The sequence below is a fragment of the Mobula birostris genome, chromosome 10 (assembly GCF_030028105.1).
Source record: "Mobula birostris isolate sMobBir1 chromosome 10, sMobBir1.hap1, whole genome shotgun sequence".
Lineage (NCBI taxonomy): Eukaryota > Metazoa > Chordata > Chondrichthyes > Myliobatiformes > Myliobatidae > Mobula > Mobula birostris.
This window is the reverse complement of record NC_092379.1, coordinates 70,878,963-70,946,662: the sequence shown is the minus strand read 5'-3', so window position 1 is coordinate 70,946,662 and position 67,700 is coordinate 70,878,963. Positions and strand designations below refer to the sequence as shown.

The window sequence follows — 67,700 nt, the reverse complement described above, 5'->3', positions numbered from 1 at the left end:
CTCACCATTACCCTGTACAACTGAAACAAACCCTCCCTATTCTTCAACTCCAATCCTATGCAATAAAGACCAGAACCCCTTCTTGAGTAGTACTAAATACTTGTAAAAACTAATCTCTGCTAACTTCTTGTGACTTGGGTATTGGAACACTGAAGCCCTCTGAGAGGGCATTTCACAATGCAGAGCATCCTCAGTGGGGAGACCATGACAGATTGCCAGAGGTGACAGCAGGACAGAGGTACGGTTCCAAGTCCGGACCACAGCAGCAGCTGAGAAGGTCCTGATTTTTCAGTGCTCTCGAATATCGCTTGTTTGGTGTTTGGTGGCATTGTAATTCAGTGGTCACTTAATCGCAAGGTCTAGCTCCAGGGTTGATTAGTTACTCCGAGAGTAAATCCGAAAAGGCAACGATATTACTGTGTCAGCGCGAGGCTTCCAAATCACACGTTAACAAACACACACAAAATGCTGGAGGAACTCAGCAGGCCAGGTAGCACCTATGGAAATGAATAAATAGTCATCATTTCGGGCTGAGACCCTTCATCAGGACAGGTTAACGAGGAGGTTCAGGCACAATACTGATCCCCTGAGATAATGCTGTACACCTTGTGATCAACCTTGTGCACTGCTGGATTTCTGTTTGCTAAATCTCTCTCTCTTTCTCTTTTACACACACTCACAAAGATTGACTGTGCACCTCCGGGTCTCTTCCCTAATTCCATTAGAGGCTGACATGTTGAATGCCCTGGTATCCTCTTTCCAATGCTGAGTGAGAGCTCGACCCTTTGTTGCAGTTTCAGCAGCAGGCGGGCTGCATTTATATAGCACCTTTAGCAGGGTGAAAGTTGAGCTTGCAGTTAGCTAGAGAGGTGAAGAGAAGAACAGTGTTTAAGAGAACACAAGGTCATGTTTAAGAAAGGAGTGCCTGAGATGAGAAGCTCTGTGGTCGGAGGTGTAAAAACAACTCTGTAGCATTGAAATTCTCATGAGGCTGATTTTGGACAGTGCTGTGCCTTGAAGGATGTAAAGGTGGCTGGGACAGCAGGCACAGAGTGCTGGGACACAATGTGTGAGTGCATTGAAAGGTAATTTGAGATCTGGATTGCCAACAATGGAGCTAGACTTTCATGAGATATATTTCTAATTTTGCTGAACATTTCAAACAGAACAGCCCATGACTTGAATGGAAGATCCGATGTCGAGATGGTGCTTTGAATTTCTCGCCCTGTCCCACACCAACACTAATTGTGCCACACAGCGAGCTGCTCTATCAAAGAGGGACTGTATCAGGTTAAAAGCCAACAAAGCTTTAAACTGCTTAACCACACAATCCTCAATTTCCAGATAAAGGTCTTTATCCAAGCCATTGTGTGAGCTAACCCCCAAGTACACAAAAACAGTAAACAGTCTCAGACACGAGGGAGGGTGGTTGGAGGTGCGTTGTCTGGGAGGCAGAGCTGGCTCCTGGAGACTGACATTGTGAGTTCAGATTGAGACCTATTTACTCCCAATTAAATGAAGTTTGATAGTCTGAGAGATAATTCTTGGGCAAGGGTGAAGGTCCACAGAGTGCTGATTAGTCAGAATCTCACTGAACTTTAGTGCAGTTTGAGGGACTGAGATGTTTTTCTTGAAAGAATAAAGTCTAATCATGGTTCAGACAGTGACGATCATAGAGCCCTGAACTAAATGCATGGTTAGTAGGGACAGGTGAGCACTGAGCAAGTGAGCTGCCATGGAGAACTCAGCATCTGTGGAGAGAAATGGATAATCAATGTTTTTGATAAAGACTCTACTCTAGACCAATGAAATAGACAGAAGAAGGGTCGGTCATTGATCAGTCCAGGGGAAGGAATTTGTCCACTTACCTCCACAGCTCAAAGTTGAAGGTGAATTTATTATCGAAGTATGTGTATGTTGCTGTAGACTACCCTGAGATTCATTTTCTTGTGGGCATTTACAGGAAAAGACAGAATAAAATTTTATGGAAAACTATAAACGGACAACCAATGTGCCAAAGAAGACAAGCTGCAAAATAAAAAATAATTCTGAGAACATACATTGTAAGGAATCCTTGAAAGAAAGTCTGCAGATGTTGGACTCAGTTCAGAGTAATGGTGAGTGACTGTCTTGCTGAGATGTCCACCACCTTGTCTATTGTTCCAGATTCCATCACCTGCTGCTGTGCTTCCAGCAGACCAGAGCTCGTCCATGCCTTCTCCAGCACCTCTGTATCATTTGACCATGTAGAGGTATAAAGAAGGGAGGAGACATGAAATGGGCCCAGTTAAACAACTGGTGCTGCAAAGGACGGGGTTAGCCTGGGGCGGCACTGTAGATGAAAGTGGCATATATCAGGGGGCACAGAGGCATGAGTCACTGCTTCAGAACTCTGGCTTGATTCTGACTGCTGGTTGCATGTATTCACTGTGACTGATTGTATTGTTAAGGATGAGGGTTGGGTTATTTGGAGTTATATGTTAAAATAGGCCAAAGTCAGCAATGTTTGCTTAAGGGGAAATCTTGCATGACAAATCTGTTAGAGTTCTTCGAGGAAGAAACAAGCAGGTGGACAAAGGAGAGGCAGTGGATGTCATTTACTTGGATTTTCAGAAGGCATTTGATAAGGTGCCACACAAGAGGCTATTTAACAATCTATGCATTACAGGAAATACTGGCATGGATAGAGGAATGGTTGACAGGCAGGAGATAGTGAGTGGGAATAAAGGAAGCCTTTTCAGTGAGGTGAGGTGGTTCATTTTGGTAGGTCAAATATGATGGCAGAATATAGTATTAATGGTAAGACTCTTGGCAGTGTGGAGGATCAGAGGGATCTTTGGGTCTGAGCCCATAGGACACTCAACGCTGCTGCGAGGTTGACCCTGTGGTTAAGAAGGCATACGGTGCATTGACCTTCATCAACTGTGGGATTGAGTTTAGGAGCCGAGAGGTAATATTGCAGCTCCATAGGAGCCTGGTCAGACCCCACTTGGAGTATTGTGCTCAGTTCTGGTTGCATCACTACAGAAGGGTGTGGAAACCATAGAAAGGGTGCAGAGGAGATTTACAGGGATTTTGCCTGGATTGGGGACTGTGCCTTATGGGAATAGGTTGAGTGAACTCAGCCTTTTCTCCTTGGAGCGATGGAGGAGAGGTGACCTGATAGAGGTGTACAAGATAATGAGAGGCATTAATCGTGTGGATAGTCAGAGGCTTTTTCCCAGAGCTGAAATGGCTAGCACGAGAGGGCATAGTTTTAAGTTGCTTGGAAGGAGGTAGAGAGGAGAGGTCAGGGGTAAATTTTTTACGCAGAGAGTGGTGAGTGCGTGGAATGGGCTGCCAGCAGCGGTGGTGGAGGTGGAAATGATAGGGTCTTTTAAGAGACTCCTGGATAGGTACATGGAGCTTAGAAAAGTAGGGGGCTATGGGTAAGCCTAGGTAGCTCTAAGGTAAGGATATTTTCGGCACAGCTTTGTGGGTCGAAGGGCTTGTATTGTGCTGCAGGTTTTCTATGTTTCTGGTTGGCTGCCAGTGACTAGTGGTGTTCCTCAGGGGTAGTATTGGGACCACTATTTTTCACATTGTTTGTCAATGATTTGGATAATGGAATTGAAGACTTTGTGGCAAAGGTTGTGGATAATACAAAGATAGGTGAAGGGGTAGGTAATGCTGAGGAGGCAATGTGATTGCAGCAGGAATTAGACAGATTGGAAGAATGGGCAAAAAAGTGGCAAATGGAATACGGTGTTGGGAAATGTATGATAATTCATTTTGGTAAAAGGAACAATAGTGCAGACTATTATCTAAATGGGGAGAAGGTTTAAACATCAGAGGTGCGGAGGGACTGCAAGCCTCCCAGAAGGTTAATATACAGGATGAGTCTGTGGTAGAGAAGGCAAATGCAATGTTGGCATTTATTTCAAAGGAAATAGAATATAAAAACAAGGAGATAATGCTGAACCTTTATAAGACACTAGTCAGGCCGCACTTGCTAGAGTATTGTCAACAGTCTTGGGCCCCATATCTCAGAAAGGGTGTGTTGTCATTGGACAGAGTCCAGAGGAAGTTCACAAGGACAATTCCAGGAATGAAGGGGTTAACATATGCGGAGTGTTTGGCGGCTTTGGGCCTGTACCCACTAGAATTTAGAAGAATGCAGGGGGGTCTCATTGAAATCTACTGATATTGAGAGGCCCAGATAGAGTGGGTGTCAAAGTCATAGAGAAGTACAGAAACATGACTTTTGGCTCATCTAGTCCATGCCAAACCCCCCGCCTACTCCCAATGACCTGCATCAGGACCATAGCCCTCCATAACCCTATTATCCATGTACCTATCCAAACCGCTCTTAAACGTTGAAATCGAGCTCGCATGGACAACTTGTGCTGATAGCTCATTCCACACTTGTCAGATCTCCTGCAGGTTGTAAGAGTGGGCTCCCCCACCTCCACCCCTCTGAGTCTCAATACAGGAGCTCCTCAGGGCTGTGTACTGTCCCCTCCTTTACTCCCTGCATACCCATGACTGTGTCACCACCCACAGCTCTAATCTGCTAATTAAATTTGCTGACCAGACTACATCGATTGGCCTTATCTCAAACAATAACAAGGTGGCCTACAGGGAAGAGGTTATCTCTCTGACACATTGGTGTCAAGAAAACAACCTCTCCCTCAATGTCGCAAAAACAAAGGAGCTGGTTGTGGATTACAGGAGGAATGGAGATGGGCTAAACCTTATTGATATCAATAGATTTTTTTTTAGATTATGAGAACACTCAGTCCTCTTTTATTGTCATTTAGAAATGCATACATGCACTAAGAAATGATACAATGTTTCTCCAGAGTGATATCACAGAAAACAGGACAAACCAAAGACTAACACTGACAGAACCACATAATTATAACATATAGTTACAGCAGTGCAAAGCAATACCATAATTTGATAAAGAACAAACCATGGGCATGGTAAAAAAAAGTCTCAAAGTCCCCAAGTCGATCGACCCCCGAGTCCCCGATAGCAGGCAGCAAAAGGGAGAAACTCCCTGTCATAAACCTCCAGGCACCGTCAACTTGCCGATGCCTTGGAAGCAGCCGACCACAGCTGACACTGAGTCCGTCCATCCGAAAACTTCGAGCTTCCGACCAGCCTCTCTGATACAGCCTCCCGAGCACCTTCGACCTTGCTCCGGCCGTTGAAACACGCAAAGCCGAGGATTTTGGGGCCTTTTGCTCCAGAGATTCTGGTTACCGCACAGCAGCAGCAGCAGCGAAGCAGGCATTTCGATAGTTTTCCAGATGTTCCTCCGTACTCTCACGTGTGTCTCCATCAAATCAGAATTGTGCACGGTCCTCTACTTGACAGATAACAGACATCACCACCGAAGTGGCCACGCGGTAGGGTTGATTTGGGGTTGAGAGGGTGAACAGCTTCAAGTTCCTCGGCATCCAGATCACCAAGAACCTCACATGGTCTGTATACAGCAGCTGTGTGGTGAAAAAGGCACAACAGCGCCTCTTTCACCTCAGACGGTTGAGGAAGTTTGGTACGGGCCCCCAGATGCTAAGAACTTTCTACAGGGGCACAACTGAGAGCATCCTAACTAGCTGCATCACTGCCTGCTATGGGAACTGTACCTCCCTTAATCGTAGGATTCTGCAGAAAGTGGTGTGGACAGCCCAATGCATCTGTAGTTGTGAACTTCCCATGATTCAGGACATTTACAAAGGCAGGTGTGTAAAAAGTGCCCCAGGGATCATTGGGAACACGAGTCACCCCAACCACAATCTATTCCAGCTGCTACCATCCAGGAAACAGTACCTCAGCATAAAAGCCAAGACCAACAGGCCCCGGGACAGCTTCTTCCACCAGGCCATCAGACTGATGAACTCACACTGACTTGAGTGTAATTCTACATTACATTGACTATTCTATTTATTAAAAATTACTATAAATTGCAAATGGCACATTTAGACGGAGACGTAACATAAAGATTTTTACTCCTCGTGTATATGAAGGATGTAAGAAATAAAGTCAATTCAATAAAGTGCTGTCCTATTCAATCTTCCAATATAACTCAGATCCTCCAGACCTGTAAACTTTCTCTGTACTCTTTCAACCTTATTTATATCTTTGCTGTATATAAATGACTCAAGCTGCACACAGAATTCCAAATTAGGTCTCTTTAATGTCGTATGCAACTGTAACATAACATTCCATCTCCGGTACTCAATACATTGATTTATGAAGGCCAATGTGCCAAAAGCTTTCTTTACGACCCTATCTACATTTGACACCATTTTCAATGAATTATTGCACCTGCATTCCCAGATCCTTCTGTTCTATTGCACTCCTCAGTACCCTACCTCTCATAGTGTAAATCCTACCCTGGTTGGTCCTACCAAAGTGCAACACCTCACACTTGTCTGCATTAAATTCCATCTGCCATTTTTCAAGGTGGTCCAGATCCTACTGTAAGCTCTGATAGTCTTCTTTGCTGTCCACTACACCCCCAATTTTGGTGTCAACCACAAATTTGCTGATCCAGTTATCTACATTAACATCCAGATTATTGATATAGACGGCACACAAAGGACCCGGCACTGCTCCCTGTGGCACACCACTAGTCACAGGCCTCCTGTCAAAGGGGCAACCATCTATTATCGCTCTCTGGCTTCTCCCACAAAGCAAATGTTGAATCCAATTTACTACCACATCCTGAATGCCACTGATTGAACCTTCTGTGCAGGAACTTGTCAAATGCCTTGCTAAGGTCCATGCCTTGTCTTTCTGGTAACTTCCTTGAAAAACTCTACAAGACTGGTTCGATATAACTTACCATACATGAAGCCATGTTGACTATCCCTGATCAGCCCCAGTCTATCCAAATACTCATATATCAAGTCCCTTAGAGTACTGTCCAATAACTCACGAGCCTATAATTTCCTGGTTTATTCTTAAAGCCTTTCTTAAACAGAGGAACATTAACTATCCTCTGTACCTAACCTGTCGCTAAAAATGGTTTAATGATCTCTGCCAGGGCCCCAGCAATTTCTGCACTTGTCTCCCACCGGGTCCAAGGGAACACCTTGTCAGGCCTTGGGGATTTATCCACCCTAATTTACCTTAAGACAGTAAACACCTCCTCCTCTGCAATCTGTATAGAGTCTATGACCTTGCTGCTGCTTTGCCTCATTTCCAGAGACTCTGCGTCCATCTGAGTAAATACAGATGTAAAAAATTCCATTTACGATCACCTCATCTCTTTTGGCTCCATGCATACAATACCATTCTGATCTTCCAGAGAACCAGTTATGTCCCTTGAAATCCTTTCACTCTTAACATATCTGTATCATCCCTTAGGACTCTCCTTTACCTTGTCTCTCACACCGTCTTTTAGCCTTCCTGATTTCTTTCTTAAGTATTCTTTTTCATTACATAAATACCTCATTTGTTCCAACCTTTCTATACCTGTTCTGTACCTCCTTTTGTCCCCTTAACCGGGACCTCAATACCTCCTGAAAACCAAGGTTCCGTACACTTGTTATCTTCACCTTTTATTCTGACAGACACATACAAGCTTTTACTCCCAAAATTTTACTTTTGAAGGCCTCACCAAGTACACCTTTGCCAGAAAACAGCCTCATTTTGTGGAATGACTGAAACAGATGAGTCACTAACCAATTCTATTTAAATAAATTTGCTGTTCACTTCTGGTGTAAGCAATATTTCTTGTACAGTATCTTGTTAGTTTTCACATTATAATTTGCTGACAATACAACCATTGTTGGTAGAATCTCAGGTGGTGACGAGAGGGCATACAGGAGTGAGATATACCAACTAGTGGAGTGGTGTCACAGCAACAACCTGGCACTCAGTGTCAGTAAGATGAAAGAGCTGATTGTGGACTTCAGGAAGGGTAAGACGAAGAAACACATACCAATCCTCATAGAGGGATCAGAAGTGGAGAGAGTGAGCAGCTTCAAGTTCCTGGATGTCAAGATCTCTGAGGATTTAACCTCGTCCCAACATATCGATGTAGTTATAAAGAAGGCAAGACAGCAGCTATACTTTATTAGGAGTTTGAGGAGATTTGGCATGTCAACAAATACACTCAAAAACTTCTCTCGTTGTACCGTGGAGAGCATTCTGACAGGCTGCATCACTGTCTGGTATGGGGGGGAGGGGCTACTGCACAGGACCGAAAGAAGCTGCAGAAGGTTGTAATTCTAGTCAGCTCCATCTTGGGTACTAGCCTACAAAGTACCCAGGACATCTTCAGGGAGCGGTGTCTCAGAAAGGCAGCGTCCATTATTAAGGACCTCCAGCACCCAGGGCATGGCCTTTTCTCACTGTTACCGTCAGGTAGGAGATACAGAAGCCTGAAGACACACACTCGGCAATTCAGGAACAGCTTCTTCCCCTCTGCCATCCGATTCCTAAATGAACATTGAAACTTTGGACACTACTTCACTTTTTTTAATATACAGTGTTACTGTTTTTGTACTTAAAAATCTATCCAATATATGTAATTGATTTACTTGTTATTTATTATTATTATTTTTCTCTCTGCTAGATTATGTATTGCATGAACTGCTGCTGCTAAGTTAATGAATTTCACGTCACATGCTGGGGATAATAAACGTGATTCTGATTAATCTCAAGGCCTCGCAGTCCTTTGTCACTTTTATCATTATCAGAGTTTTCATAAATAACATGCAGATTAATGCTCTTTTTGAAACTAATTTGACTTTTATCTCTTCACTGAGTAGTCCATTTATTTTTGTCTGCTGACATGCTCTTTGATTTTTTTAAATTTTAATTTTTATTGAACACAAACAAAAACACTAAACACATGCTAACAAAGCAAGGGAATCACACATAAGCAGCAGCTAATATATATAACTAGTAACTTTAAGTATACAAATAAAAAAGAAAATCTACTCCAAATACTGTTGGACAGAAGGAACTATATCTAAAAGGAGTCACAAAACAAAAACATTTACAGAAATAACCCGAAATGTTGATAAATTTGTACAGTCTTTACAGCTTTCAGGTTATAGGAAGTTTTCAGAATATTAATGTATAGTTTGAAGTCTGATGTAAAAGTTATAAATGAAGGTTTCTTATTGCTTATTTGCATTTATGGATATAAAATTTGCTGTAAATTAACAGAAGATTTATGATAAAGAAATGATCCCTATGAGATTTGGTATTATTAGTAAACCCAAATAAAACATTTTCAAAACAAAAAGTAAAATCCACATTAATATATTGATCTATAAATTGACAAACAACAACCCAAATGTTATAACATATTCACAATCCCAAAACAGATGAAATAAATTCTCTGGATACAAACCACAAAAAGAAGAGTTAGTTTCAATATCAGAATTACACCTTGTCAAATAAACATTGGTTGGATAATATCTATGTATAATTTTAGATGAAATTTCTTTAATTTTATTCCTCAATAAAAGTTTATTAAATAAGCCCCAAATACTCCTCCACCTCAGATTTCCCAAACGACTATTCCAAAAACTAACAGCCGTAGGAATAGAAGTAATGACTTTTTGAAACAAACTTCGAATACCTCTATTATTTTTTTTAAAAGACAGAGGAAAACAAATCTTTCCTACAGCTGTACTAGATGGATCCAAGCTGGGTAATTCAACTACCGAATATGATGTATTTCTAAACAACATAATTACACCAGAGGGAATTGCATCCATAACAACAGCAAATTCTTTTGGAGTCACAGAAAATTCAAAGGTGGATAAAAACTCAGTATAACTTAATAAGGTACCGCTTGAATTAAATAACCGTTTAACTAACAAAATATTATTATCAAACCAACCTTTATAAAACAAAGATTTATTCTTATAAGTTATGTTGTGGTTATTCCAGATAAAGTAACTATGAGGAGAGAAATCGTGTTTGTAAATCAAAGACCAAAACAAAAGCATCTGTTTATGAAACTGAGATAAACGGAGAGGAACTTTGTCTATTTTGTAATTACATAAAAGAAAAAATTTCAATACACCAACCTGGGAAAAGACAAAAGAAGGAATACAATTCCATATAGAAATAAGATTATGTAAAAATTGTTTAATCCAATTAATTTTAAAAGTATTATTAAGACTGTTAAAGTCAAGAAAATTTAGACCCCCCCATGTCATAACTATTCATGACAGCAGATTTTTTTTAATATAATGACTTTGTTTTTCCATAAGAAGTTAAACAACATGGTATCTATCAATTTACAGATTTTTTAAATTGATGTATAAGGGGAGAGTTATATATAGAAACATAGAAACATAGAAAATAGGTGCAGGAGTAGGCCATTCGGCCCTTCGAGCCTGCACCGCCATTTATTATGATCATGGCTGATCATCCAACTCAGAACCCCGCCCCAGCCTTCCCTCCATACCCCCTAACCCCCGTAGCCACAAGGGCCATATCTAACTCCCTCTTAAATATGGCCAATGAACTGGCCTCAACTGTTTCCTGTGCCAGAGAATTCCACAGATTCACCACTCTCTGTGTGAAGAAGTTTTTCCTAATCTCAGTCCTAAAAGGCTTCCCCTCTATCCTCAAACTGTGACCCCTCGTTCTGGACTTCCCCAACATCGGGAACAATCTTCCTGCATCTAGCCTGTCCAATCCCTTTCGGATCTTATACGTTTCAATCAGATCCCCCCTCAATCTTCTAAATTCCAACGAGTACAAGCCCAGTTCATCCAGTCTTTCTTCATATGAAAGTCCTGCCATCCCAGGAATCAATCTGGTGAACCTTCTCTGTACTCCCTCTATGGCAAGGATGTCTTTCCTCAGATTAGGGGACCAAAACTGCACACAATACTCCAGGTGTGGTCTCACCAAGGCCTTGTACAACTGCAGTAGTACCTCCCTGCTCCTGTACTCAAATCCTCTCGCTATAAATGCCAGCATACCATTCGCCTTTTTCACCGCCTGCTGTACCTGCATGCCCACTTTCAATGACTGGTGTATAATGACACCCAGGTCTCGTTGCACCTCCCCTTTTCCCAATCGGCCACCATTCAGATAATAATCTGTTTTCCTATTTTTGCCACCAAAGTGGATAACTTCACATTTATCCACATTAAATTGCATCTGCCATGAATTTGCCCACTCACCCAACCTATCCAAGTCACCCTGCATCCTCTTAGCATCCTCCTCACAGCTAACACTGCCACCCAGCTTCGTGTCATCCGCAAACTTGGAGATGCTGCATTTAATTCCCTCATCCAAGTCATTAATATATATTGCAAACAACTGGGGTCCCAGCATTGAGCCTTGCGGTACCCCACTAGTCACCGCCTGCCATTCTGAAAAGGTCCCGTTTATTCCCACTGTTTGCTTCCTGTCTGCTAACCAACTCTCCACCCACACCAATACCTTACCCCCAATACCGTGTGCTTTAAGTTTGCACACTAATCTCCTGTGTGTGACCTTGTCAAAAGCCTTCTGAAAATCCAAATATACCACATCTGCCTTACAAAGCAAAACCCAGCCTTTCAAAGGTAAGTCCCTTTAAAGCCACTGGTTTAATCTTTTTTGGTTTTATCTATAAGAGGTTGAAAATTATCCACACACCTTAAGCATTCTTTTTTATCAATAGTTATCCCCAAATATGTGACTTTGTCTTTTACTGGAATATTATTAATTATAGATTGAGTGCAACCTTTAAGAGGAAACAATTCACATTTGTGAATATTTAAAAAGAGGCCTGAGGCTTTAGAAAAAACAGAAATACAATTTAAAGCCAATGAAATTTCAGAAACATCATTTAAGAAAAGAGTCATATCATCTGCATCCTGACTGATCAGAAAATTGGAATTTGCACAGGAAATGCCTTTTAGAGGACTAGACTTGATGGAATAGGTGAGTAGGTGAGCACATAAAAGGAATAGATAAGGTGTGATAGGACAACCTTGTCTCACCACCACCCCCCATTCACATCACACCTCGGTGAAGTCCCCAACTTCAACTTTATAGAACTATTAGTGTTTGTGGACAAAGCCTTAACAGCCTGACAAAATAATGGACCAAATCCAAATTTACCAAGAGCAGAGAAAATACACTGATGCACAATAGTATCAAAAGCTTTGTAGAAATCTAAAAACAGTACAAAACTATTATTTTAAACAAGATGAGAATCATCAATAAGATCGAAAACTAATCTGACATTTATGAGATATGACCATCCTTCATGAAACCTGACTGTGTTTTATCAATAATAAATGGTAAAACTACTTTCATTCTGTTAGCAAAGATTTGGGCCAGAATTTTATAATCACTATTGAGAAGGCAAATAGAACACCAATTGTCGATAAATAATTTATCTTTTCTTGGTTTAGGTATTAAAGTAATAAGGCCCTGTGTTAAAGAAGTAGGAAGAAATTCTTTATCAGTACAATCTAAAAACAATTTTAGTAAAAAGGGAGCTAAGGTGTCAGAAAACATCTTATAAAATTCTGCAGTCAGACCGTCCACACCCGGCGACTCATTTTTTTAAAATTTGAAATGGCAGCCTTAACCTCTCCCAGGATAATAAGTGCATCACACAGGTCTTTCTCATCATTGGACAGGTTCCTAAGAATATTAATATCATTTATGAAATGTAGTGTAGATGCTTCACAATATTTGGAGCTATACAACTTACTGTAAAAAGCAGAACAATATTTTGCTATTTTTTAGAGTCCTCTGTAATCACACCCATCTGTAAGCTGATGAATGGAAGTGAATTGGGCACGCTGCTTTTCTAAAAGAAAGAAATAAGCTGTACTTTGTTCACCCTCTTCCAGTCATTGTTTTCTAGATCTCACATACGCACCTTCTGCCTTTATAAGATAAAAATGGTTTAACCTATCCTTTAACAAAGCCAGCTCCTCTTTATCTCTCCATGAAAGGTTATCTGGAAACAATTCACGTAAATTTGCAAACTTTGAGATCAATAATTGTTCTTCCAATTTTCTTTTCTTTACTAAATCATGCTCTTTGTACATGTCCTAATTTGAGTCATTGAAAATGAGTGCATAGGTTGTGGGATCAGTTCAGTGTTGGGTTGGTAGATGTTCACGCCATCAGGTCCAAGGCTACCCAGACAGAATATGAGGTGTTGGAGGGAGGAGAAGATGGCGGCACGAGGGCAGTGCACGCAGCCACCTCGGTGGTGATGTTTGTTATCTGTCAAGTAGGGGACTGTGCACAATCCTGATTTGATGGAGGTGGATGTGAGAGCACAGAGGAACATCTGGAAAACTTCTGAAATGCCTGCTTCGCTGCCTCTGCTACTGTGTGGTAACTGGAATCTCCGAAGCAGAAGGCCCCGAAATCCTCGACCAGGGCGAGGTCGAAGGCGCTCGGGAGGCTGGTCGGAAGCTCGAAGTTTTCGGATGGATGGACTCAGTGTCAGCTGCTTCCAAGGCATCAGCAAGTTGACGGTGCCTGGAGGTTTATGGCAGGGAGTTTCTCCCTTTTGCCGCCTGCTATTGGGGACTCGGGGACTTTTGAGACTTTTTTTTTTACTGTGCCCATGGTTTGTTTTTCATCGAATTATGGTATTGCTTTGCACTGCTGTAACTATATGTTATAATTACGTGGTTCTGTCAGTGTTAGTCTTTGGTCTGTCCTGTTTTCTGTTATATCACTCCGGAGAAACATTGTATCATTTCTTAATGCATGTATGCATTTCTAAATGACAATAAAAAGAGGACTGAGTGTTCTCATAATCTAATCCATCCTGTGGGTGGCCTCATTGTGGCAAAAGAGGAGGCCATGGGCCAACGTGTGGGAATGAGAATGAGGATAGAAATTAAAATGGTTGGCCACTGGGAAATCTTGCTTTTTGCAGATGGATCGGAGGTGCTCAACATAGCAGACCTCCAATTTCCATCTGGTATCACCAGTGTAGAGGTGGCTGCATCGGGAGACTGGATACAGTAGACAACCACTACAGATGTGCAGGTGAAGTGCTGGCTCACCTGGAAGGACTGTTTGGGGCCCTGAATGGAGGTGGGTGGGCAGCGTAGCATTTCTTTCACTTGTAGGGATATGTGCCAGGACGGAGAGTAACAGAGAGAGACAAGTGGACAAGGGAGGAGGCAGCTATCCCTGTGGAAAGCGGAGATTGAAGTAAAGGTGTTGTGTATTTAATATTTCAGTAACATTTGAGTAATATTGTATTTGCACAATAGTTGTCCATCTTTGTTCGTGTGCAGTCTTTCATTGATTCTATTGTGTTTCTATGTATTTACTGTGAATGCCCACAAGAAAATGAATCTCAGGGTGGTAGATGTTGACGTATACATACTTGGATACTAAGTTTAGCTTGAACTTTGAACAATAGTATGTAGATGCTGCCTGAGTTCCTCCAGCATTTTCTGTGTTGTTCTACTGTTCACTCTTGTAATACTGACATATTCTAGGTAATTCCCTGAAACTACTGGCACACCATTCCCAGTGACCTCAGATAAAAACTGGAATGGTCCCAGAGCTGCCCCTGTAAATACTGACACACACTGAGAGCCCTCTGTGACCTCTTGAAAATACTAACACTCTCAGGGACCCTATGCAATTAGTGACACACTTCAGCTAAATCTACTATATATAATGACACATTCCAAAAACCTCCAATAAATACGGACACACATCAAGGTGCCCATGAAAACTGACACATTTTGGGTGACCCCTGTAAATAGTGACATTGTTCCAGGACTGACGAAGGGTCTCGGCCTGAAACGTCGACTGTACCTCTTCCTAGAAATGCTGCCTGGCCGGCTGCGTTCACCAGCAACTTTGATGTGTGCAGGCTGATGAAATAATCTGTTTTGCCCCCAGTTTATAAACTATCTTCTGAAACAATCCCGACATAAAATTACTACCTTGATCTGATTGTATTTCCTTAGGCAACCCAAAATAAGTGAAGAATTTTATAAGAGCCTTTGTCACAGTTTTAGCTGTTATATTCCTAAGAGGTACAGCCTCTGGAAACCTAGGCGCTGTGCACATAATAGTTAACAAATATTAATGTCCAGTTTTAGTCTTTGGCAAAGGACCTACACAGTCTACAATGATTTTTGAGAACGGTGCACCAAATACTGGAATTGGTTGCAGTGGGGCCACTGGAGTAACCCGATTAGGTTTACCCACAAATTGACATGTATGACACGTTCTACAAAATGTCACCACATCTTTTCTTAAACTAGGCCAATAAAAATGTTTAGAAGTTTTGTTCTTAGTTTTCTTTACACCTAAATGACCACCCAAAGGAATACTATGAGCCATAGTTAAAATCTCATTTCGGTAAATTTCAGGAACTACTACCTGATGATTAACTTCCCATTCCTCACTAGCAGGAATTGTAGGCGATCTCCACTTTCTCATTAATACCTCCTTTTCAAAATAATATCCAGCTGGTACTTTTTCAATTTCACTATCTGGAAGAGGTTGTTCTTTTAACTTAACTATCTCAGGATCCCTACCTTGCTCTGCTATCATCTCCTTCCCAGATAAAGACAAACCTTCCTGGTCAGACTTACCACCAAAATCCTGATCAAATAATGTAGGTAAGAAAGTTTCTGATACATCCTCAAAATTCAAATCTTGATTTGAACTGTCATGGGTAACAACCTCATCCTGTACATCAGTCTTTTTAGTCATAGCTCTTGTTACAACACGGGAAGAATCTGTGTTAGAATCTCCCTGTGGTTCCTCAGAATTAGGATTTATTGTCAAATGCACTTCAGGAAAAACTTGTCCACCTGCTAAATCATTCCCTAACAAAAGAGAAACATCATTCACAGGTAACCTAGATTGTAGCCCTACTTTAACAACCCCTGTAACTAATCCTGACCTTAAATTTACTGTATGTAAATGTACTGGCATAAGGGCACTCCCAACTCCTCTTATATAATTTACCTCACCAATGTCAGACTCATCAATAAACTTGAGCACACTGTCTAATATGAGTGATTGAGAAGCTCCAGTATCTCTAAGTATTCTTATTGGTACTGAATTGGATCCTTCTTTCCAGGATACAAATCCTTCTGTTATAAAATTTTCATATCCCTTCTTAACTTGGTCAGACTCTGACACATCTTCATTAGTATTTCCTAAACCCTGGGAACTTACAGGTGTTTCAATATGCTGCTCACAAGCATCTGGGACTACTTCTTTCTCTTTCCTTTTCAATCGAAAGCAGTTAGCTACTACATGTCCAAGTTTCTTACAATAATTACAAATAATACCAAAATGTCTTTCCTTCACATGTCTCCCTTCATCCTTACTTTTCTCACTAACTTCAGATTTAATTTCTGGTTTACCTTGACTCTCTGTGCTATTTTTCCTTTCAAAAATTCTACCTGGAGAAAATTTATTCTTATGAATTAAAGCACATTCATCAGCTAATTTAGCAGTCTCTTGCAATGTAGCAGTGTCCTTTTCATTTAAGTATGCTCTCACTTCAACAGGAATGCTTCTTTTAAATTCCACCAGTAAAATCAACTCTTTTAATTTATTATACTCCCCATTCACAGTTTTAGAGGAAACCCATCTCTCAAAACACACAGATTTCTCATAGGCAAATTCCACGCAGGTTTTTTCCACAGAGTTCTTCAAATTTTTGAATCTTTCTCTATATGCTTCCGGAACCAACTCATATGCCTTTAATATATGCTGTTTAACAATATCATAATCCAGTGCCTGCTCAGCATTTAAAGCTGTATAAACTTGTTGTGCCTTGCCTTTAATTACACTTTGTAACATCACTGGCCATTGGTCTTTCGGCCACTTTAAACTCAGAGCAACAGTTTCGAAATGCTGCAAATATTTGTCCACTTCTGCTTTACTAAATGGAGGAGCCAAAATAACCTCATGACAAGCAATAAGCTGTTTCTTAGAACCAGAAGACTGATTTGCCATCCTTAATTTCTCCATCTCAAACTCAAATTTCCTCTGGTTTTCAGCTTGTCTTTCTTCAAATTCCCTTTTTTTATGCTGCTGGAAAAAGGTACATCAACACATCCAGCAAAAATTGCCAGTCCAGCACTACTGTACCTTGCAACAGAACATAACACTCCGTTTTAAATATGAAACTGCATCATAAAAACAAATACGCAACAGAAACGGAGACACAGACGCACGTTCTAGCTGGAAAACTAAAAACTAACTGCGTCTGTCTGTATCTTGTTTTATGGCGGTTGGCATCCAGCTTAATGGTGCATTACCGCCACCCTCTGCTCCGGAATGTGCACTAGACATACATTCTAAATCCCTTCACCCAATCACACACACACACACACAAACCTACACTTCACCCTCCCATCTTTGACCATCCTAGTATCCTATTCCTGTTTATTCGTCATATTCTATAAAAAACCCCTGTACCCCTTAAAAACGCTAAAAATACCCGGACTTGTGCTCTCTCACCCATTCCCAGCAACTCTTTTAATGTGAATTCCTGCATCCCCAACTCCCTTAATTTATTTCTCACCATCTCTCTCTGTTTCCCATACTTCCTGCAACACAAAACTACATGTTCTACTGACTCCTCTTCCTGACATTCCTCACACAATCCTGTCTGGTGTTTCCCTATCATTTTCAATGTTTTGTTTAATGCACAATGCCCCAGCCTTAACCTAGTCCATACAATTTCCTCTCTTCTGTTTCCATTACCTACCCTAGTAACTGCAACACTCTTTTGTATCCCTTTCTCCTCTCTGTCCCATCTTTCTTGCCACATTCGGTTGACTTTTTCCCAGATTACACACTTAACCTCTGCTTTACTGATACTAATGTGCATTTCCACATTTTCTTTCTTTAACGCCCTCTTTGCCAACTCATCCACCCTCTCATTCCCCTTCACCCCTACATGTGCTGGAACCCATAGAAATTTTACCTAACCTCCCTGATTTGCAATCCTTGTAACTAACTGAAGGACTTCATAAAGTACATCTTGCCGACTGTTTGTGTGAAAAGACCTTAAACTTGCTAGAACGGAGGATGAATCTGAACATACCAATGCTTTGGCTTGTCTGGCTTTCTGCACCCATTGCAACGCAACCAACACTGCCAGCATCTCCACTGTAAACACCCCTAACTTATTAGATGTTCTTCTGCTGATTCCAATTTCTTTTGCTGGTATTACCACCCCAAACCCTGTCACTCCTGTTGCAGGTTCCTTCGCACCATCCATATAAATGTGAGTATAATCACTATACTTTTCCAACACATGACAGTTAAATGTATTTACCAAATCTGTTTTATATCTTTCTTTCCTTTTTACCTCTAACAAATGCCAGTCTGTGTCAGGCCATACAAGCTTCCATGGAGCTACAACCGGATAAACTACTGAAGGACTTATCCTCAGATCAAACACTCCACATTCGCAATATCATTCCCTACCCGACTAAAGGTATCCCTCTGAAACCTCCCATTTTCCCAGCACTCCTGCAACACGCCTTTAGTAGGGTGAGAATCATTGTGCCCCTGCAAGTTAGCCCAGTAGTTTGCCATCAGTTGCATCCTTCTTAGTTCCAAAGGCATTATTCCCATTTCTACCTGTAGGGCTGACACTGGTGACGTTTTAAAAGCCCTACTGCACACTCTCAAGGCCTGAGCCTGAATCACATCCAGTTTCCTTATAAGAGACCTAGCTGCTGATCCATATACTATATTTCCATAATCCAATACAGATCTTACTAAAGCCACATACATTCTCTTCAAAGCTGAACAACTTGCTCCCCATTCCCTACCAGTCAAACATCTCATCACATTTATTACTTTTTTTACATTTCTCCTCAACTTTCCTGATATGGTCTGCCCATGTTAATTGTGAATCAAATATAACTCCCAGAAATTTAAATGATGCAACCCTTTCTAATTCAACCCCATACATCCTTAACTTCTTCCCTACCTCAACCCTTTTCTGGTAAAAAAATACAGTTTGAGTTTTGTCTACTGAAAGTCTACATCCCCAATCATAACCCCACTCCACCACTTCATCAATTGCTTCTTGTAGTTTCCTGATTATATGGTCCATGTTCCTGCCTGTTTTCCACAAGGCCCCATCATCCGCAAACAGTGACCTACCTATATCCACTGGTACCTTTGTGAAGACATCATTGATCATAATCATGAAAAGTAATGGGCTAATCACACTACCTTGAGGTGTGCCATTTTCCACTATGTACTGTTTTGATAATTCTGATCCAATCCAAACTTGAATTTTTCTACCAAACAAAAAATCTTTAATCCAATTAAAAACTCTCCCACCAACCCCCATCTTGTGCAGTTTAATTAATAATCCTTCCTTCCACATCATATCATAGGCTTTTTCAATGTCAAAGAACACTGCCACTACTGACTCTCTATTTGCCTGGGCCTTCCTTATTTCAGTCTCTAACATAATCACTGAGTCCATGGAATTCCTTCCCTTTCTAAAACCACTCTGATAACTTGCCAGCATTCCCCTTTTCTCAAGCTCATATGATAACCTTTCTGTTATCATCCTTTCCATTATCTTACATATACTTGATGTTAATGCAATTGGTCTGTAGCTAGTGGGTTTTGACAGATCCTTGCCAGGCTTCCTTATTGGAATTACTACTGCTTCTTTCCATGCACTTGCTAATCTTCCCTCCTCCCACACTCTGTTATAAAAATGCAGCAACTTCAAGAGTGCTCCTTCTCCTAGATTTTTTAGCATCACAGAGCATATCAGATCTTTCCCTGGGGAGGTTGGTCTCGATCTCTTTATTGCGCTCAGCATTTCTGCTAATGTAAATGGATCATCAATTATATCATCTGTTCCTTCCCTCCTGCTTAACACACCTGGGTGTTGGCTCATTATTCTTTCCCTTCTTCTTCTCAACTAACTGCGTCATCTGAGGTCTTCCCTTATATAGCGGTGGTGCACATGTCATCACGTGACCTCACATCGGCGGGAAAACTACATCAGGTGACCTCCAAAAGACCGTTACATTATTCTCAAGAAAAAATCACAGATCTCCTTGAGGTATGTAACACCCCGTCAAATACTGACACACTCCTGGGACCTTCAGTCAGTACTGGCACACAATGGGGTGACTCTGTGAATACCGACAAACTGCTGGATACTGACACACTGTGAACATTGACCACTCTCCCACGGCTACCCGGTAAGATACTGGCACAAGCCCGGTGGTGCCTTGGAAATGCTGGCACATTCTAGCTGATCCCCGATGAAGTGATTCCCGGGGACGCTGCGAAAATAGGGACACGTGATATAAAATGCTTCCGTAAAGCTGAATATAACGACAGCAAGTCAATGGGATATTCTGGGTTGCATAACGACACTGAAATGATTTATATGTCAGTGCCTCTTAAATGTGATGATTGCATCTGATTCTGGAACCTCCTGTGGCAGTACTTCAGATATCAAACACTCCCACTGTTCAGGTCCCCTTTAAATCTCCTTCCTCCCGCATTAAAGCAATCCCCCCAGTTACACTGAAAGCCCGTCGCCTGCAACAAGATCCCACCCTCCCTCACTCTCTCCGCTTTCCAGAGGTCCAGAGGGATCTCTCTCTACGTAACTCCCATGCCCACTGATCTCCCCGACCCTGTCCCTGCGAACAGGACAAGGGCTACACAAGTGAGGACAGAGTTTCAGTTCCGACGTCGGGGTAATCCTCCCCACATGCTTCGCCGGAACGGTGACCTTCTTCCCACAATGCCCTGCAGCGAGGCTCCACTCGCCACTATACCCAAGCATAGCGACCTTCTCCCCACAATTCCCTGGAACGTTGACCCTCTCTCCACAACTCCCATGGAACGGAGGACCTCTCCCCACAATCCCTTTGTAAAATGTGACCTTCTCCCCACAATGCCCGGGCAGCACTACTCGCTCGCCGATGTTTATCATCTTCTCCCCAAACCGAACTAACAAGGTAAAATAGGAAAACAATTTCCAGCCAGAGAGTCTCGTCCTTCCCATTGGCCCACCCTTTCCAATCTGATCGACGGAATGTTAACCATTTTAGATATCCATGACAACGTGCTACGAACAGAGGTGAATTGAGGTTGTGCCGGTAAAACTTTGTCACGGTTGGAGAACGAACTGGCGCATCGAAGGCAATCACCTTGATGTCGAAGTGTAAGCTCATGCAGGATTCCAAAGGCCCAGAGAGTTGCTCCTTGTTGCTCGGGAACCTTCTAAGAAATGTAGTGGAACATGACTTCATGTATTGTCTGTAAATGAAAGAATTGAAGAGACTTTGCATAATGTATTCTTGTAGTTTTCTAAAAACTTATGAATGAAGTTTATTGTAAAAAAATTGGAAGGTGCTGGGGATATAACAAGAATCGGCTGGAGGGGATTGTGAATAACTGAGAAGAGGTACAATCTGCTCTCAGAGCTGCCGGACTTGGTGCAGGTATGGCCTTTTCCTTACTCCTTTGCCTCAGTAATCACCTGGGATGCTTTCCAGTTGATCTGGGGGTCCAGGATGGATTGAGCCTGATGGGGCATGCTGCACAAGTCCCCAAAGAATAGAGGCAAAAGTATATCCAATATTGCCCTCATCCTGATGACCCCCGCTTGTGTGTGGATCCAAAACATGTGGGCACCAAGTGCCAGTGCCTGTCTCTGGTGTTGTGGAAGGTAAACCTTGGCCCTTCTACCGTGCTACATCCCAGCCTGCTGCATCACCTTCCCTTTGTAGATGAATACTTCCATCTGTCCACCGTACAGTGGTCAGTGTGCAGCATCCTACAGTTAACAGTGGCACAGGGAGACTATTGATACAGTGGACTGGTTTCCTGAGCAGAGTATCCAAACCAGCTTTCAAAATGCTCCATGGCCAGAAACTCACTGATGAATACCAAGACTTTGCTTGTTTGGCTGTGAGTGGCCTCCTGCGGTCAGATCCTTCCTGTACAGACAACAGATCACCCTACTATAAACGGAATGTGACAGAGCTATGGCGTTTTCCCCCTCTCTTCCCTTGTCTGTGTTCTGAGTAAATCGAATGCAATAGTCCAAATATGGCCCAACCAGAGTTTTATAAAGATGCAACATATATTCAAGATTCAAGTACATTTATTATCAAAGTATGTATAAATTGTACAACCTTTCAGTTTTGTCTGCTTGCAGGAAAACAAAGCAAGAAACTTGAAAGAACCCAATTAAAGAAAAAAATATAAAATAGAAATAAAAGATCAACACTCGATGCGTAAGAGAAAGCAAAGAAAAAATCATTCAAACAATTGAAGCGAACAGCAGCATTCTGAACCAAAATTGAGTCCTTAGATTGGACTCCGGAGTAGGCCCAAAGCCTCGGTTCTCAGTTCATCATAATAGCAGGCAAGGAGCGCAGCAGTTGGCCCTGTCTTCATAGCCTCAGCGCCATGGAGAATGAGCGAAATAGGCTCTCATCCCGACCGACACCCTCTCTTTTCAATCTATGGGCCGGTGATTAACAATGGAACAGTGAAGGGCTCAGACACCCTGGAGAGAGGACTGAAGATTGTGGAGAGCAAGCAAAATTGGCTCTCCCCTCTGGTCTGGGCTGATGTTTAAATTGCGTAAACAACATAAGGCACCTCACACCAGGACCCGGACAATGATGCAAAGGAGGAGCCTGGGCTAAGACCACGCTGCCCAGTGACTCACTCCGGGCCCAGATTTCGTCATTCAGCCCGAAGCCACTCTCAACTTCTTCAATCAGCTTGGTGCCAGAGCGATCCTACCTCACACCCGGGCCAGTTGTCGGAGCATTGAAATCAAATCTCCTCTGCCTGGGTCCCGATTTCTCCTTTTGGCACCTGGTGTGATCCAGCCTTGCACCCAGGCCAGCTGTACAGGTATGGGAACTCCATCTACAATGATTCATCCCCCGAACTGGCCTCGCCATCACTCGCCCCTTCACTGTTTGCGGCAATAATTTAACACAATTTACCCTGGGAAAGATATTTTTAGTGACGTTTTTATTCAGACTTCTAGCTTTTCGACTACCAGGAAGCTGTCACACATGGTCAGTAACGCCAACTTAACCGGAAGCCAATAATTCCTGACATACTCAGTGCTTCCACCGATAAAGGCAAACTTCCCATATGTTTTCTTTACCACTCTATCGACTTGTACGACCACTTTTAGGGACTTGGACATGTGATCCATCTTTACATCACTGAAGTTAAAGGTCCTACCATAAGCTGTGACTTCCCTCTACATTTCATCTCGCAAAGAGTGGCACTATTAAAATCTATCTGCCTTTTCCCTGGTCTCTAAATGATCTATACCACACTGTATCCTTTACCAACCTACATGATCCACAAGGCTGCAAACTTCGTGTCATCTACAGACTTACTAACCCACCAATCCACCTTCTCATCCAAGTCATTTTGAGGTTTCAGTGAGGATCCCTATGGTACATGACTAGCTAGGACCCTGAGCCACGGACCACTACCCTCTTCTAGTGAATATACTATTTCTGAATCCAAGCAGACAAGTAACCAAAATCCCATGCCTCTTAATAATCTGTATAAACCTATTATGAGAGACCTTGTCAAAGGGGGGAACGTCGACTCAGACCATGAGAGGCCTGTGTCGGGCATTTTCATGCCTTACAAGGCGTAGATTGGAAGTCTGTGTGGGGCTCCACTCCTCGCACAGACTCTAGAGCAATGTGTGATTAAGTGCCTTGCTCAAGGACACAAACACGCTGCCACAGCTGAGGCTCGAACCAGCGACCTTGAGATCACTAGACGAACGTCTTAACCACTTGGCCACATGCCCAACACAAAGGTCTTAAAATATTACATGCAGAGAGCATCACCCTTCATCAATCACGTTGATGATCTACGGATCTGCCTATTTGTATGACAGAAAGGACACATATGGTGCAGCCTCCCAGAAATTCCTGTTCTGTATCACAGCATCTTCAACAACAGCAAGAGGGGGGGTGGGGGGGGGTTCTCGACCGACCATTGACCCCAGAGATGGCTGATTCCATCCATCCCTTAGACTTGAATAAATCCCCCGTAAGGCATGGCCTACAGGTTGCGTTGTACTCAGCTCTATGTGATGGATGGTCCTAAATTCCTGGCCGTGTACATCGCTACACTGCTGGCTGTCAGCATGTCAGAATCCATGAAGTAAGGTATCTTCACTCTCATCAAGAAGATAGGGGAGAGGATGACCTCAGGAACTGGAAACCCATCTCACTGTTGAATATAGTTTATAAGATCGTGTCCAAGGTCATTGCTATCTGGCTCAAAACTATTCTGAACAGGTTAACTCCCCAACCAAACTGGTGCTGTATTTGGCAGCCTTGCGCTGCTCGGAGATACCATAGCCTACATGCAAGACAGAGAGTTGATACCTTCCTAACCACCTTGCACCAGGATTGTCTGAATATCTCAAATGTACATGATGGATGTGTTCTCCAAAATGGGTTTTGGAGAGGAAATCAGGAATTAAATCTGTAGAGCAGCCCAAATCAATGGGTGGGAACCTGATAACTTCCTCCTCAATTGATGATAATTTCCTCATCAATTGACAACTTCCTTCGCAATTGATAATTTCCTCATCAATTGATAACTTCCTCAATTGATGATAACTTCCTCCTCAACTGATGATAATTTCCTCTTCATTCTGGACTAAGGCAGGGTTTGTTCAGATCCATCGTCACTTCACTAACTGATCAGTATCGGCAACCATTCTGGGTTGTCATTGGGGGAACAGTGAAATCAGGCACTTCAGCAACAGGCCCTCTTGATCTAATGACCCTTTCAGCATCAGGTCTGACTGCATGAAGGTGCTGGGGATCTGGTTCAGAGCGGCTGATGAATGTAACACGAATTGGCCAGAGTGGACAAGAAAAGTTAAGCAATAGAAACCATAGAAAAACTACAGCACAGAAACAGGCCTTTTGGCCCTTCTTGGCTGTGCCGAATCATTTTCTGCCTAGTCCCACTGACCTGCACAATAATTGAGACTGTGAAAGGTGCACCTTCTCAATATCTGATCGTAAGGTGTGAGGTGTTCTTGGGCTATGGTACTTGATGCAGGCGTGGCCTAAACACCACTCCTCCTTTCAAAATCACTCGTACCATCTTCTGGTTCATCTAGGCATCCAAGAAGGAATGAGTCGGATGGTTGCTGATGAACAACTTTGTGGAGAATAGGGCAATAATGTAGCCACCATTGCCCACGTTCTGATGTGTGTCTGTGTGTGGATCTGAAGTAGATAGGCACCAAGTTCATTATGTGCTTGGGTACTACTGTACCTTTACCAGGTGTTGCGAAGAATGGATCTGGCCCCGTTGCTGTGCAACATCCCAGTCAGCTGGATGTGGTCCTTCATGGAAAAGTTCTTCCAAGCAATCCCCTCTGATCAGAAGCCCATCAGGCAGTGGTCAGCATGGAAATGGCAGGAAAGGGACATGATGAATGCTGTCAGGGGGATTTTCTAAAGCAGACTGTCCAAATCATCTGCAAAGCTTCTCAGTTGCCAAAACTCACAGACAAGCACCAATGTCTGACTTGGCTGGTCAGAACCTTCCTGAACAGTTGTAATATCACTCAATGATTGCATTGAGGAGACCGTCACCCACTTTACAGAGTGTGGAAAAGGAAGAAGGGATCCTTGTCTTGGTTGATCCTGAGCAGCTATGTAACAGAGGACTCTGATTAACATACTGTTCCCAAGGACACACATATAGACAGCATCAAGAGCTGCTGGAAGGTCATCTGCTCAGTTACAGATGCTCTTTGGTCTGCCTGAAACCTGTTTGTCTTCCAGTACATGATGTCAATAAGGGAATGACGCTTACTGGCGTAGCCCAGGCTGTACGAGGACATGCAGAGGGATGCACTGAAGCCAATGCAAAGGCTCTGTGGGATCCTTATTGACAGAATCTGGACATGGAAGGTGTGAGTAGAAAGGGTCTATCACCCCAAGGGGCCACATGTGTCACCAGTGCTGTGGACAATAATGTGTTAACACTACCAAATGTACTGACCCAGTGACATGGACATGTGAAGACTTTTGCACTGCATGTTTTCTTTCTGTACGCTATTTAACTATGAATAAAGTTTAATTTTCAAAATATTTTTGAAAAAGAAAAAAATGATCACCTCAGGGGTCACATCAATTGCAATATTTTTTTGTAAAAAGCTGTTAATTCTGCTGACTACTGACAAAATAGCACCATTCTGACATGTTGGTCCACGGACTCCTCTTGTGCCAAGATGAGACCATCCTCAGGGTGGAGGAGCAACACCTTATATTCTGTCTGGGTAGCTGCCAACCTGATGGCATGAACATTGACTTCTCCTTTCAGTAAACACATTTTTTCCCTCCCACACCCCTCGTTTTCTATTGCCCTCTAAGGCCTCTAACTTCTCACCTGCTTATCACCCCCCTGGATCTCGTCCTCCTTCCTTTTATCCTATGGTCCACTCTTCTCTCCTATCAGATTCCTTCCTCTCTAGTCCTTTACCTTTCCCACCCACCTAACTTCACCCGTCACTTTTTAGTCATCCTCCTTCCCTTCCTCCCACCTTTTTATTCTGTCATCTTCCCCCTTCCTTTCCCGTCCTGATGAAGGGTCTCGGCTGAAACATCGACTGTTTATTCATTTCCATTGCTACTGCCTGACCTGCTGAGTTCCTACAGCAATTTGTGTGTGTTGCTTTAGATTTCCAGTACCTGTAGACTTTCCCGTGTTTAAGAATGTAACGGGCTTTGCGCTGTTCATTCTATTGAGAAAGAGGAAAACATGTTTTTTAAATCAGTTTGTTCTTATCTGAATTGGGGATTATATATTAAATTGAATTTGGAACAGGGACATGGAGTAGGAGTTCCATCTGTGTCACATGTTGACTTGGTACTGTAGTGCCTGAAGGATCGGTGCACCTCTTCCCAGGAGATTATGAACAAGTTAAGGAACAAACTCACTTTCATTGATTTTTTCACTGCTAAGCTGTTCTGTATTCAGCGAAGCTCTTTCTACAGTAACTGTTGTTGCTGCTCAACTTCCATAGCCACGTTGCTCAGTGGCCTCTTTCTCTGATTTCAAAGGTTTTATAAGGAGATGCTGCAATGTCAGAGAATATTGACACCACTTGCACTGAGGGGCTGCGGAGTCTGTTGAACCTGTCGGTGCTTTGGGTTGAACAGTAGTTTTTGACAGATTCTAGATCATGGTCTCTGGGGCGTTTGCGTTTGCTGTTGCTTCCATGGCGGGTGGTGGGGGTTGATGCTTTGCTGCTGCCTGTACTGGGGAAGGGTTGGCGGGGAGGGGCTTTGAGGTTCTAACATTTTCTATCATTCATTCTTTGTTTGAATGAACAGCACAGGATGGCCTGTGGTTAAGGAATGACCATTGATTAGGGTGGCGTCACGAGGTGTATCTGCAGAGACAGGTGGAAGCCTGGCTATCTCTGCGATTGCAAAGGGATAGTTGGAGCTTCCATGCCTGAGGCTGATAGACTTGTGGGAGACTGGCACTGATGCAGAGAAACACAATGCAATTGGATGACAGAATAGACTCTATAACTCTGCTCATGCTCTGCTCACAGTCCTCTTACCCTGATCCCCCGGAGGTGCAGCACCTCCTGAGCACTGCGAGCAAAAGTGAGTCCTTTGTCTGGGGTGGGTGAGAGTGACTGAGGCAGAGCCAGAGGGAAGAGAGATGAGAGCAGGAAGGATGTAAAATGGGAGAGAGCTAAGCTGTTAAAACGAGCATTACTGTAGGCTGCAGAATTCTCCAATGACGAATAACTTGCTCTTTCTTCGTGTCTTGATAGATTTGCTTTTTATTGCCACCTGTGCCAAGATACAATTTTACATTCCATCCATTCATTCATCAGATCAGTACAGGGAAAGGCAATAAGAGAATGCAGAATAAACTGCTGGAATTACAGAGAAAATGCAGTGCAGGCAGACAATAAGATAAAATGATGAACTGAGGTCAGGATATAACTGTGTCGGGTCCAGCTCTTTGTGACACGATGTTGTACAGATATAACTGTCAGGTCCAGCTCTTTGTGACACGATGTTGTACGGATATAACTGTGTTGGGTCCAGCTCTTTGTAACACGATGTCATAGGGATATAACTGTGTCGGGTCCAGCTCTTTGTAACACGATGTCATAGGGATATAACTGTGATGGGTCCAGCTCTTTGTGATATGATGTCATAGGGATATAACTGTGTCGGGTCCAGCTCTTTTTGACACGATGTCGTAGGGATATAACTGTGTCGGGTCCAGCTCTTTGTGACACGATGTCCTAGGGATATAACTGTGTCAGGTACAGCTCTTCGTGACACGATGTCGTAGGGATATAACTGTGTCGGGTCCAGCTCTTTGTGATATGATGTGATAGGGATATAACTGTGTCGGGTCCAGCTCTTTGTGACACAATGTCGTAGGGATATAACTGTGTCGGGTCCAGCTCTTTGTAACACGATGTCATAGGGATATAACTGTGACGGGTCCAGCTCTTTGTGATACGATGTCATAGGGATATAACTGTGTCGGGTCCAGCTCTTTGTGACACGATGTCCTAGGGATATAACTGTGTCGGGTCCAGTTCTTCGTGACACGATGTCGTAGGGATATAACTGTGTCGGGTCCAGCTCTTTGTGATATGATGTGATAGGGATGTAACTGTGTCGGGTCCAGCTCTTTGTGACACGATGTCCTAGGGATATAACTGTGTCGGGTCCAGCTCTTTTTGACACGATGTCGTAGGATATAACTGTGTCGGGTCCAGCTCTTTGTGACACGATGTCCTAGGGATATAACTGTGTCAGGTACAGCTCTTCGTGACACGATGTCGTAGGGATATAACTGTGTCGGGTCCAGCTCTTTGTGATATGATGTGATAGGGATATAACTGTGTCGGGTCCAGCTCTTTGTGACACGATGTCCTAGGGATATAACTGTGTCGGGTCCAGCTCTTTGTAACACGATGTCATAGGGACATAACTGTGTCAGGTCCAGCTCTTTGTGACACGACGTCGTACGGATATAACTATGTTGGGACCAGCTCTTTGTGACATGATGTCGTAGGGATATAACTGTGTTGGGTCCAGCTCTTTGTGACACGATGTCGTAGGGATATAACTGTGTCGGGTCCAGCTGTTTGTGACACGACGTCATAGGGATATAACTGTGTCGGGTCCAGCTCTTTGTAACACGATGTCATAGGGATATAACTGTGTCAGGTCCAGCTCTTTGTGACACGACGTCGTACGGATATAACTATGTTGGGACCAGCTCTTTGTAACATGATGTCGTAGGGATATAACTGTGTCGGGTCCAGCTCTTTTTGACACGATGTCGTAGGGATATAACTGTGTCGGGTCCAGCTCTTTGTGACACGATGTCATACGGATATAACTGTGTCGGGTCCAGCTCGTTGTGACACGATGTCGTAGGGATATAACTGTGTCGGGTCCAGCTCTTTGTAACATGTTGTCGTAGAGATATAACTGTGTCGGGTCCAGCTCTTTGTGACACCATGTCGTAGGGGTATAACTGTGTCGGGTCCAGCTCTTTGTGACACGACGTTGTATGGATATAACTGTGTCGGGTCCAGCTCTTCATGACACGATGTCGTGGGGATATAACTGTGTTGGGTCCATCTCTTTGTGACACAATGTCGTATGGATATAACTGTGCTGGGACTAGCTCTTTGTGACACAATGTCGTAGGGATATAACTGTGTTGGGACTAGCTCTTTGTGACACAATGTCGTACGGATATAACTGCTGGGACTAGCTCTTTGTGACACAATGTCGTACGGATGTAACTGTGCTGGGACTAGCTCTTTGTGACACAATGTCGTACGGATATAACTGTGCTGGGACCAGCTCTTCATGACACGATGTCGTGGGGATATAACTGTGCTGGGACTAGCTCTTTGTGACACGATGTCATACGGATATAACTGTGCTGGGACTAGCTCTTTGTGACACGATGTCGTGGGGATATAACTGTGCTGGGACCAGCTCTTTGTGACACAATGTCGTGGGGATATAACTGTGCTGGGACCGGCTCTTTGTGACACAATGTCGTAGGGATATAACTGTGTTGGGACTAGCTCTTTGTGACACAATGTCGTAGGGATATAACTGTGCTGGGACTAGCTCTTTGTGACACAATGTCGTAGGGATATAACTGTGCTGGGACTAGCTCTTTGTGACACAATGTCGTACGGATATAACTGTGCTGGGACTAGCTCTTTGTGACACAATGTCGTAGGGATATAACTGTGCTGGGACTAGCTCTTTGTGACACAATGTCGTACGGATATAACTGTGCTGGGACTAGCTCTTTGTGACACAATGTCGTACGGATATAACTGCTGGGACTAGCTCTTTGTGACACAATGTTGTAGGGATATAACTGTGCTGGGACCAGCTCTTTGTGACACAATGTTGTAGGAATGTAACTGTGTCAGGTCCTGCTCTTTGTGACACAATGTCGTAGGGATGTAACAGCTCTTTGTGCTGCCGTCCCTTTTCCCTTTTCCTTATCTTTATTTATTCTTACCTGCTCATCACCCCCCCAGTGCGCCAGTCTGTTCATCAAGCAGACCTCTCAATGTTTAATATGCCAAGTGATGTTGGGTCCGCCCGTAGCTGTCTGTACGTGGCAACACAAGTCGACAGGATGGCACAGTGTCCTGAGTGCTGCTGGCCTCTGCGGTTCGTCATAGAACATTGACCTTTCAGATTTCTCAAGCACCTGTATTTACTAACTGTTATCTTAACTACAGCCATTAAGCTCCTGTGTTTTCGGTTTAGTCTTGTCAAGTTATTTGTGACTGGTGCATGTTTCCCACATTCGATGATTATTTAAAGGAGTCTCTAGTTAGCCCTTTAGTGCAGTCTTACTGTGTTATAGAGGATGATTTGTCTCGCAGTGTTGCTCAGTCGGCCCTCCGAGGCTCTGCTGGTACACCTAGCCCTAACTTCTTGTCTCATCTCTTCATGGAGTCTTTGCCATTCCTCTGCTCCTGGGCTGAGTCATTGATAGAACCCCCGCCCCATGACAGAGAGAATCTACCATTCCTCTGCACTAGGGTCTGGTCCTACGACCGTGCATAAGAACATAAGAAATTAGAGCAGGAATAGGCCATCTGGCACGTTGAGCCTGCTCCACCTTTCAATAAGATCATGGCTGATGTGGACATGGACTCGTCTCCACCTACCTGCCTTTTCCCCATAACCCTCAATTCCCCTACTCTGCAAAAATCTATCCAACCTTGTCTTAAATATATTTACTGAGGTATCCTCCACTGCTTCATTGGGCAGAGAATTCCACAGATTCACCACCCTCTGGGAAAAGCAGTTTCTGCTCATCTCCATCCTAAATCTACTCTCCCGAATCTTGAAGCTATGTCTCCTAGTTCTTGTCTCACTTACCAATGGAAACAACTTTCCTACCTCTACCTTATCTATCCCTTTCATGTTTCTATAAGATCTCCTCTCATTCTTCTGAATTCCGGCGAGTACAGTCCCAGGTGACTCAATCTCTCCTCATAGTCTAGCTCCCTCATGTCTGGAATCAGCCTGGTGAACCTCCTCTGTACCACCTCCAAAGCCAGTACATCCTTCCTCAAGTAAGGAGACCAGGACTGCAGCGCAGTATTCCAGATGCGGCCTCACCAGTACTCTGTACAGTTGCAGCATAACCTCCCTGCTCTTAAATTCAACCCCTCTAGCAATGAAGGCCAACATTTCATTTGCCTTCTTGATAGCCTGCTGCACCTGCAGACCAACCTTTTGTGATTCATGCACAAGCACTCCCAAGTACCTTTGCACAGCAGCATAATGCAATCTTTTATCATTTAAATAATACTCTAATCTTTCCTTTTTCCTTCCAAAGTGGATGACCTTGCATTTACCAACATTGTACTCCATCTGCCAGACCCTTTCCTACTCACTTAACCTATCCATATCTCTCAGCAGACTCTCCATATCTTCTGCACAGTTTGCTTTTCCACTCAATTTAATGTCATCAGCAAACTTAGATTCACTACACTCGGTCCCCTCTGCCAGATCGTTAAGATATATCGTGAACAGTTGCGGGCGTAGCACTGACCCCCTGCAACACACCGCTCAACAGTGATTGACAACCAGAGAAACACCCATGTATCCCAACTCTCTGCTTTCTATTAGTTAACCAATCCTCTATCCATGCTAATACATCACCCCCAACTCTATGCATCCTTATCTTATGGATGATCCTTTTATGTGGCACCTTATCAAATGCCTTCTGGAAATCCAAGTAAATAACATCCATCTGTTCCCCTCTATCCACTACACTCATTATATCCTCAAAGAACTCCAGTAAGTTTGTCAAACAGGACCTGCCTTTGCTGAATCCATGCTGCATCTGCCTGATGGGTCCATTTCTTTCCAGATGCCTCACTATTTCTTCTTTAATGACAGCTTCAAGCGTTTTCCCAGCTACTGATGTTAAATTAACTGGCCTATAGTTACATGCCTTTTGCCTACATCCTTTTTGAACAGTGGCATGACATTCACCTCTTCCAATCTGCCGGACTTGCCCAGAGTCCAGAGAATTTTGGTAATTTATCACCAAAGCCTACTATAATCTCTGTCATTTCTTTCCAGTACCCTGGGATGTATTCTATCAGGACCAGGGGACTTGTCTATCTTCAGGCCCACAAGTTTGCTCAGTACTACCTCTTTAGTGATAGCTATTGTATCGAGGTCCTCACCTCCCATCACATCCATATCATCTGTCTTTGGCATGTTATGTGTGTCCTCCACCATGAAGACCGACACTGTGACAGTACGGAAGATGTACAGTATACTTGCCTTGATCGGTTGGGGCACTGAGTACACAGGTTGGGAAGCTGTATTAAACTCCGGTTAGGCCTTATTTGCAATATTGTGTGTGACTCTGGTTGCCACATTACAGGAAGGTGTGAAGGCTTTGCAGACAGTGCAGAAGAAGTTCTCCAGATGTTGTTGGGACTAGAGAGTACAGGTACACAATCCCTTATCTGAACTCTTGGGGCCAGTTGCATTTCAGAATTCAGAGTTTTTCGAATTTCAGAATCCCTCCTTATTGGTTCCGGGACCCCCCCGCGGATACCAAAAAACACGTATGCTCAGGTCCCTTATTGAACCTGTCTCAGTGCGGTGGACTTTAGGACCCGGCGGAGCTCCAGACCTACGCACATCCTCCCTTATATTTTAAATCATCTCTAGATTACTTATAATACCTAATACAATGTAAATGCTATGTAAATAGTTATACTGTATTGTTTAGGGAATAATGACAAAAAAAAATTCAATAAAACATAAAAATATACAGCTTCAAACGAACCGAATCAGACGCATAGTAAATGACTTATTGGAATAAATGTAGAACGTCACTGTCATTGTAAAACTTCAGTAACTTGTCTTTCTGTTTCTTTAAGTCATATACAGTGGTAGTTCCAACACCATATTCTTCAGTAAGATGCCGCACAGACACACCACGATCAAGCTTCTGCAATAACTTCACTTTCTGCGTTATTGATAATGATCGATGCTTCCTTCTCTTTTTCTCATTGTTACCCATAGGGGTATCTGCAGCTCTTTTTGACATTTTCACTGTGAAATTAAACACAAAGTCAACAGTGAACACAAAATATCAGCGAACTGCAAATGCATGTGTAACCAGTACAAGTGCTGAGCCACAACTGACGTCTGGCGGCCTCCGCTAGTGCTGCCATGTCACACCTGAGTGACGTCAGCTGTTGGCGATAAAAACTTAGGTTTTTGGAGCTTTTTGGATTTCAGAATTTCGGATAAGGGATTGTGGACCTGTATTAGCTACGAGAAGGGCTGGAAAAACTTGGATTCTGATTTCTCTGGAATGTCAGAGGCTGAGAGATGACTTGATGGAAATTTATAAAATTATGAGAGACATAAATGGGGTAGATGATCAGAGTCTTTTACCCAGGGTGGAAATGTCAAGTACTCGAGGGACTAGCACAAAAGTGAGAAGGGGAAAGTTTAAAGGAGATTTGCAGGCAATTTTTTTATACTGAGTGGCAGGTGCCAGGGGAAGTGGTGGAAGTGGATAGAATAGTGAATTTTAAGAGGCATTGATACACGAATGAACGTGCAGAGAATGGAGGGACAAAGAGTATGTGCAAACAGATGTGCAGTTTAAATTGGCATCATGGTTGGCACAGACAGGGTTTGCCGAAGGGCCTGTTCCTGTGCTGTACTGTTCTATGTTGTATTAGTAACATGTTACACAGAGAAAGGAGTTAACGGCCCATTCAAAGGATGTCTGCTATTTCACCTTGTCACAGACACTCCCTTCTTTTGCACCCAGCGCCCTCCCCTGCCGTCTCCAGTACTTTGCCTGACTTGCTTTCTCTCTTGGTAAAGGAATATGTAATACACAAACATTCTGATGAAGGATGTTTACCCTGAAGCATGAGTGTTTCTGAAACACAAGAGATTCTGCAGATGCTGGAAATCCAGAGCAACATGCACAAAATGCTGGAGGAACCCAGCAGGTCAGGCAGCATCTACAGAGAGGAATAAACAGTTGATGTTTTGGACCAAAACTCTTCATCTGGACATAGCCACTGACCTACAGAGCTCCTCCAAGCGTGTTTTATTTTCCTTGAGAGACAGCTTGAATTTTTATGATGAGAGCAATGTTAGGTGGTATATAGAATACAGAACATAGAACACTACAGCACAGTACAGGCCATTCGGCCCACATTGTTGTGCAAACCTTTTAAACTACCCTAAGATCAATCTAACCCTTCCCTTTTATATAGTCCTTCTTTCATCCATGTGTTTATCCACAGTAAGTTTCCTAACTGCCCCAATGTATCTGCCTCTGCCAGCACTGCTGGCAGGGCATTACCAGTACAAACCACTGTCTGAATCTAAAACTTACCTCTGATATCCACCCCCCTCCCCCCCATCATACTGCCTCCAGTCACCTTAAAAATTATGCCCCTTCTTATTAACCATTTCTGCCCTGGGAAAAAGGTCTCTGACTACCCACTCAATGTATTGAGTCAAGCAGAGTCTTTGCCTGTGAGAAGTTCATATCACAAAGTGGTAATTCTGAATTCCGTTCACAGTTCTGCCCAGCATCAGGTATTCACTTCTATCTGTGAAACTATTACTGTGGAACAAGTGGCAAAAGTAACATCATGTTAGCCTCTATATTGGATTAGAATGAGTTGGCAACACTTAGAGGGAGTTCAATTTTCTTCAAGTGGTGCGCAGTGAAGGCAGCTATAATATCCTGTCCAGCGACCTTCACAAGCCCTCATCACTAAACTGAGATCCAATCTTCACCATTTAGTTAAGCAAGCTTTCAGTCAGAAAGTTGGATCTAGGGGGGTGGGATAGTGGTGGTGGTTAAATCCCACCAAGGGAGCTGCCAGGAGTTCATCAACTTGCTGAACAACGCTCTTAAACTTGTTGGTCTTCCAGAACAAGATGTCTGCAAGGGAGTGCTGCTGACGGGGTTAGTGGGTGTATGGAATGACTGCCAGAGGAAATTGTGGACAATTAAAAGACATTTGGACAGACACTTGGATAAGGAAGCAGTAGGATCAAATACCGGCAAATGGGATTAACATCAATAGTCATCACAGTTGGCATGGACGGGGATGTGGGGTGGAATGGCTTGTTACTGAGCTGTATGGTTCTTTGAATCTGTGAGTGATGTTGGTACTTTGTACATGGAACGTATTGGCTTGACGGCATAATTCATGTACAGAAAGGCATGTACCGATTGCATTATATTTCCTGTGTTTAATTTAGGAATGCAGTTGGCCCTCCGTATCCGTGGGTTCCGCATCTGCAGATTCAACCAACCGTGGACCAGGATTGAAAAAAAATCCCTGGAAGTCCTCTCTCCAGCACTTGTTGTTTGAGCCCAGACCCTGACATTAGTATTATTGAGCCTCCTCCAAAGTGTCCTATTCCCTAAACAATACAGTGTAACAACTATTTACATAGCATTTCCATTGTATGAGGTATTATAAGTACTGTAATCTAGAGATGATTAAAAGTACACGGGAGGATGTACGTAGGTTATATGCAAATATTACACCATTTTGTATATGGGACTTGAGCATCCGCAGAATTTGGTATCCGCGGGAGGTCCCGGAACCAAACTCCTGCGGATATGGAGGGCCGACTGTAATGTATATTGGAAAGTGTCTGTAGATGCACTTTGGTGGAAGAAATAAATTGGCAGACTATTATTTAGATGGGGAGAGAGTTCAAAATGCAGAGATGCAAAAGGACTTGGGAGTCCTTGTGCAAGATACCCTAAAGGTTAACCTCCAGGTTGAGTCGGTTGTGAAGAAGGCAAATGCAATGTTGGCATTAATTTCTGGAGGTACAGAATGTAAGAGCAGGGATGTGATGTTGAGGCTCTATAGGGCACTCGTGAGACCACACTTGGAGTATTGTGTGCAGTTTTGGGCTCCTTATTTTAGAAATGATACACTGACATTGGAGAGGGTTCAGAGAAGATTCACGAGAGTGATTCCAGGAATGAAAGGGTTACCGTATGAGGAACATCTGGCATCTCTTGAGCTATATTCCCTGGTTCAGGAGAATGAGTGGGGATCTCATAGAAACATTCAGAATGTTAAAAAGCCTGAACAGAATAGCTATGGCAAAGTTATTTCCCATGGTAGGAGATTCTAGAACAAAAGGGCACAACTTCAGGATTGAAGAATGTTCTTTCAGAACTGAGGTGCGGAGAAATTACTTTAGTCAGAGGGTGGTAAATCTGTGGAATTTGTTGCTACAAACAGCTGTGGAGGCCAAGTCATTGGGTGTATTTAGGACAGATATAGATAGGTTCTTTATTAGCCAGGGCATCAAAGGGTATGGGGTGAAAGCAGGGGAGTGGAGATGACTAGAAGAATTAGATCAGCCCATGATTGAATGGCGGAGCAGACTCGATAGCCCAAATGGCCTACTTCTGCTCCTATATATATGGTCTTATATTTTTGATGTTAAAGCAGGGGCAGGTTGGTTTTATGGCCGCTGAGTGAATAGCCCATCCTCTTGGCTGCGACCCCCTGGCATCATGATATACACATACACATGTGTTGCCTGTGTCCTGCAGGTAGATGACTGAACTGGGGATTACCTTGGTTCTGGAGTGGAGGCAATGGAGGTGGGACTGAATCAGTAGCCCTGCAGAATGGGCCCTGTGGGAAGCTTGTTGAAGCGATGTGTTGCGTTGGGGAAAGGGAGGCTGAGAAGTGGGTTGGTGTGATGACAATGAGAATGAGGAAGGGATATCTTTCAACCTAACTAACTTCAGTGACATCAGGGATGGAAAGCTTGAGCAACAGCAGGATCCAGCATTAGAAGTTCATAGATATTTTACCTCATCAGGAGAAGTGGAGGGAACCAATGGCTTGTTGAGTTTATTATCAAGTGTGGATTTCAAATGGCAGGAAGTTATGTAAACTTCTCTGGAAGGATATAGAACATGTGCAGGCAGATGGAAATAGTTTTGACTAGTTTCATGATCGACACAGACATTGTGACTGAAGGACCTTCTTCTGTGCTACTGTCTTCTATGTTCTGTTTTCTAACCTGTCAGGGCACAACTGGGGCATCAATTCTAATTCAAACCACTGCAATTTGGAGAGCTGAGAAACCCTAGAAGGAATGCAAGGAATGTTTGCCAGGATGGCCTCACAGCTGAGAATCACACCTCCACCAGTCAGTTCCCCTCCAAATTTCACACTACCCAGATTTGGAAATATTTCCAGGTACTTCAGCATCACTGGATCTAACTTCTGGAACTCCCTCTCCATCACCACCAGGGGAGCACCATCACCTGAAAGATGGCAGTGATTCAAGAAGGAGCCTCACTTCACTGTTAAAGGGTGGGCTCTAAATGCTTCTTAGATACACCATCCTGGCAGCTGAGGACAAGAATAGGCTCAATGGACCATGCAAAACACTGAAGGGTCTTCAGCTCTAGGGTGAGTCAGGAGTTGTGAAGAAGGGTGAGAAGAAGCTGTCAGGGGTGAAGCTGGGGTAGGGCCCCCATGATGGATGGGTCAGGAGGCAGGGGACATTGCCTGACAAAGGCCACAAGGGAAAACAGAGATCTGTAAGTCACTGGCAATCCAAACAGCTGGAACTTTCAAGAGGGAATTTAAGAGCCAGAGAAGGAAAGTAATTCCTGGAGCTACTGGGGAAGAGCGCAATTTGAATGTGACTTTGCATTGACTCAATTGGGCAAATGGTCTGCATCCCAGCTGTAGCAGTTATTTTATTCTCTCTCCATGCAGTCTTATGGAGCTCTGGTTAGGCCCTGCATTCATTTCTGGTTGCCCCATTAATGGAAGAATGTGGAGGCTTTGGAGAGGGTGGACAAGATACTTACCAGGATACTGCCTGGATTCGAAGCCATGTGGTATTAGAGAAGACAGCACAAACTTGTGTTCTCTAGAGCAGCAAAAGCTGAGTGGAGATCTGACAGAAGTTTATAATATTATGAGTGGCATAGATAGGGTAGACAGCCAGTAACTTTCTCCCAGGATTGAATTGTCTAATGCTAGAGCCATGTGCACTTAAGGTGAGAGGGGTTAGATTTAAAGGAGGTGCGCAGGCTAAAACTTTTACGAAGACTAGTGAGTACCTGGAATGCTGGTGGTGGAGGCAAATACATTGGAGGCATTTAAGAGGCTCTTAGTCACATGACTGTGCGGAGAATGAAAGGGTACGTACTTGTGGAGGCAGAAGAGACTAATTTAATAAGCTTTTAATTACTAGCTCAGCGTAATAATGTGGGCTGAGGGTCCTGTTCCTGTTCTATACTGTTCTATGTTCTATACCCATAATCCCAGAAAAAAAATCTCTGCAACACTAGAGCAGCCGTCTTCAGTTATTCCAGGGCCAGGGAATGTTAAGAGAATTTTTTGTGTGTAGCTTGCACTAGCACAAAGTTATCAGCAGGCCTGTTTGAACACACCCACTCCTCACCTCTGCTCATCTCTCACCACTCACAGGGGTCACAGCCCCACCTGCAGGTTCTAGTGCTTGAGCAAGCATTTGCCTTTGGCTTCAATGAGTTTGAAAGGTGAATTAGTCTTCATGCAGTGACGCATATCAACATTGCCTCTCCGCACAGCTTAATGAGTTATGAATATTTAATGAAGGTTTTTGTAAGAATATTCTCCAGACTAGGTACTGCTTATTCCTGGGGCTGCCTCTCTTGTAAGGAATGATTGGATGGCGAGGGCACATTAAGGAATGAGTTCTAGAGTCTAGGTTTGTTCAGTCACTGGGGAGGGACTGCCACTGTGTACAACCTTCTAACCCCCCAACTTCAACCTCGGTGAAGGTGCGGGCACCGACCAGCTTTCATTTACCAGCTACCTCTCTGTGCCTGTGGTGCTACACTCAGCCATGCCATCAACCCTCACCAAACGTGTGTCCAGACTCTGTCTTTGGCTCACGTGGGCCATCTCTCTATCTACTTCTTTCTCGCTGATCTCCCCTCCCCCTTTCTCACTCTCTCTCTCATTAACTCTCTCTTTCCCTTCATCATCCACTTCTCTATCCCCCTCTCTATCTAGCTCCCTGCCCTCTCTCTCTCTCTCCCCTCTGTCACCCCTATATATCCCTCTCTTTTTATCCCTTCTCTCTTTCTCACATTCTATCCCCTCTGTTTCCTACTTTCCCTTTCTCTCTCATTATATCTCCCTTGTTATAGCTCTCTTGCTCTCTATTGCTCTCTCTCTTTATTGCTCCCTTGTTCTTGCTCGCTCGCTCTCACTGTCTCACTTCCATTTCTCTCTCTCTCTCTCTCTTTCTCTTTCTCTCTCTCTCTTTCTCTCTATCTCCCCCCCCCCCCCTTTCTCTTCCTCTCTCACTGGCTCTCACGGGCTCTCACCACCTCTATCTTCCAACACCACTCTAGTAGATGTCCTTTTTGCTCTCCATCTGTTGACTATCTAGTTCCCTGTACATTCCCATCTCGCTTTCCCTGTCTAACAATATACTGTATTCAGCTTCCTTTTTCCCCCTTGGCTCTTGGTGTATATCTTGCCTCCTGTCTCTTTAGGATCCTCTTTTTCCCTCTGGTTAAAGGAACATCCATGGATTACCCCCATTGTATTGATCACACCTTTCTTGTTCCCGAGCTCAACCCACATTGCTTCACTGGGTGAGCCATCCTGTACTCTTCCTCTGAGTGCTGCTCGGACATTCTCCTTGATCAGTGGTGCAGCTCCCCTCCTCTTTTACATCATCTTCTGAAACATCTCAATCCTTGGACGTTGAGTGGCTCTTCTCACAACCAGGTCTCTGTAATGGCCACGGCATCATGGTTCCATGGAGTCATCCAGGCTCTGTCGAGACAATGTGGACAGTTTGAGTCTGTATTCATTGGGCTTCAGAGGTCTGAGGGGTGACCTTGTACAAACACAGAAGATCCTAATGGAATCAGAATAGGGTTCAGTATCACTGGCATGTGTTGTGAAAGATGTTGTTTTGTGGCCACAGTACTCTGCTAAACTCAGTAATTAAAAACTCTACACTGCGAATCAGCAGGAAGGGTTGCTAATATTGCATGGGGTGGGGGGGGGGTGTTAGACGAGATGCAGGGCAATGGGAACCAGAGTGGTTGTGGGGACAAATGATAAGATCTCAGAGAAGTCAGGAAGCAAAAGGTTGACCATAGTGGGACTAATGTTCTGATTTGTGTATATTTCAATGGAGGAAGTATTGGAGGAAAGGCAGATGAGTTCAGGGCATGGACCAACACATGGAATTAAAACATTGTAGCCGTTAGTGAGACTTAGTTACAGGAGGAGCAGGACTGGCAGCTCAATATTCTGGGGTTCTGCAGAGAGGTCATGGATCCATACGGTTTCCAGAGGAGGAGGTGTTTGCTGTCTTGAGGCAAATCATGGTGGACAATTCCCCAGAGCCTGACAAGATGTTGCCTTGGACCTTGTGGACACGTGTAGAAATTGCAGGGACCCTAACAGAGATACTTAGCTCATCCTGTGTGACAGGTGAGGTACCAGAGGATTGGAGGATTGCCAGTGTTGTCCTGCTGTTTGCGAAAGACTCCAAGAAAAAACCAGGAAATTATAGGCCGGCGAGTCTGACATAGCAGTGGGAAAGTTATTGGAAGGTGTTCTAAGAGACCAGATATATGAATATTTGGATAGACAAGGATTGAGTAGGGTTAGCTAGCCTGGCTTTATGCATGGTAGGTTGTGTCTAACCAATGTTATAGAGTTTTTCAAAGAAGTTACCAGGAAAGTGGGTGAAGGCAAGGCAGTAGATGTTGTCTACATGGATTTCAGCAAGGTATTTGACAAGATCCCGCATGGGAATTTGGTCGAGAAGGTTCAGTTGCTCGGCATTGGAGATGAGGTAGTAAATGGGATTAGACAATGTCTTTGTGGGAGAAGACAGAGTGGTAGTAGATGGTTGTCTGTTTGACTGGAGGCCTGTGACCAGTGGAGTGCCATAGGGATCAGTGCTGGGTCCATTGTTGTTTGTCATCTATATCAATGAACTAGATGATAATGTGGTTAACTATATCAGCAAATGCGGATGACACTAAGATTGTGGGTGCAGTGGGCAGCGAGGAAGGCTATCATGGCTTGCAGAGGGATCTGGACCAGCTGGAAAAACGGGCTAAAAATGGCAGATGGAGTTTGATGCAGACAAGTGCAAGGTGTTGAACTTCCCAAAGACCAACCAGGGTAGGTCTTACACAGTAAGTGGTAGGGCACTAAGGAGTGTGGTAGAACAGAGGGATCTGGGAATACAGGTTTATAATTTATTGAAAGTGGCGGCACTGGTCGATAGGGTTGTTAAGAGAGCTTTTGGCACATTGGTCTTCATAGATCTAAGTACTGAGTACAGGAGACAGGATGTTATGTTGAAGTTGGTGAAGCCTAGTTTGGAGTATTGTGTGTGCAGTTTCGGTCACCTACCTACAGGAAAGATGTACAAACGTTTGTAAACAAGGTTGAAAGAGTACAGAGAAAATTTACAAGATGGTGCTGGGTTTAGAGGACCTGAGTTATAAGGAAAGACTGAATAGGTTAAATCTTCATTCCTTAGAACATGGAAGATTAAGAGGAGATTTGGTAGAGGTGTACAAAATTATGAGGGGTATAGATAAGTCAAATGCAAGCAGGCATTTTCTGCTGAGGTTTGGTGAGATTACAATTAGAGGCCATGGATTAAGGATGAAAAGTGAAATGTTTAGGGAGAACATAAGTGAAAACATCTCCGCTCAAAGGATGGTGAGTGAGGCTGTGGAACGAGCTGCCAGCGTAAGTGGTGGATGCGATTTTGATTTCAACATAGAGGAGAAGTTAGTACAGGTACATGGACGGGAGAGCTATTGCCTGGGTGCAGGTCGATGAGACTAAGTAGTTGAAGTGGTTTGGCACAGACTGGATGGGCTGAAGGGCTTGTTTCTATGCTGTAGCTTTCTATGACTCTACAGTAAGAAGTATGAATATCTAAAAAAAAAGTTAAAGAATGTAAGTAGAGCAAAAAGAGAAAAAAAGTAAAGGTAATATTCATGGTAGTATTCAATGTCCATTCAGTAATCTGATGCCAGAGGAGTAGAACCTAAACCTTCAGGCTCCTGTACCTCCTTGATGGTAGCAATGGGAAGAAGGCATGTCCTGGGCGATGGGGTCCTTAACGATGGCTGCAGGCATTTTTGAGGCATCAATCCTTGAAGATGCCTTGGCTGCTGGGGTGCCCCATATGGAGCTGACTGAGTTTCCAGCTTTCTGCAGTTTATTTTGATCCTGTGCAGTGGCTCACCCATGCCAGATGGCAATGCGGCCGGATAGAATGCTCTCTACGGTACTCCAGTAGAAATTTGTGGGGGTCTTTTGTGAATACCAAATTTCCTCAAACTCCTAATGAAATATAACCACTGTCGTACCTTAATAGTGTAGCACGCTGTAAGGTTTCACTGCTAATATAATGGTTTCTCTGTAGCAGCAATGTTTGGGTTATGACTAGAGATAACGTGGTTTGGAATGCTGTTGTTGTTTCTTGTGAGCCTGGAAGAGAGATTTTCGCGGTCTTTGGTCGGCGCGAGGAGAAGAAGAAAGACGTATGTGGAGAGAGCTGGTAGCCCACCGGATGGAGTGGACTGGGAGAGAGGGTCCGAAGGTGGGCGACGCTCGGAGGAGGTGGATGGTTGATGAATGGACGTATTTGTGAGCTCCGACGTGCACTTTTGACTTTTCTCTTAAAATGGGCCCTTGTTCTTTTTATTTTCTTTACTAACCCTATATTCAGATTAAGTTTTATAAAGTTAAATCACTTAATTGCATATAGTGTACTGTCTGATACTTTGCGGAGCGGATTTGTAACTGGGCAACACATCATGCAGCATCCACACAAATGAGAGTTCTCAGTTTGGCGGGGCCAGAAGTTGTCTCCCCCTATACGAACATGTGCTGGGCGAGTCTGAGAGTTACAACTGTAACTGCATTGATAGTTAGGCCTAGGATAGTTCCTCAGAGATGTTGACAACCAAGAACTTAAAATTGTTCACCTTTTCCACTTCTGACCTCTTGATGAGGACTGGTATGTGTTCCCTTATCGTAACCTTTCTGAAGTCCACAATCAATTCTTTTGTTTGACTGATGTGGAGTACAAGATTGTTGCTGTTACACCACTCAACTAGCTGATAAATCTCACTCCTGCACTCCTCATCATAATCTGAAACTCTGCCAACAATAGTTGTGTTGTCAGCAAATTTGTAGAAGATATTTGAGCTCTTCCATGCCATACAGTCATGGGTGTTGAGAGAGTAGAGCAGTGGGCTAAGCACTCATACTTCAGATGTGCCAGTGTTGGTCATCAGTGAGGTGGAGATGTTATTTCCGATCCACACAGACTGTGGTCTTCCAGTTAGGAAGTCAAAGATCCAGTTGCAGAGAAAGGTATAGAGCCTTGGACTTGGAGCTTCTTGATCAAAACTGTAGGAATGATTGTGTTAAACGCTGAGCTGTAGTCAATAAACAGCAGCCTGAAGTAAATATTAGTATTGTCCAGGTGATCCAAGACTGCGTGAAGAGCCAATAAGATCACATCCACTGGAGATCCTATTGTGCCGATAGACACATTGCAGTGGGTCCAGGTCCTTGCCTAAGGAGGAGTTGATTCTAGCCATAACCAACCTCCCAAAGCACATCATCACCACAGATGTGAGTGCTACTGGACAATAGTCCTTAAGGCGTCTCACTCTGCTCTTCTTGGACACCGGTATGGTTGATGCCCTTTTGAAACAGGTGGAAACTTCTGACGTGTAGCAATGAGAGAATGAAAATGCCTGAACGTCCCCACCAGCTGGTTAGCACAGGGTTTCAGAGCCCTACCAGATGCTCCATTGGGCACTGTCACCTTGTGAAGCATCACCCTCTTGAAAGACAAGGTAGCTGTTAACTGGCTTCCATTAATGGGAGAATCATAACAAGGCGATAGAGTTACAAGGTAAGGGCTGGTCATTTAAAACTGCGGTGCATAGAAATTTCTTCTCTGAAGTCACTGAATCTCTGGAATTCTGTGCCAAGGTTAGGGACAGATAAATATGAAAGATTGTGGAATTGGATGTTCTGGGGAACTGGTACAGAAGAGGAGTCATGATCACATTGAATTATGGGACAGGATTGAGGGGCTGAGTGACCTACACTGGTGCCTTTTTTTGTGACCTTTTCAATCCTTCTGGTGACACTCGGCATCCGCAGATCACTGAAGATTTTCGGTGAAAGCTTTCTCTATCTCTATACTTAGTTCCTTTGGTGGCTCACACTGCCCTGCTCCAGGCTGGAAGAGCTGAACCTCTTCCAGCTCTCTGGCTAACCCTCTTCCAGGTCTGATTTTTAGTAGAATTTATTTTTAGGAGCTCAGGAACACCCTCCCAGTGCTATAACTGCCCAGAAGATCATCAGGTGGTTACCAGTAAAATGAAGATATCCTGCAGTGGATTTTGCTAATGATTAAAACAAAGTTCATGTTTCTAATGAAGGCTAAAAGCTAACCATGGTTACCAAGTGCAGAAGGTGGATTCAGTGGGCTGGCTGTTTCCATTATCTACAACAGGTGGAATTTTATTAGTTTATCCTCTGAATTCTGTTTTCACACCATCAATAAAGCTGTGACCTGAGGGAGGAGAGCTGCTAGATTGTCACCATGGCGACTAGACCATCTGAGAAATAAGAGAAATTAAAGCGATGTTTCTCAGCAGAATAAGCTTTGTCAGCCAGCGAATCATTGGCTTTTGCAGGAAAACATGTATTTTCATGTTTACAGTTATGTTTGAGTGAGTGCGTGATTTAAGCTTGTGAGTGTGTGTGTCTGTGGGTGTGTATGGCTGTATGAGCATGCAGTAAGGTGGGACTGTGCTGCATTCACTCTCTCTGGGAAACAATAAATCCCTTTGGCAGTGAAGGTGAGGGATGTGAAAATTCCCTCACTCTGTCCATTGAAAACATTTCAGAGAAAAAAGCCTCAGGCACAAATCTCACAAACATTAGCCCCCTTTGTCACGTTTTGTAACTGCAGAAAGTAATTGAAAGAAAAACACGGGAGCCGGGAATACTTGTGTAATCCATTTTGATTTTCTTTAGTGAGGCACACATGTACGACATGGTGGCGTAATGATGTATGCCATTCACGTACTTCTATATATAACCCATCATAAATTATCTAAACAAACTCAGAATGCCTAATCAAACTATATATTTATGGTATTGCTCAAATATCACTGAAATATTAAATACACAACACTCCTCCCTGCTTAGCCATAAACTCCAACTCAATATAGAATGCATCTGAACTCAAATATGTAAGGTGTTGCTCTCTTTCTATTTTGTATATCAATGATTTAGATGATGGAATAGATGGTTTTGTTGTCAGGTTTGCAGATGATATGAAGATTGGTGGAGGGACAGGTAATGTTGAGGAAACTGGAAGGCTGCAGAAGGACTTAGATTAAGAGAATGGGCAAGAGAGTGGCAAATGAAATACAATGTTGGAAAATGCATCGTCATGCGCTTTAGTAGAAGAAGTAAATGTGCAGACTATTTTCCAAATGGGGAGAAAATCCAAAAATCTGAAATGCAAAGGAACTGGGGAGTCCTTGTGAAGAACATCCTAAAAGTTAATTTGCAGGTTGAGTTGGTGGTGAGGAAGGCAAATGCAATGCTAGCATTCATTTCAAGAGGTCTAGAATATAAGAGCAGGGATGTGATGCTGAGGCTGTATGAGGCACTGGTGAGGACTCACCTTGAGTATTTTGAACAGTTTTAGGCTCCTTATCTCACAAAAGATGTGCTGGCATTGGAGAGGGTCCAGAGGAGGTTCACAAGGATGATTCCAGGAATGAAGGGGTTATCATATGGGGAATGTTTGATGGCTCTAGACCTGTATTCACTGAAATTTAGAAAGATGAGGGGAATCTCACTGAATCCTTTCAAATAAGGTTTAGACAGAGTAGATGTGGAAAGGATGCTTCCCATGGTGGGAGAGTCTAGGACAAGACAGCACAGCCTTAGGGTAGAGGGCCATCCATTTAAAACAGAGATGCGGAGGAATTTCTTTAGCAGAGGTTAGTGAATTTGTGGAATTTGTTACTACAGACAGCTGTGGAGGCCAGGTCATTGGGTGTACTTAAGGTGAAGATTGACAAGTTCTTGACACTTGGAGTACTGTGTTCAGTTCTGGTCACCTCACTTCAGGAAGGAGTGTGGGCATGTGGCCAAGTGGTTAAGGCGTTCGACTAGTGATCTGAAGGTCATGAGTTCAAGCTCCAGCTGAGGCAGAGTGTTGTGTCCTTGAGCAAGGCACTTAATCACACAGTGCTCTGTGATGACACTGGTGCCAAGCTGTATGGGTCCTAATGCCCTTCCCTTGGACAACATCAGTGTTGTGGAGAGGGGAGACTTGCAGCATGGGCAACTGCCAGTCCTCCATACAACCTTGCCCAGGCCTGCGCCCTGGAGAGTGAAGACTTTCCAGGCGCAGATCCATGGTCTCGCAAGACTAACGGATGCCTTTAAATTTTACTTCAGGAAGGATGAGGATACTATAGAGAGAGTGCAGAGGAGATTTACAAGGATGCTGCCTGGATTGGAAGGCGTACCTTATGAGAATAGGTTGAGTGAACTTGGCCTTTTCTCCTTGGAGCGATGGAGGATGAGAGGTGACCCTGATAGAGGTGTATAAGATGATGAGGGGCATTGATTGTGGGAATAACCAGAGGCTTTTTCCCAGGGCTGAAATGGCTAACACAAGGGGGCATAGTTTTAAGGTTCTTGGAAGTAGGTACCCAGGGGATGTCAGGGGTAAGTTTTTCACACAGAGTGGTGGGTGTCTGGAATGCATTGCCGGCAGTGGTGGTGGAAGTGGATACAGTAGGGTCTTTTAAGAGCCTCTTAGATAGGTACATGGAGCTTAGAAAAATAGAGGGCTATGGGCTAGGGAAATTCTGGGCAGTTTCTAGAGTAGTTAACATGGTCGGCACAACTTTGTGGGCCGAAAGGCCTGTTATTTTTAGAAAGCCCTTAACTCCGAGTGGAGTCATCGGGACACCGTCGTGACAGTATTTTTTAGCAGGCTTTCTTATTTTTATGAGGCCGAGTTGCTAGCTCGACGCTCAACCCAGCACGGATGGAAAGCGTGCAAGGGAGCCGGCTGGATTTGAACTCGGGAGCCTTCGCTCCGAAGTCCGGCGCTGATGCCAGCCGGCTCGAAGGGCCTGTAATGTGCTGTAAATTTCTATGTTCTAGTCTCTCCCTCAAAAACACACACACACACACACACACACAGTACCATACAGATAGCCACAGCATAGTAAATTTTAAATTGTCCCATTCAGGCCAAAAGATTAAATGTGGAGGATTTTTTACTCCTGTCAGATAATGTCTTTCTTGACAAGGGTGTTCACTCTGCTTGGCAGGTGAGACTTGTGGCCGTGAAACAATCTCAGATTCTGGGACCTTCTCCGTGCTGGTAGTAGGAGTTGACTCAGGGACTGCAGGAGGTGGTTCTGACAGCTCTGGACACCTTTCTTCTCCAACAATTGACTCTGCTCCCCTCAACTGATTGATGTGTCACCTCCAGATAACATCAGACACATTGTCCACTGCGTAGGAGAGGGGTCCAGTTATGTCCTTAATCTTTCCAAGTGTCCACTTTTCAACATCCCTGTAGACCCTCACCAGGGTAGCTTGTCCAGGAGTGAAAGGTTGAATCTCCTTATTTGAGGAGCCCTCAGATTGTCTCAATTGTTTGTCCTGTGTACTCTTTCTGAGATTGGGTATTAGGAGGTCCAAACATGAATGCAGGGGACGACTCAGGAACAGCATAGCCAGTGAGTTGTTGATTGTGGAATGTGCTGCATTGTGATATGCAAGGAGGAAATTGGTGAGCTTCTGATTCAGTGTCAGTGTGGTGTGTTCTCCTGACATTGCTCACAGTGCCGTCTTTAGACTCTGGACAAACCTCTCCACCAAACCATTTGTAGCTGGGTGGCACGGTGCAGATGTAATATGCCTTATTCCATTCATTGTCAGGTTTGGCTGTTCCACAACAAACTGTGGTCCATTGCCACTGACTAAGAACAACAGTCCTTGCGAAGAGCCTTCTGAATGCATCAACAATGTGCGAGGCCATAGTGGAGGCTACTGGGAACACTTCTGACACTTCTGGCCACTTTGTAGCTGCATCCACCACTACCAAGAAATTTGTTCCCATGAGTGGTCTGCAAAATCCACATGAACCCTCTCCTAGGGTTACGCAGGACATTCTCAGGGATGGAGAAATGCTGCTCTTCACATCTCCTGGACATGTTGGCATCCAGAAAAGTGCATGGCAAGCTACTCAATCTGCTGATCTAACCCAGGCCACCAGACATAGCTTCTAGCCAATGCTTTCAACTTTGACTGCACTTTCATGACTAGCATTTAGCTCCTCCAACACTTTAGCTCTTAGCTTGGATGGTATAGCAAATCTCAGTCTCCACATAAGGCAACCACCTGTTAAGGGCAGGTTCATCCCAGCACTGGTAAAAATGATGAACTGGAATTTCTGCTGCACATTAAAGCAATTCTGGGTGGCCATGTAGACCTGAGACAGTGTGGGGTCTTTTCTGGTTTCCCTTTAGATTATCTCTGCCCTCCTCAACCAATTGATGTGTCATCTTCAGCTGACATCAGGGAGAATTAGGGAGAATATGTCAAGAGGAGTGTCTTCTTTTGTAAATTTTTCAGGTATTTCCTTTTCCATAGGGAAACATAAAGGTAAATCCATCAGCATTTCCATGATTACTTGTCTTCTTGAACTCAATCTTCTAATTGTGTCCTCTAAGAAACAGGGCCCACCTCTGCATTCGTGCTGTTGCTGTTAGTGGAACACCCTTCTGCAGGTTGAAATTGGACATTAGTGGTTGCTGACCATTAATGAGGGTAAACTCTCTCCCATGCAAGTACTAGTTGAATTGTTTTACACTCCAATCAAGGCCTCTCTGTAAACCTGAGCATCCTCTGCAGTGGTAAGAGAATGCAATGCAAAGGTCATGAGGCATTCACTTCCATCACTCATAACGTGTGACGTAACCGCATCACAGGCAAGCTTCACTGGATGATGTGGATCATAATGTATGAATACAGTGTCTGATGTCACCATTTCCTTTGTCCTTTGGAAACCCACCTCATACTGCTTCATCCATTGCCATTTCTTCCCAATCTGTAGTAATGAGTTCAAGGGATGGAGCACAGTAGCCAGATTTGGCAGGAACCTGTTATAGAAATGGACAAATCTTAAAAAGGACCCCAACTACGCCAAATCCTTTGGCCTTGGAGCATCCACCACTGTTTGAATTTTCTCAGCATACTTGTGTAAATCTTGTGTGTCAATGGTGTGACCACAGTAAGTGATGTTTGGTTTAAAGAGTTCACACTTCTTGTATCTTGCACTGAGCCCATAACCTTCTCATATTTTTAACACTGTCGTGAGATTTTGAAGATGTTCCTTGTCATTTTCACCATTAACAATGATGTCATCCAGGTTAACCTTGAGTGCCTGAGCAACCTTACAGCACCTGCTCCACATCTTACACCAGAATTAAGCCTATTACAGCGATAAAGCACTTTATAAATGTTTATGGTGAGAAGCAATTTGGACTCATCTTCCATCTCCATCCGTATGTTGCCATCAGTTAAGTCCATTTTGTTGATACATTTTCCTCCAGAAAGGTTTGCAAAAGTATTCTCCATCCTGGGCAGAGGGTACTGATCTATTCTCAGTTTTTCACTTCTTATCTTTCTCTCTTCCTTGTGCAGTTTGGGTTGATGCTGACCTTAATATCACCACAGATCATGCCAGACCCATTCTTCTTGTCTAGTGGGTCCACTGGTATTGTCCATGGGCTCCACTCAACCTTGAAAAGAATTTCGTCAGCCTCCATGCGATCTGGCTCATTGGCTACTTTGTTACAGATGGTATAAGGAACCGAACAGCGCGTGGCATTTTCACTTAACACTATCTTACCATTGATGTTCTTTAGTTTTCCAATGCCAAGCTTGAACACTGCCGTGGCATCATCCAGTAACTTTCTTAATTTGCTTTCAGTTGATTCAATTGCATGCAAATAGTTGGATAGATCTCCAATTAAGTTGTGGTTGTCTTGGCCAGTTACTGCCCTTTAATGCTAACCTTCTGTTTTTACCACATAAAGCCCAATGTGACTTGTTGGTTGTTGTATTTCACTGTTACAAGTGTCATTCCCACAGGAGTTATCTTTTCTCCAGTGCAAGTTCTCAGTTGGCTACCTACAGGCTTCAGTTCAGTATCTTTGAAATACCATTCAAAATCATTTTTAGGAATGACTGAAACAGCCGAGCCAGTGTCCAATCCATTTTAATGAATTTGCTGTTGACTTCTGGTGTAAGTCATATTGTTTGTCTCTTGTTAGTTTTCACGCTGTAAGTCTCAAGGCTACTCAGTCCTGTTCCACTCTCATCATTATCAGATTTTTCATCAACAGCATGCAGATAGGCGCTCCTCTTGAAACTGTAGCTTGAATTTTTATCTTTTTCTCTTCTCTGTGCAATCCATTTATTTTCATCTGCCTGACATGCTCTTTGTATGTGTCCTAATTTGTTGTTTTTCTACAAATTTTGCTTTTAAAACTGCATTGGTCTGGTGTATGTGAGACCCTGCCATAACAGTAACACAATTTGTTTGGTCAGACAAGTTTCTGTTTAGATGTTGCAATTTTGTTCATGTTTACTTTCATTCCTGACTGAAACTCAGTTGCATCTGTGACCATTGTTTCCATTGATACAGCAATTTCCACTGGTCTTTTAAATGAGAGTTGTGCTTCAGTTAGAAACTTGTTTTGAATGCTTTCTTGTAAAATTCCACAAGTTAAAAGTTCTCTCAGTGTTCCATTAAGCACATCATTGAACAGACAATTCTTCGTCAAGTTCTTCAATTCAGCCACATAAGCTGAAATGAACTCCCTTTCCTTTTGATTCCAATTATGAAGTCTAAAGTGTCCTGCAATCTATAACGCTTTCAGTTCTAAATGTTCCTGCAGTATGTTTATAATATCAGCAAAGCTCATTTTGACTGATTTGGTTGGGGCAGTCAAACCTTTAAGAAGACTGTTTGCTTTTCCACCTATTGTACTCAGAAACACAGATACTTGCTTTTCATTGGCTATTTCATTTGCTTCAAAATGTTGCTCAATTCATTCAGTATATATCATCCAGTTAACTGCTGTGCAATCAAACACATCTATCATTCCAATGTAGCCAGCCATTTCTGCTTTTTAAAAAATGTATTATATTTATCATCTGGTGCACACTGTTTATGAACCTGTGAATTTCATCTGTTTACTGCCTTTTTTAAAACTCTAACTTCTTTCTCCCCTTCTTCTGAAGAAACATGCATTGTGCTTAAAAAAAATTCAAAACACTTCTCTCCCCTTGTGAAGAAACATGCACTGCGCTTCGACAGGACGGGTATGTAGACATCTTGGGTTCACTTTTAAAACTTACTCATCACCACTGTTATGTTTTGTAACTCCAGAATCTAATCAAAAGAGTAACACAAGAGATGGGGATACTCGGGTACTTAGTTTTGCTTTTCTTTAGTGAGGCATGTGCATATGACATAGTAGCATAATGACGTATGCCATTCACATACTTACATATAACCCCTAATTATTTATATAAACTGTTACATACCTTGTGGGTATCTTGTGACTGTCTTATGGCCATGATGTAATTGAGTATCTTGTGAGCATGATGTAATGGTCTTGTGATGGTGGGGAGATGTGACTTTCCCACCAGTGTGAGATCACGTGATGACATATTCTCAACAGGTATATAACGGGTAACCCCTGTGGTTATGCAGTTTAGTTTGTTGTTTAATTCATCAGTTACTCTGTTATGCTGTGTATTCGTCTCATGACGCAGTTTCCTTTTAAAGTGGAGTTTTACTTTTTATTGTAAGTCTAGTATTGGAGAGTGAAGACCTTACTAAAGTACAGGAACCTGAAGGATTGAATAAAGTTGGTGTTGTTCAGTGGTTTCATAGAGAATCGACCTGATTGAGTCTTCGTTCAGAAATAGTGACCTGCATCTGGGATAACATCTGTAATATCAGGAAAGTTTTTTGCAATGTTCATTTGCCTGGAAAAGGCCAATTCCTTTAAGCTGTTTTATTTCCTTCGTCATGAATCCTTTGGACAGAATCAGCAGTAATGTCACGTCTTCGAAGAAATTCGGCTCCAGAGAAGTCTCTCCTTACTGACTGTGCAAATCACTTGGACTTTCGAATTTACCATTTTAAGAACTGTGTTTGAATTTACCACTTTAAGAACTGTGTTTGAATTTACCACTTTAAGAACTGTTCCAGAGTTGCTGTATAGCAGTTAACTTCCGATTAAGTTAGTCGTTTGAATATTTTTCGCTATTGTTGAGCAGAGTTTAATAAATGTTTATGTTTGTTTATAAAACTTCACTCAGTTATATATTCATTGTTGCTGGTCACGCGACAAAACAAACAAGGAATGCTTAATCAAAGAATATATTTACAATACTACGCAAATATCACTGAGATATTAAAAACACTACAGCATTGGTTGCTTGAAGTATTTAGAGATCGAGAACAACAGCAAGAGTCACCGTTCAGGTCGTTTCACTTTACGAGATGATTAGATCACAGAGATAAGGAGGAAATTGCAGTTGCAGGTGGTCTTGCTGAGACAGTGCCTGGAGTATCGGGCACAGTTTTGGTCTATGGTAAGCATGCACTTGCCTCAGGGTGGGGGTGGGGAGGTGGGTTCTGTGGTGAAGGTTTACTGATCTGTCTCCAGGGCTTGTCATATGGAGAGTGACTGAGTAGACTGTGTTTGTACTCTCTAAAGTTCATCAAAACTTACAAAATTCTTGCCTGTTTTGTCAGGTTAGCTGCTTCCCCCGCCGGAGCAGAGTATGACTAGTTTGAAAGAAAGAATTTAAGTGGCGAGAAATGACTTTATTCAAGATTCCTGAATACTGAGTGATACAAGAAAGGTGTGGAGAAATGATCTGAAGAGAAGGATCAACCAGGTTGGAAGGGCCGAATGGCTTGTCCCTGCTCCTGTTTCTTATGACACTGTAACCTACTTTGGATTTAAACTATGTCATCGAGTCACAGAATTACATAGAAACGGGCGCTTTTGACCAACTTGTCCAAGCTGGTCATGATGCCCGTCTGTGGCAATCCCATTTACTTGCATTAGACATGTATCACTCCTCTTTCCTGTCTGTGTACTTATCCCTAGGAATTCTAAAGCCATAGTTGTATCTCGCTGCAGCTCCTTCCAGATTCCACCACACTCTGTTTGAGAAACTTGCCCTCGGAGCTCCCTGATATCCCTGTGATCTAAGGGATGGTAGTCTCCAACCTGATAGCATAAGCATCAATTTTTCAAACTTCTGATAATTCCTCTGTGTTCTCCTTTCTCTCCTCCATTCTCAAATCTGACTCCCTTCTTATCATTTCTCTTTTCTTCACTTGCCCATCACCTAATCTGGTGATCCTCTTCCTTCTCTTTTTCCCATGGTGCACTCTTCTCTCCTATCAGATTCCTTCTTCTTCAGCCCTTTTCCTCTTCCACCAATCACCTTTCAGCTTCTCACTTCAGCCCCTCTCCTCCACCCCCCTCACCAGGTTTCACCTATCACCTGCCAACTTGTATTCCTTCCCCTCTCCTACTTTCTTATTCTGCCTTCTTCCCACTTCATTTCCAGTCTTGATGAAGGGTCTCAGCCCGAAACGCTGATGAGTTATTCCTCTCCTGACCTGCTGACTTCCTTCAGCATTTTGTGTGTGTTATTGGAGTGGGTTTGAGTGCTTTGGTTTGAGATGTACCAGCTTGTACCAACTACTAAAATATTTCAGCTTCTAATCCTAGAGTGTGAGCTGATGACAGGTTGAGCCACAATGGGCTTACTCTAACAAAATATTTGATCCAGCCGCTCCAAGAAGGTTTCAGAGTCGGGACAGATACTAATGCATGACACCATCGCCTGTCTAGTGTGGGACTCACTCACATTTCCATTTTAATTGGACTTTTAGCCAGGAGTCTCTGTTGACCCACACTCAGCTTCTTATTGTTATTGCTGGATTATAATGATCACGCTCTATAATATTTTCAAAGCCCAGGGTGATTTGCAGGGAAAATGGTTCAGTGAAAGGTCTAATAATCTCTCATTTGTTCCTGTCCCTGCACAGAGCTCTCACAATCTGAAGATTGTTTCACTTTGAAGGTGTATCTAGAAATTGTACCTTTAACTAATCCTTGAAGAACTGGTGCAATGTTGCCAAATGCAGCAGTATTACCAGATCACTTCACTGCCAGAGTTGCTGTATAGTGATCTTGGGGTATGATCACAGCTCTCTGAAATTGGTAACATAGGTGGTTAGGGTAGTGAAGAAGGCAATTGGCATGTTTGCCTGTCTTTGCTGACCCATTGAATATAAGAGTTGAGATGTCAGTGTTGGTTTGGCTGCATTTAGAGTATTATGTACATTGTTGGGCCGCTGCTCTACAGGAAGGATTTGGTAGCTTTAGATTTGGTGAGATTCACCAGGAAGTTACTGTGCATAGAGGGTTGCAAGGTCATAGAGTTACAAGGAAAGATAGATTAGGCTGGGTTGTTCAAAGTGTAGTGTAGAAGGCTGAGGTTTATAACATTACAATGGACATAGGGATAAGATGGCTAAGGCAGAGGAGTGCAGAACTCGAGGAAGTGGTTAGAACAGGAACAATAGCATTGTTTAAGAAACAGTTGGATAGGTACATGGAGGGTAGGGATCTGGAGGGATATGGATTGAATACAGGAAATTGACACCAGCCAGCCTGCAAGATGGAGACCATGGACTTGTTCAGCCAAAGGACCTGACAGTTCTATATTGCCCCATGACTCTTGTGATTCAAGAGGACGCAGATTTAAAGTGTGAGGGGAGATACTTAAGGCAGATACGGGTAAAGTTTTCACACGGAAGCCTCGTGGAATGAGGTGCCAGGTGAACTGGAAGTGGAAGATACAGGTACATGGATAGGAAAAGGAACAGAGAGACAATTAATATTGTGGGCACATGGGATTCGTGTGGATAGTCATCATGGTTGGTATGGATGACTTGGGACAAGGGGCCTGTTCTGTAATGAACAAATCTATGACTCTGTAACAGTAGCTGGAGTGTGTCAGAGGCCCAAGTATGAAACTGACCTTGAGCGTTGTCTGTGTGGACTTTGCATATCTTCCCTGTGACTGTTTCTCCAGGGACTTTGGTTTCCTGCCACATCCTAAAGACATGCGAGATGACAGATTAATCTGTCCCTGTGGGCTACTTTGGTGTGTGGGTGAGTGGTGGAAATGTTGGGAGAATAGCAAATGGGATTAATGTCGATTTAGAGTAAATGAATGGTTGATGGTCAGCATGGACAGTGTTGTATCTCTCTATGACATTAACATTACTAAGATTTGATAAGAGACCAGTGAAGGATACACGTAACAGTCAAACTTAAGAATGCTGGCTGACGGGATCGTGTTGTTAGGGCATATTCTGGAGTCATGGTATATGGTAAATATTAATTTCAACAACAACCAGTCTTCAGACATGAACATAGATTGTAGATTGAGTCTAAAATGAAGCCCAGAACAATGGTGTTCTTGGAGCTGCAGACTGGGGTCGATTGCAAAGGAACACTCATTGACCTGAGATGTCTGCATATGCATGAATGCAATTTAGAGACAATAATGATTAGCATTCATTTTGTGTATATGGAGTATTCGTGTGAAGATCTAAGTGTTTGAAAATTCAAAGGAAGCATTGTGGATACATTGTAACTACAGAATTGTCCTGCCATTACCTTTGATCTAAAAACGTCATGTACTATTGGGTCAGGACTTCTTCCAAGAGTGTCTCCAGTAAGCTGTCTGTTTTTTTGCTGAATAAAGACTTCTATATCCACCAGCTTCGGTGTCTCCGCTCCGGTGTCTTCAATCATAGTCATAACAGAATGATGACTCTGAACTCTCAGTGAACAGCTGTATAACATTGAGAGAACATTAAGCCCGTGTTGTGCCCCATGCTGGTACCAATAACAACAATAGAATGTAGAATAAGCTTCTACAGGTAGATTACAGGGTGGATCTATCACCTTTAGTATGACTTGCCATTGGATGAGGAGAGGGCTAAGGAGATGGTGTACAAGGGAGGGTTTTAGATTGGAACTGATTCTGGGACTGGGCCAACATTTGAGCTGAAAGGCCTGCAGGAGTGTTTGAACTTGTGTCTCTGGCGCTCTACTGGCCACTGTTACAGAGCTATTGAGTTGCGCATCACTGAAAGACGGGAAGGGGAAGGAACTGAGCGGCAAACACAGATGTGGGAAAGAGAAACTGGATTTCAAAGGAAGCATAGTGAGAAATGAGTCTGGAAGGTGGAAGAAAGAAAGAAAGGGTGGGGAAAGGAACGATGATGGTACTTGTGAGGAGGCTGGAGAATAAAGGTGATGTAGTCGGAGAGATCGACATATGGGAAGTATGATGTGGTGGCCATTACAAAATGTGAGTTAGAGGTGGTCGCAAAGTTCTTGATTACAGAGAGAACAGATTGGAGAAGGCGGGGGTGATAACAGGGCAGCAGCAACAATGGAGCAGGAACCAGCTGTAGCTGTGCAAAGTGTTGTGATAGGAGAGGAACGTGTAGTTTAAACTAAGGACAAGAAAGTGGCAATGATATCGATGGGGAGTGTCGTACACATGATATGGATAGGGGTACATATGTGTGTAGTGTGTGCATGTGATATACAGGTGTAAAGACATCATCATACATGACATAGTACATGTCCGCAATAATGTCCAGACCCCTGCTCTGAGACTCGAGGTGGTTTGTTTATAGGTGTCATTGGGCAGTCCAGTGACACAGTTAGAGATCCACATTCAGTCCTAACCTTGCGTGCTGTCTGTGTCAAGTTTGCATACATACCTTGTGTACAAATGCCATTAAAATTAGCTGTTTGCAGAACCACTGCAGTACAATACACACAGGATCAATATAAATGACGTAATCTTAATACTGCATAACTTTCACTAGACAACAAATATGTTTGCAGGTTCTGCTTCCTCAGAAATTTTATTTGTTTCTGATAGACTGCTTGAAGCTGAACACAAATACAATTTCAAACTGCTTGTATCACATAAGAATTTGGAGAAACAAGAAATTAACTTTTACTGAATGTAGTGTGTTTAATTGCATAACAGTGTTGACACTTTGCAATAGTTCAACTAAGCTAAAAATGTTTTGTTGATGATTTTCATTTGTACTCAGTGTCTGAGCCTTCTCGCTGAAGTGTCTAGCAATGTTCAGCCAGCATTGATGGGTTCCAGTTGCCCTGATACCATTTCTCCATGACCGCAATGTCCTGGTGAGACCTTTCACCATGCTCGTCACTGACAGCACCAAGATTCTAAATGCGAATGCAGGAAATGAATCTTTAGTGACATGTTGTACTTCATGGTTTTGTATGCTTGAAGCATGTTGTCAACCAGCTGCACATAGTTTGTTGCTCTGTAGTTGGAAAGAAAATTTTCAACAACATCCTTGAATGCCTTGCATGTGATTTTCTCCAGTCACATTAGAAGTTTTTCAAATTGCCTGTCATTGATTTGTAGAGAAACAGAAATGCCTTCCTTAAGTAGTATGAGTGGGTGATTGATGGCCAGCATGGTCCGTTTCTACGATATAGTATTGCATGACTCCATGACTATTTTCCCATACTGCAGACTGTCTGATATCCCAACTCCAAATGCACAATAACTGGTCACAGCAGCTGATGAACTACAAAATGCAATTCTTGTTTTGAAGCAACTCTTCAACTCTCTAGTGTGTTATGTTGTTCAACAGTACCTGTCGAGCTGGATTGGAGAAGGATAGGTGCTGGGACACCCATGTTTTTCTGGGCACCTAGTGAGTGGATGGGCCTTTGTGGACAGTCAGAGTTAAGACAGTGGGCCATAGATATTTGCTGATTACAGAAATCAGCAGTGGGAAAATGAGCCAATTGTCAGAAGATTCGCATGTTGGCCAGGCATGGAGAATGCTCTGGATGAGAACAATACAGCATCGAAACAGGCTCTTTGCACAATCCCTGCCCCTCACTTCTATTTATCAACACTTGGTCCATAACTTTCCATGTCTTGGTGATTCAAGTGGTTGTTCAAATACATCTTGGGAGAGTCTCTGTCTCCACTAACCCCCCCGCCCCAATCAATGCATTCCAGACTCCAAATATCCCTCAGGGAAGAGACGGGGAATTCTTCCTCCGGTCTCCTCATAAACCTCTTACCCCATACACCACTCCATTTGTCCTATGGTCTTAGATACCTCGGCTATGGTGAAAAAGTTTCCCACTGTTCATGCTATCCATGTTCCTTTTAAATCTGTCAGGTTCTCCCTTTGCCTCCCCCACTCCAGTAAAAACACAACCGCTCCATCTGGTCTCTCTTGATAACTTTGGGCAATGTCCTGGTGAGTTTCCTTTGGATTCTCCCAAGTGTAATAATGTACTTCCTGTGGTGTGGTGACCAGATCATCATGCAGTGCCCTAGCTGAGGTCTGGCCAAGCTTCTGTAGTTGGACCATGACCTAATGCTCTTATACTTCATGCTCTGGCTGATGAAGATCAGTACCCCATGTGCATTCTTCACTATCCACCTACCTGCCAAAGTATGCAATCTGTCAAGAGCACAGAGCAGGACCCCCCGGAGATGTGGAGGTGGCCGTTCAGAACTGTAGAGAATCCACACCACTCTTTGTCAGAAGTTGTACGGTGTTTTGGTGTTTGTTATAAATGGATTGATGTTAAATTTGTAAGAGCAGGTGAGAAACTGAAGTTTGCTACATGTGATACGCAGTGGACCCAAATTCACATCACACCTGTTTGGAAACTTCAAGAGGTGAAATTGTACTGAGCATTCTTTAATCTCTTCTTGCGATCAGCCTCTAGTTAAGCGTTTTGGTGTGAGCTCCGAAGAATGCCTTGAAGTGGTAGGTTCTGTCATGCTGATTAGCCATAGACCCATCAGTTAACTGACTTCTTGTCCAATTATCACACAATGCTCCTTCTACTCAGCAGAGCTGTTGGTGTGACACAGACATCAAATGTGTTGTGAGTTTATCACAGCCCAGCACAGAGGAAACCTTGGGTAGATTGCTGCTGTAATGAAAGGGAAGTGGTGATTTACCACCTAACCGCTCAACCGCAAAGGGACAAGAAGAAGCCGCGGAGAAAACATGATAAAGTGGAGGTCTGAGCAAGAGTGACATTCAGAAGCAAGGTTGTACAAGTTGGTAATACTTGATTGTCTTGGGACAAAAGTCATAAGAACCTGTATTGACTAAAGACTAATTTATTCCAAGGCTACTAGAGAATATTGCAGGTGCTACATACCAGTGCTAAAGGACTGGCTCACGGACCATCTCAAGTACTTGGCATTGCAATTCTGTGAGCAATCAGAGGGAGATACTCGAGCCAGTATTTTGGGAAGTTTCCAAGAAATAGTATCTGGGGATTTTAGCCAGCTCAAAACTGACTGGGAAAGGACTAGTGGAGAGAACATTCTTGAAATTCATTCAAGAGCTTTTATGATCAGTAAGGAGCCCAACAGAAAATAAGTCATTAAAAGAATAAGCCTTGGACAAGTGTATAGTGGGACAGTACCTTGAGCAGAGCAAGCATTGCCCTGTTGTATTTAGCATAGAAAATGATAAATGATAAAGGTGGACTGGGAGCAAAAGCTCTGAGTTGAGTTAGGCCATCTTTCCCAGGTGAGATATAACTTGTCAGAAAGAATTGTTTGAAGGTAAAGGCTGGCAACGGTGGTGGAGGCAGATACAATAGGATCTTTTAAGAGACTCCTGGATAGGTACATGGAGCTTAGAAAAATAGAGGGCTATGGGTAACCCGAGGTAATTTCCAAAGTAAGTACATGTTCGGCACAGCATTGTGGGCCGAAGGGCCTGTATTGTGCAGTAGGTTTTCTATGTTTCTATGCAAATTGTGCAGGGCAGTGACGCTCACCAAGGGGAAGGTGGTAAGGGTTCAGCATTTGAAAGGAAAGGGCAAGCTCCTGGGCCTGGAGCCTTTTGATCCTCAGGAAAATAGGATAAGGGAGAAAGGGGAAACTAATGGCACCCGCCTGAAATCTCAACATGACTCAAAGCCTGTAAAGGTGCAGGGGTGAAATGAGAAAGGAAATGCAGAAGCACTGGGAGTAGAATGGTAAAGGTATCATGGTTAACGAGGAAGAATGTAGAAGTAAAAATGACAAACAGAGAGGGGGAGAGAGAAATAGATTGAGAGATTGAAAGAAAGAGAGCTGAGGAGAGAGAGGAAGACAGGAATGGGTGGGGACAGGAAGAAAGAGTGAGGAGGGAGAGAAAAAGGGAGACAGCTTAACAAAGGGAGAGCTGGGAGAGAAGAAAGAGAGGAGTGGGTTGTGGAGAGAGAGTGGGAGGGAGAGGGAGGGAAAGAAGGAAGGGAAGAGAAAAAGAGAGACAGAAAGAAAGGTGGGAAGAGAGAAAGAATGAGATGAGTGGGGGAGAGGAATGAAAGAGAAAGATGAGGAGGGAGCAAGGGGGAGAGAGAGAGAGAGAGGATGAAAGAGGGAGAGAGGGCATATTAAGGGGTCTGATGGATTACTCAGCATGCCAATCCAGGGTGTGCCAGGCTTATAAAATAAGCAAAGGAAAAAAAGAACATGTTGCAGACCATAATGTTCTCAGGCTCTTTGGCCATAGGTTTGGTGTTGGAGGACGGGCTGCTTTTGTGGTCCTAAAGTCAGGGTGAAAAGTAAGGTACTGAGAAATAAAATGGACAGAGGGATCTTTGAGCGTGTATCCTCAAAAATTAGGGGCAACAAAGTGGTGCAGTGGCTAGAGTCGTTGCTTCATAGCTTCAGTGACCCAGGTCCAGTCATAAACTGCAGCCCTTTCTATATGTGGAGTCTACCTGTGACTGCTGGGTTTTCCTCTGAGTGTCCCAGTTTCCTCGCACATCCCAAAGGCATGAGGGTCAGTAGGCTGACTAGCCACTGCTAATCTGCGCTGGGATGTAGATGAGTGGGAGAACCTGGAGGGAGCTGGTGGGAATGTGGGGAGAATAAGGATTAGTGTAAATGAGAAGGTGAAGGTTGGCAGAGGCTTGGAAGGTAGAAGAACCTGTTTCTATGTCGTGTCTCTCGATGACCTCGTGAAATAGGGGTGCAGAAATAGGCGTGGATAGGATGATTAAGAAGACATGGGATATTTGTAGTTATCAGCTCAAACAGAATACAAGCGCAGAGCGATCATATCAGTTGGGCTACAGCTGGTGTGTGGAGAGAAGTTCCAGTTACCACCCCACAGGAAGGATTTGACTGCACTGGGGATGATGCAAGAGAATTCACAAGCTGGAGAATTCTGGCTATGGAGAGAGATTGTTCAGGCCTGGGTTAGGGTTGCCCACTTTGGAACTGTGGAGAGCTCTAATGGAAATGTACCATATAAAGTTATTAGATGGCCAAGGCAGGGTGAACGGGAAAGATATTTTCCTCCAGCAGAGAGGTTTGTAACAGAGGGGCAGAAAGGTTTGTAACAAAGGAGTATAGAGGTTTGTAACAGAGGAGCAGAGAGGTTTGTAACAGAGGAGACGAGAGGTTTATAACAGGAGCAGAGAGGGTTGTAAATGAGGAGCAGGTAGGGTTGTTACAGGAGCAGAGAGGGTTGTAACAGAGGAGCAGAGAGGTTTGTAACAGGAGCAGGGAGGGTTGTAAATGAGGAGCAGAGAGGGTTGTAACAGAGGAGCAGATTGAAGTGAATTGGGAAAATGAGCAAAGTCACTTTCATGATTGTATGCTGGGGACATGACCGGTAGTGGGCGTACCCTCCACACGTTTAACTAGCACCTGGATCAGCCTTGAGGAGCTGCAATCTGCAGGGTGATGGACCCAGAGCTGGTAAGTGGCTGGCATGCACACAATGGGCCAAAGGGCCTCACTCCTATGACACACGGTTCTATGATCTCTTGAAATCCAACTAATTTAAATCATGAATTTAATTCAAAATTTACTTCTTAAAATGTGAAATCTAATTCAGTATCTGGTAGGAAGGTCATCATTGTTGTCTGAGCACATTTACAACTAATATATTTGCTAACATATAATAAACCCACTCCTAGTGCTTGTGTAAAGTTCTTCCCGTAATATTACTGTTTGTTTGGACTTAATCTCACCGGTGCTGAAATAGATTTATTGCTGCAATATCAGTTTGAGCTTCAGAGGCATGTTAAAGAAATTTGCCATCCCAAGACTAGCATACCATTCGGCAATCATGTTTTATATAATGGAGTACTTTCAATACTTTATAGAATAAAAACATTTGTTTTTGTTTAAAAATCGAGAACATTTCTCTTTTAGTCTTCTAGATATTTTTGCTCTATGAACTGCTCAAACATCTCAATGTGTCGATGGTCGACGTGTTCTCAAAGTGGGACGAAGGGCCTGTTTCTAGCTGTGACTCTAGATACGCATTAGTTTAAATTCAAAATTTAAATTTAATTAAATTAGTTAAACATTAAGGGTCCAATGTAATTCCTTCTGAGATGAGACTGTTTACACAGTCAAAGGTGAGAATTAGACTATCATTAATGCAATGTTACATCAAGTTCTGAAATCTACTTAATAAGCAGGACAAACATAAATTGTAATTAAATAACTCAGGCAAGTATCATGAAATGTTCTGATACTTTAAACACCAACCAGTTGCAAACATAACCTCCATTCCACTGCAGGAGCAGTGACAGCCAGCTTGCAGCGTTTGATAAATAGCACTATGATAAATACGAGATAATCCCGCACAGTGATGTTTGGCATGCTGTCAAAGGACATCCCCAAACACCAGTACCTTGTCCAAACATTATTGAATTGACCCAGTGGCTCTCCAATATCATCAACCATTACAACACCCCCAGTCCCCAACTTTTAATCCAATTCCTCAGTGTTAAGACAATGCCTCAGTACCAACCCAGTTCCCCAGTGTCAATCTAATCTCCCAGTATAAACACAACCTACTACTATTAACACAATTCCTTAAAATGAACAAAATCCTCCAGTGTGAATACACTGCCCCCAGTATTAATATAATCCCCTATGATTAACCTCATCCGCCAGTACTAATTCACTCCCGGAGATTTATCAAATTTCTCCAATATTAACACAAACCCCAGTATCAATTCAATCCCACAATATCCACTCAGCACTGCAGATCGAATAATCTTTGGAACAATTTCTCACATTCAAGTCAATATTAGTAACAAAGCAGTATTTTCTCTGTCCCACAATGTGAAGTACCACTTTCCTTTTGTTCTTGAATCTTTGATTGAAGAACTGTGCTGTGAGATACTTTGTCCATTATCCTGTCCAAACCCACCTCCTCAGTTTTCATTCACTTTAGAGTCACCATAGGGGTAAACATTCCTACCCGGTACCGATGACCACCATGACAATGTGGTCACCTGTCAGGCAACCCATCAGTCCCTTCAAAGTTATCTACCTGGGTAGTGGTGCTTCACCTAACATGGTCTAGATACAACATAACAATTCATCAAGGCTGTATCAGTATCTCCTCAGCACCTCCTAAACCCTGTGGCCATGCTAACGTAGGGAAGAGAGTGTCATGGTCCGGATCGGGGTCCCTTTAAATTTACCTGATTTATGTTACGATCCGGACTGTTGATTCCCTGTTTTCCCGTGTCCCTCGACTTTGGTGATTAGAGGCAATTAACACTTGGCTGAACCGGTAGTTTATAGTCTCCGGCTTTCAGCCGTTCGGGGTGGGAGCGTCTGCAAAGTCATCTAAGGTATGGTGTGCCGATGTCATCTGGCCGGAGCAAGCCTAGTCTCTGCTGAGTGCCAGTAATTCGCCTCTCCTCACCGGAGCAACGCTGCCCAGTCACCTCGCCAAAGCGAGCCTGCAAAGTTTCCTCACTGAGGGGTGGGTCCGTCAGTTAACCCGCTGGAGGGAATCAAGAACCGCTGTCTACTGTTCCCGGGCCGAGTCGAGAGCTCGCCACTACCCGGAGGCTCCAAGTCAAGTCCTGGCTCCGGCGGCATTCAAACATCGAGTCAAGTCCTGGCCCTGGTGACATTCTAGCACCAAGTCAAGTCCTGGTCCTGGCAGCATTCTAGCACCAAGTCAAGTCCTGGTCCTGGCGGCATTCTAGCACCAAGTCAAGTCCTGTCCCTGGCGGTCTGTGGTTCCTGTCCTACCCCCGTGTCTGAATCCCTTCTCTGCCCCTCTCGCCTCTAGCCCTCGTCTGCAGCCCCCGCCTGCACTTCGGTCTAGTTCCATCACCAGAGCTAGATAGGTACTGTCTGGTGTTCATTCGTGTTGGTCTTGTCTTGTCCTGTCCTCGCCTCCGTGGGGTAAGTCAGGCCATCTTGCTGTTGCCCCGCGGGTGGTCATGAGTCCCGGCCCTATGTCCTGTACCCAAGGAGGGGTCCCGGCTCTCTGTTCTGCGTGTGAGTCCCAGCCCTATGTCCTGTACTCAAGGAGGGGTCCCAACTCTGTGTTCTGTGTGTGAGTCCCGGCCCTATGTCCTGTACTCAAGGAGGGGTCCCGACTCTGTGTTCTGGGTATGTGTCCATGTTTCCATGTACCTGCTTTCCCGAGACTGAGGCTCTGTGTTCCCATGTTCCTCCTCTCCCTAGCCCATGTCATGTCCATGCCTGGTTCTGGGGTCCAAGCCCGAGGCAAGACCCAGGTACTGAGTCCTTGCCCAGTCTCGGGCTCGGAGTCCATACCCTAGCCTCCTCATGTCTCCTCTAGTTCTGGGAGCCGATTCCGAGTCGAAGCCCAGACCCTTGGTCCCAGCCTAGTCGTAGTTATCAGTCCTTGTCCAGTTCACTACTCCTGCTCCTGCCTAGCTCTCCTGATATCGAACAATAAACTAAATCTAAGTAACTTCACAAGATGTGTCTTGCATTTGGGTCCACCCTTGCTCCCTATGCCCCGCCATTGTGACAGAGAGAGGAATGCACATCACTTCCAGCTCTGATGTTGTACTGGTGCTGTTGAGTGCTATTGGGGAATTGGTGTTACTGGGAGTGGGGGAGTCTGGGCTGATGTTGGGGACATTTCAGGGTGAGTGGGATAAGCAAGTGGTCCTGTCCAGGTGTGAGTGTCAGCTGGCTGACCACGGGGCTGAACTCTTGCAGCTGGGCTGCATATTCCACGATATGTTAAAGGATTCCACATGTGGGAATTTTCTGCTCTGAGGAGACAGGTCGTCCTAACTGAGGGACTGCCTGAGAAGCAATGGAACAGGCACGGATGAGGTACAGACGTCATTGAATGGTGAGCAGGGCTGATAGGCCGAATGGCCTATTCCTGCTCCCAGGCAGTCATGGTGAAGAACGTGAGAGCTTGCAGTTGCTTTTGAGAGCTCATCGCTTGGTGGGACGCGAGTAGGAAGGTCAAATGAGGAGCAATTCCAGGAAGATCAGGCTGGGTGTTTGACAGAAAATTCAATCTGCAACAGAGGGACTGCAATAATTATAAATTCTCCAACAATAAACCACTGGCCAACATTAATATGCTTTAATGAGTCGCTGGTCTCTATAGAAATACAATTTAGAGAACATCAGACGGTAGGAAGTCAGCAATCCAGCCGAGACCAGCTCTCCATGACCCTGTTTACTAAGCCCTACGCTGCTTTTGCTCCCATGTTTGTCAGTGTATCCATTTCAATTACAGCCATCATTCAGAGTACTGAAGGAAGGGAAATGAGTTGGCAAGCGGGTTGACACAGTGATCGTACATTGATCAGTCTGTTCACAATTACCAGTGGACTTCTTTGGATCTGTGAAGACTCTGGAAAGCTGCCTGTGGCTTCCCAACAACAGATCTAGGGCTATTACATTTGCCTACACAATGGACATGGTCCTCAAGCAAAACAGTTGAGATTTTACGAATGGGTGCTCACTGTTCTATTGAAACACAGGAACCAATGCAAATAGGGGCAGGAATAGGACACTTAGCCTCTCAGGCCCCCCCTCCATTCAATGTGGTCCTGGCTGATATGCTGATGTATCACATTCTCCTCTGTCCCATCACCCTCAATCCCCCAGCATTTCAGAAATATATCCCTCTCCTCTTTAAATACCACCAGTGATCCAGGCAAAACCTTCTAAAACAGCGTACTCCAAAGATTCACCAGCCTCTGCTGGAAGAAATTAATACACATGGCGATTTTAAGGGTTGCCCCCTATATTGCCCAGTTTTGTGACTTGTGACTCTCCAACTAGCGAAAACATCTCACCATTAACCTCTCAGGGTCTTATATCTTTAAATTTGTTCACTCTTCATATTTCCACACTCCAAGAAATACAAACCAAACCAAACTCCTTCAGCCATGGGTCAGCATTTCTTTGGAGCAGACATCATCCATTGCTTTGCTTTCGTTCCATTCCCAGTTCCACCTCTCCCCCACCAGCCCCAACTCTTTTCTCGTCCCTCTCCATCTCCTCTTGCTCTCAGACTGGGGGTGAGGCTACTTCATCAGTTGTGTGAACTCAGACTAGCTGAGGAGAGAAGGGTCTTGTAATTATAATGTGCCCCCGTACGTGCACCCTACCCTACCCATTTCCTCCGGCTGGCCTTGGAAATCTACCGCAGAAACCATAGAACAAAAGAAAAAATACAAAAATGTTACATGGCTGCCTTGATGTCAGAACAAGCTCTCATGGGAGCTCCATGTGGCAACAATCTTGGCCAAAGATGTTCGTTTCTTGTTCGTGGAGAAGCAGAAATTTAGGAAGAGTTATACATGAAGTAGGACCCAGGCAGCTGAAGGAGGTGTCAGGGTGATGAAAGTGAAGGTGGGAAGGTGGTCAGGGTTCTGGGAACAATGTGATTAAACTGCTGATTAACTATGGAAGTGAATGTCTGACTTCATTGGTCCATTTACTTGTAAGATAGTCTACTGTGCATGGGCATTTTATTTCAACCCTGGGACATGCCCACAAACAAAGCCACAAC

At 43.7% G+C, this 67,700-nt stretch overlaps 1 long non-coding RNA gene across 1 annotated transcript; it reads left to right on the top strand.

Moving 5' to 3' along the window:
• Positions 1-20,872: 20,872 nt before the first annotated feature.
• LOC140204534 (uncharacterized) lies at positions 20,873-53,048 on the top strand. The gene is made up of 3 exons (XR_011887663.1): positions 20,873-22,863; positions 52,007-52,087; positions 52,586-53,048. It is a non-coding gene; the product is annotated as an uncharacterized lncRNA (long non-coding RNA).
• The last annotated feature ends 14,652 nt before the right edge of the window (positions 53,049-67,700 follow it).